Genomic DNA, 72,089 nt, shown 5'->3' with positions numbered 1-72,089 from the left:
AGAGGTATTCATCCGATGTCCAAAATTTACTATTTGCTCATTGTGTGGTTTTACTAATAGTGATTGTGTGAGCATCTCCTACTTCCCCATGCTCTTCGTAGGGATCATGTCTGGGCTCACACCAGGGCTCATGTCGCTCGGCCTCGTCGAGTTGGAGATCCTCCAATGTAGCAGCATAAGCATCTCAGGAGACCATTGATAGTATGAAGAGGTTGATGGAAAAAATAACCTGCTTCATCAACTATTAAGCTTCAATCGAGGCCAAGTGCCTCCATCTTAAGTCTGCTTGACCAATATAGGACCTGCAACCTTATGGTTGCTATAGTAGCTAGTGACAGTAGCTCTAGATTTGAAGTTATACGATTATTTTTAATTATGCTTAATGTTTAATACTTTGAGTTGAAGTTATAGGATTTGCTTTGGATTTTAAGTTAAAGAATTTGCAGGTATATGTTTTCAAGTTATATAATTCACTCATGGATGAAATATTTTTGTTCAACATATTCATACGATATTTTGCTTGTGATGTGTAATATTCCATGATATAAATTCATATGATGTGATCCTTCTGATGACGATTATATTTGTCACAAATGCTTCGCTATATCACTTGTCATGTCAGCGGCTATCGCCTCCGAATTTATGACAAAATTCTTTGTCACCACAATTTTGCCACATCATGTGCCACGTGGCTTACCACGTGAGCAAATCTATGTCAAATGTTTTCATCATAAAGGATTGCCACAACACATGCCACATCATCACCATTGGCCATGTGGCAATGCATGTCAGTACAAATTGTGACGTTTTCAGAGTGACTTATGACAAAATATAGTGTTATAGATTTTGTGACAAATTTGATGTGCGTCATAAAATCTATGACAATTTTTTGATGATCGTCATTGTAGTCTATTTAACACGCACCTTTTGTGATGATGACCTTTTCGTCACAACGGCGTCACCAAAATACAGCCTGTGGCAAATAAACACTAATTATTGACATAATCACAATGTCACAGAAGGCCTAAAAGGTTGTACTGTAGCATTAGATGCCAATGTTGAGATTTCTATGAAAGCACATATTTAGGGGGGTCATTCTATATCAGAGGATCCTGAAAGGGAAATAGGGTCAAACCTTATCCTATAAATATTTTGGTGGTTGAATTGCCCAACACAAATATTGGACTAACTAGTTTGCTCTAGATTATATGTTATACAGGTGCCAAAGGTTCAGCACAAACCAATAAAAAGATTAAAAGTTAGGGTTCAAAAGAAAGGAGCAAAAGAAACCGAAGTGAACCCTGGTCTGGCGCACCGGACTGTCCAGTGTGCCACCGGACAGTGTCCGGGGCACCAGGGTGGATCGACTTTAAACTCTTCACCTTCGGGTTTCTGAGACCGCGCTCCGCTATAATTCACCGGACTGTCTGGTGTGCCAGCGGAGCAACGACTCCCAAGCGCAACGGTCGACTCCAACAGTCGCCTGCAACGTGAACAGTGTGCGGACGGTTCGCGCAGAGTCAAAGAAGCGCTAGAAGGCGCACCGGACAGTGAACAGTGACTGTCCGGTGCGACACCTGACTGTCCGGTGGCCCAGGCTGTCAGAGCTCCAATGGTCGAAACCGTCAGAAACCTAACGGTTGGGTGACGTGGTTGGCGCACCGGACAGTGTCCGGTGGCGCACCGGACTGTCCGGTGCGCCCATCGACATCAGCCCTCCCCAACGGCTGTTTTGGTGGTTGGGGCTATAAATACCCCCAACCACCACCATTCAAGGCATCCAAGTTTCCAGCATATTGCATTCAATACAAGAGCTCTAGACTTCACTCCAAGACACAAACAAGAGATCAAATCCTCTCCAAAGTCCAAAACCACTCCAAACACTTAGTGACTTGTGAGAAAGAGGTCTTCGTGTTCATTTGAGTTCTTGTCGCTTGGATCGCTTTCTTCTTCCTCATTCTTGTTCTTCAAACACTTGTAATCAAAGCAAGAGACACCAAGTTGTGGTGGTATTTGTGAGGGGTCTAAGTGACCCGTTGATTAAGGAGAAAGCTCACTCGGTCTAAGTGATCGTTTGAGAGAGGGAAAGGGTTGAAAGAGACCCAGTCTTTGTGACCACCTTAACAGGGACTAGGTTTATTGTAACCGAACCTCGGTAAAACAAATCACTGTGTCATCCGCTCTATTTCCTTGGTTGATTTGTTTTCGCCCTCTCTTTCGGACTCGGTTTTATTCCTAACGCTAACCCTGGCTTGTAGTTGTGCTTAAAGTTTGTAAATTTCAGTTTCTGCCTATTCACCCCCCCTCTATGTGACTTTCAATTGGTATCAGAGCCCAATACTTCATTAGAGTCTAACAACTCGAAGTGATGTCGGGAGGATCCGCCAAGAGGGAGATGGAAACGGTCACAAGCCACGGGAAGGTTCCATCGAAGGAGTCCGGCGCCAAAGGAAGGGAGGAATCACCTCCCCGCGTGAAGTCGCATCGGAGTGGCGACAAGAAGAAGAAAATGAAGAAAGTGGTCTACTACGAGACCGATTCTTCGTCGCCCTCCACCTCTGGCTCCGATGCTCCATCCGTCACTTCTAAGCGCCATGAGCGCAAGAAGTTTAGTAAGATCCCCTACGCTATCCTCGTATTTCTAAACGCGCTCCTTTACTTTCTGTCCCATTAGGCAAACCACCAGTTTTTGACGGTAAAGATTATTGTATGTGGAGTGATAAAATGAGGCATCATCTAACCTCACTCCACACTAGCATTTGGGACATTGTTGAGTTTGGAGCGCAGGTACCATCCGTGGGGGATGAAGGATATGATTCGGACGAGGTCGCCCAAATCCGACACTTTGACTCCCAAGCCACCACTATACTCCTCACCTCTCTATGTCGAGAGAAGTATAACAAGGTGCAAGGGCTAAAAAGTGCCAAGGAGATTTGGGATGTGCTAAAGACCGCGCATGAAGGGGATGAGGTGACCAAGATCACCAAGCGGGAGACGATCGAGGGGGAGCTCGGTCGATTCATCCTCAACCAAGGAGAGGAGCCACAAGCCATGTACAACCGGCTCAAGACCTTGGTCAACCAAGTGCGCAACCTCGGGAGCACAAAATAGGATGACCATGAAATGGTCAAGGTTATTCTTAGATCACTCATATTTCGTAATCCTACTCAAGTTCAATTAATTCGTGGTGATCCTAGAGATAAGCTAATGTCTCCCGAGGAGGTTATAGGAAAGTTTGTGAGCTTTGAGTTGATGATCAAAGGCTCCAAACAAATTGTCGAGCAAGGCGACACCCTCCACACCCGAGGTGCAACCCATCGCATTCAAAGCGACGGAGGAGAAGAAAGAAGAGTCTACATCAAGTAGGCTCCCCATCGACTCCTCCAAGCTTGACAACGAGGAAATGGCGCTCATCATCAAGAGCTTTCGCCAAATCCTCAAGCAAAGGAATGGGAGAGACTACAAACCCCGTTCCAAGAAGGTGTGCTACAAGTGTGGTAAGCCCGGTCACTTTATAGCAAAATGTCCTATTTCTAGTGACAGTGACAGGGGTGACGACAAGAAGGGAAAGAGGAAGGAGAAGAAGAGATATTACAAGAAGAAGGGCGGTGATGCCCACATGTGTCGGGAGTGGGATTCCGATGAAAGCACCACCGACTCCTCCTCCGACGAGGACGCCACCAATATCGCCGTCAACAAGGGCCTCCTCTTCCCCAACGTCGGCCACAAGTGCCTCATGGCAAAGGACGGCAAAAAGAAGAAGGTAAAATCTAGAGTTTCCACTAAATATATAACATCTAGTGAAGATGGTAGCTCTAGTGATGATGATGATGATTTGCTTGCTCTTTTTGCCAACTTAAACATGCAACAAAAAGAAAAATTAAATGAATTGATAGGTGCCATTCAAGAGAAGGATGAACTCTTGGATAGCCAAGAGGAATTCCTTATTAAGGAAAACAAAAAACATGTTAAAGTAAAAAATGCTTATGCTCAGGAAATAGAGAAATGTGAAAAATTAACTAGTGAGCTTAGCATCTGCCATGACACTATCTCCAACCTTAGAATTGAAAATGCTAATTTAATCACTAAGGTTGAAAAGAGAAATGTTTGTGATGATTCAATTGCCAATCTTAAGAATGCTAATGCTAGTTTAATTACTAACATTGACAAATTGAATGAATCAATTTCTAGTCTTAAGATTGAGAATGATAAATTAATTGTTAAGGCTAAAGATTTAAATGTTTGCAATATTTCTATTTCCAATCTTAGAAATAAGAACGCCATTTTACATGCCAAGATTGATTAATTAAAATCTTGCAAACCCTCTACATCTAGTGTTGATCATGTTTCTATTTGTACTAGATGTAGAGATATTAATGTTGATGCTATCTGTCGGAGAGGAAATCTCTAGCCGGGTGGCGGAGTGCACCCGCCCTAAATCCTAAGATGAGGAGGGGCCTAAGCGTTTTGCTAGTTAGTTGGAAAATGAGAAGAACACAAGAACACACAAAGATTTAGAGTGGTTCGGGCCGCCGGAGCGTAACACCCTACTCCATTGTGTGATGTATTGCTTGAGAGCTTGTATGAACCCGTGAGTGTCTGAGTGAGCCTAAGATTGGATCTGTCTTGTAATGCCGCATGTCTCCCCTTTTATAGCTGAAGGGGGCATGCACAAAGGTACTAAGCCCCGATACGTGGGCCCAGCGACAAATGGAAGGATGGAACTACTGATTGCCCAGCATGTGTAATCTCCGTGCGTCATGATATCCGCAGTGCGTTCAGTATTGATATCTTGCTGCAGCACCCTCGGTAATGCGCGAGTTATGATGGGTGCGTCGCATGCCACGGCGTAGGTGTACTGTTGGCCAACGGGAATAGCCAGACACGCCGCCTGTAGGATGGCTTGGGCGTCGTCCTGCCAGTTGGGTGGACAGGGCGCATTTAATGCTGAAGGGGCACATCTCCTGTCAGCGAGGTAGTCAGACGGCACGTCCTTTCCACAATAAATGCAGGGGAGTGTGGCCAGCGGCTTTACGTCAGGCCCATCCCGTATGCTTACGTCATGCATAGTAGGCCGCTTTGACTGCTTCAGGCCTCCGCCTGACCGGGGAATAGGGATGTTGTGTGGTCAGGTCCGCACCAAGCTAGGTCTAGACACATGTCGTCCTCGGACCCCTTCCAGGGCAGGGTCTGGGTATTCCCTGCCCCAGAATCCTGGGACCCGGCGGTGATTAGTTCGGACCCCACTCGGAAGGGTCTGGGACCTATCTTGGGGGTCCGCCCGTCACGTACGGGGTCCGATGCCTTCCACGTAGTAGGTCCAAACCCACTGCGTGTATCTAGTGCGCGTCCCTTCCCTTAGCCACGTGGCGACCCCAGGGCGACTGATGTGGCGCTGCAGAGAACTGTTCTCCACGCAACCAGAGACTTCTCTGCTGGCCTAGCGCCTTTACCTTGTAACAAGGGGTACCCCTGTTTCTAGGTACCGATAGTGGCCCCCGAGCCTACCTCAAGGGAGGGTGCGAGCCTACAGGTGTGGCCAAAAACCCGTATCCTGCGTAAGCACAACATGACCGGGGATCGAGGCATCTTCTTAGCGCGCGACGTATTAACCCAGTGCGCATATGCTGTCAGTCTGCTACTGGTCACACCAACCGTCGTGCCCGTCTTCGCGGCTGACTCGTGTGTGGCCCCCACGCATGGCGGTTTGGTCGTGCCCCGCGTGCGTGGGGCGCCCTGTTGTCCCCGCCTATGTTAAAAATATCTTCCAGCAGCGGCCCCGAGGCGACGTGGGAGCGTGTGCGGCGGTTTGCTCCTCCCGCGCATAGAAACCAGCGTCCCAGCTATGTGACTTGTGGGTCCGGGCCCCTATGTCAGCGACTGAGTTGTTCAGGCACTAGGTGTGCGTCAGACGGATTTTCCAGGGTGCGCGGGGAGCCTTTTCTTGAAATAGGGTTTTTCCGCGCGCAGTGGGTTTGCTTTCGCATTTTCCCCAACTGCTCTGCCCTTCCGCCTCCGAGCCTTCCACGCCTCTCCGCGTTCGTGCTCCCCCGTTTTACGCCGCCGTGGTTGCCATGGCCATGCTGGTTCGCCCCGATCATTACCAGACCGAGGAGGCGCTCGACACGGTGCGCCGCCTGCTCGGATGGGGCACGCCTGCGCTCGCCGGGAGAATCCAGGCCGGCACTACTCCCCTCGGCGACCTTGCTGCCGGGGAGTTTGTGTTCTTCGTCTCCTATCTCTTATGCGGGTTGGCGCTGCCGATTTTGCCGTTCTTCCTGCTGCTGCTGGAGGAGTTCGGACTTCAACTCCAGCACCTCACGCCCCACTCCATCCTCCAGGTGGCCATCTTTGTCCATTTCTATGAGATGTTCGTGGGAGTGGCAGCATGCACTTCCCTCTTCCACCAGTTTTTCGTGCTGGTGAGGTCTGGGAAGGGCAAAGACCACCTTGGGGCCTACTACTTCCAGACAAGGCCAGATCCAACAGTGACCTACATCGCCTCCCTTGGCGGCGCGAGATGGGAGAACTGGCGGAACGACTGGGTGATCGCCAGTGCTGAGGTCAACGACCGCCTTACCCTTCCGAGTGACGGGCCTAGACTCGACCGGAAGCAATGGAGGGTAAAACCATGCCTCGCGTCGGAGTTCGGGCCCGTCCTGGACATGATTAAGGAACTGACGGTTGGTGGCCTGACCTCGATGCACGTACTCGGCGATTTCCTGAAGCGCTGAGTCATACCACTGCAGGGGAGGCCGCGTTTGTGTTGCTGGTTTACCGGCCCTAGTGACATTGGTAGGATCCAGCGTGGGCCTAGAACTAACCTGTCCTAGGAGCAGTTGGAAATTTTGGTGAGGGGTATCACTGGCGAGGCTTTTATCCTCGAAACCTTGATACCTCCCTAGGGCATTTCGCCGCTCTGCGACAATCCAGGGTTGAGGTCGACGGTGCTGGCCCGACTACCGACCCTTGAGGAGAGTGGTGTGGCGATCCGCCAGACCGGCGGCCGGGACCCACAACGGGGGATCCATATTCCCGGTGCACCGGTCGAAGGCCCCCAGCCTGCTGATGTGGGCCCTAGAGCTCCTCCTGCGGCCCCCAGTTCCTCGGACAAGGGCAAAGGGCCTGCAAGTAGCTCCTCCACTCCGGACGTCGCCGTGAGGTCGGAGGAAGTAAGGTGACACCGACTGCGTCGCGCTGATGGGTCTTTTGTTTCGGATCTACCCCTTGGTTCGGACTCCCCCAGAAGCGTCAGAAGACAGCTGGTGGGACTAAGGAGGCCGAACCTCGGGTCCAGGATGGGCAGAGGGGCGTGAGCTCTCCGCTGCCACCACCTTCGGATCCGACACCACCACTACTGTCGCCTGTGTCAGACCGACCGCCGTCACCGCGGGGGCAGCGGCAGCAACAGCAGCAGGAACGGCAGCAGCAGCAGCAGCAACGACAGCGGGCGCCCTGCTTCCAAGGCCAATGGAAGGTTCATGGTCCCAAGTAAGTTTAGACTCTTCCAATGTTTTTTCGAGCATAGCTTTTATGCCGACAGGTCTTGACCCGTCCTTTGCCCGTCAGGGCCTCCCCTTCTTCGGCTTCCGTGGACGCTCCTCCCTCGCCGGCCGCTATGCCCGCCGGTGGGTCTGGTTCCCAGCAGCATACATCTGCTGGGAATGTCGCCAGCGATCCATCAGCGGCTACTGCAGCCTCATCAGCATCGGCGCCAAGCCCACCATCGGTAGCGGCCGAAGAGGTTCCTGTTGCGTTTGCCTCCACCATGCGAGGCGACACTGGTGCTGAGGTCGCGTCGTCGGGCCCCTAGGATCCGCCTGTCACCGTCGAGGCAACGCCTTCGGGCTCCCCAGTTCCAGCTGGGGGTCCGGAGGTAGCAATGCCGCCAACAGCTATTGCAGATCCAACGACGGCGATATCGTCGAATACACCATCAGCGGTAGGCGTGGGGGGCACGTCCAGCTCTATCCCGCCGCCAACTTCGAAGGATCCAGAAGGTTATTCTTGGGCGACCGCTCCGGCATAGCATCGAACCTGAAGCAACGCTGACTCCTCTCCCTCAGGTGTTGTCCCGCGCTCATCAGGCCCTCTAGGAAACCAAGGTGGCTATCCGGCGGGAGCGGGAGGCGCTTGAGACCGAGCACCAGCGCCTTGGCGACTGGTGCACCCAACTGGAGAAGCGCACTATGGCGGTGTCCTGCCAATTCGCCTCAAAGCGGGCCGAGCTTGAGCAGGAGCGCGAGGACTTCAAGGAGGACATCCGGAAGGTGTCTGACCGAGAGCAGGAGGTGACCCAGAAGGAGAAAAGCTTGGTCAAGAAGATGGAACACTTAGACCAAAGGGAGGAGGCCATCACAGCGCTCCATGATAAGCTGAAAGCTTATAATATGGTGCTGGAGAAACAGCGGGACAAGCAGGCTGTGGCTGAGGCGAAGCTGCAGAAGCTGCAGCAGAAACTTGCTGACAAGGCCAGCAACATTGCTCGCGTCGAGGAAAGCCTCAAGGCGAGGGAAGCTTCCCTGGAGAAACGAGCGACTGATCTCACCTGGCAGGAGGAGGACCTCGCCTTCAGGGAGGAGATGTGGGCAAGGCAGAACAAGCTGCTGGATGAGCTTGAGCTCAAGGCAGAGGAGAAAGGGAAGCGTTTGGAGGGGAAAGTGCGGGCACTAGAGGAGCAGGTCCGCCAGTTCCAGGCAGAGCAAACTGCTCAGGCGACGTAGACGGCCTCAGGCCCCAGGCGGTGGAGGTGATGAGGAAGACACTCGATGACCTCCGGGCTGAGCAACGCGCCGGGGCCCAGCGCATCGCCGCCTGGGCTAGCGAGGCAAGTACGACATTGGTGCCGCTCGGGGTGAGTCCCATCCTGGCGTTGGTGCGGCCAGCGTCCATCTCTGACATGCTCCCGGTACTAGATTCCGCTGCTGACCGCCTCCGACGTCTGGATTAGATTCTTGGTGCCCGCTTGGAGGCCGAGGGCAGCAGATTCTCCCGGTCGGCAATAGAGTACGTCTTGACATGCTTCTGGAGCCACGACCCGGCTGTCTCCTTGGGGCCAGTCATTGCGGGTCTGGTGACCGATGCTGAAGACGCTGCCCAGGAGGGCGTGCAGGACGTTGTGGACATGGTGGTCGGGCGCTTCCAGCGGGATCCTACTGACGATGAGTAGCCAGGCCTGCATGGAGAAAACGAGGGTTCCGCTGGGGAGCGGGTTGTAATATGTCTTTGATTTTGTAAGATACTCTTTAGGTACTACTTATCAGGCGATATTACAACTTATCTGCACGCCACTTTTTCTTTGCTGAGTGCATTGTTACCAACTTCCTCTCTGGTACTTGGCCCCCTTGGGATATGGCCTCGACGTGTCGAGGATGGATGCCAGGATTCTTAAGGAGGAACCGGTGTCATGGCCCCCAAGGGGCAATCTCAACTGGGACACGACCTGCACACAGTCTTGGCTAGGAATTTTTTAGTAGCGCACCCATAGGGTCCGCTAGCTGGTATTTCTTATCCTTTGATTCACGCAACAGGACCGGCTGCAGAGCGGTGGGGCATGTAGGCTTATGGTACTTGACCATGCTAAGCGACTTCACGGCCCCAAACCACCCCATCGTCTGGTTGTCGGGTCTGGCTACTCAGTTCGGATGTCGCTATACCAGCCAGGGAGGGAGACTGCATGGGTGGGTGAGATAGTAATAATGGTTGTAAACTTAGGAATAAAACCAACATAAAAACAGTTTTGTGGGTCGAACCCCTTCCATATAACTAGATATACACGAGTGTAGACCAACAGACCGGGTTTATTGAGGGCGGACCTCACCAAGCTGGCGCATATAAATGCGCTTCTTAGTTACAGGGAAAGAGATCGGACCCCCAATTCTGTTTTTACGGGAAAAACTTACGGAGATGCTCTATATTCCAGGGGTTGGGAAGAGGTACTCTGTTGTCTGTGGCGAGGCAGACGCACCTGGGCGGCATATTTCCGTCACCTTGAAGGGTCCTTCCTAGCTGGGAGAGAGCTTGTGGAGCCCTTCTCGGTTCAGAACTCGCCTTAGAACTAGGTCCCCGACTTCAAACTTCCTACTATGCACGAACCGTTGGTGGTAGCGCCTGAGTGCCTGGTTGTACCGTGCATTTTGGACTGCTGCTCGCCACCTATGCTCGTCGATGAAGTCCACATCCTCGCGCCGTAGTTGTTCCTGCACAGACTCATCAAACGACTGGGCCCGTGGGGAGCCCATAATGATTTTTGGGAGAAGGCAGGCTTCGGCCCTTTAGACCTGGAAGAATGAGGTCTCCCCGGTAGCTCGGCTGGGTGTGGTCCGGTTCCCCCATAGCACGGAGGGCAGCTCACTGATCCAATTTGCGCCATGCTTCTTTAAGCAGTCATAGGTACGCGTCTTGAGTCCCCTGAGAATCTCTGCATTCGCTCTTTCCACCTGTCAGTTGCTCCTAGGGTGGGCCACGGATGCGAAGCAGAGCTGGGTGCTGATGCCTTCACAGTACTCCTGAAAGATCCGACTTGTAAACTGGGTCTCGTTGTCTGTAATGATACGACTTGGGACCCCGAATCTGTAGACGATCGAGTTGAGGAAGGCGACAGCAGCGCTCTGGGTGATGTTGACCACAGGGGTGGCTTCTAGCCACTTGGTGAACTTGTCAATGGCGACAAAGAGGTACCGGTACCCGCCGACAGCCCTGGGAAACGGTCCCAGGATATCCACCCCCCATACAGCGAATGGCCAGGAGGGCGGAATCATTTGCAGAGCCTGAGCTGGTGTGTGTATCTGCTTTGCGTGGTACTGGCAGGCTTCGCAGGACTTTACTAGCTCGACCGCATCCTGGAGGGCGGTTGGCCAATAAAAACCATGCCGGAAGGCCTTACCGACCAGTGTGCACGATGAAGAATGACTTCCACACTCCCCTCCATGGATCTCCGTGAGTAACTCACGGCCCTCTTCCTGGGTGATGCACCGCATGAGAATGTCATTGGCGCCACGGCGGTAGAGACCCCCTTCTACCATCATGTATCACTTAGCCAACCGCACTATGCGCTCGGCGGAGACATGGTCTTCAGGAAGGATATTTTCCTTCAGGTAGTCCCAGATCTCGGAGATCCATGCATCGGGACCGCTCTGAGCTGTCGACTGTGGCGCTAAAGGGCCAGCGGAGTCCTCCAGAGCACACACAGCCTTTGGTGGGTTCTGGGACGCCACCGGGACCGCCGGCTTTGAGGTGCCGGTCTCGCCCCCTTTGCCTAGTTCGGTCGGCTGGGCGGCGGGTCTCAGCAGCCGTCTTTCGAAGACACCCTCAGGCACGGGTGCCCGAGTTGATGCCCTCTGGGAGAGGTCATCTGCCGCTGAGTTGTTGGCTCAGGGAACATGTTGTAGTTCTAGGGCCGTGAAGTCCTTCTCCAGCTTCTTCACATGGAGGAGGTAAGCTGCGAGTTTGGGCTCGTTGCAGCTACATTCCCCGCGGACCTGCTTGATGATTAGCTGAGAGTCCCCCTTCATAAGGAGTTGGCGGACCCCTAGGGATAGGGTCGCGGATAGGCCAAAGATCAGTGCCTCATACTCCGCCATGTTGTTGGTGGCCTTGAACTCAAGACGCACCACATACTTCAGCTGGTCCCCGCCTGGGCCAATGAGGACTACTCCCGCGCCAGCACTCTGTTGGCGGGCGGATCCGTCGAAGAAAAGCGTCCAGTGGGGCTCGGTGAAGATCGGACCCCTGCGCTCCACAGGTGTTGGGTCCGAAGCAGGGTCCAGGCCCCCAGGGGCGCACGGGGGTGGAGTCCACTATACGATGAAGTCGGCTAGGACCTGACTTTTGATGGCGTGGCGGGGCTGGAAGTCCATCTGGAACTCGGCGAGCTCTACCGCCCACTTGGCGATGTTGCTAGTGGCGTTTGGGTTGTAGAGGATGGCCTTTAATGGAAAGGAGGTCACCACCACAACTTTGTGTGCTTGGAAATAGTGATGCAGCTTCCTGGATGCGACCAACACGGCGTAGAGGAGCTTGTGCGTCTCGAGGTACCTGGCCTTTGCTTCATGGAGGACCTCGCTGACGTAGTAGACCGACTTCTGGACAGTCCGGGTCTCCGTAGCTGGTCCTAAGTTTCCATGTTTCTATCCTTCTTGTGCCACCCTTTTGGTGACTAACACCATGCTTATTGCTTCTGCAGCTGCCGCAATGTACAAGTACAGCGGTCCCCCTGGCTCTGGGGCAACCAGGATCGGCAGGGAAGCTAGGTGCTGCTTCAATTCTTGGAAGGCTTGTTCCGCCTCCTCGGTCCAAGCAAATGGGCCTGATTTCCGCAGGAGCTTGAAGAAGGGCAGTGCCCTCTCAGCCAACCTCGAAATGAAGCGGCTAAGGGCTGCCAGTGACCCCGTAAGCTTCTGGATGTCTTTAAAACGGGCGGGAGGCCTCATCACCTCAATAGCCCTGATTTTCTCCTAGTTAGCTTCAATGCCCCGGTATGAAACCAGGAACCCCAGCAACTTCCCTGTGGAGACACCGAAGATGCATTTCTCCGGGTTTAGCTTGGTGCGGGTTGCCCGCAGCTTGCCAAAAACTAGGGTCAGGTCTTCCACTATAGTCGACCCCTCCCTAGTCTTGACCACGATGTCATCGACGTAGATCTCTACCTTGTCCCAGATCAGGTCCCCGAAGGTCTTACTCATTGCCCGAACAAATGTTGGCAAGGCGTTTCTTAGACCGTAGGGCATTACAACATAATAGTATAGCCCATCCACTGTCACAAAAGCGGTATGCCTCCTATCCTCCTTAGACATCCAGATCTGATGGAAACCAGAGTAGGCGTCTAAGAAGGACAAAAAGTCGCACCCCGAGGTAGAGTCCACGATCTGATCTATACGCGGCAGTGGATACGGGTCCTTGGGACATGCCTTATTTAGGCTGGTGTAGTCGATGCACATCCAAAGTTCCCATTTGCCTTTGGCACGATGATTGGGTTGGCCAGCCACACGGGGTGATGAACCTCTTCGATGAAGCCAGCACGCAACAGCTTCCGGACCTCCTCATGGATGAAGCCATGTCGTTCCACGGACTGTCTCCGTGGCTTCTGGCTCACCGGCTTAGCGTCCGGGTAGATCTTTAGATGGTGCTCAATCACCTCCCTGGGGATCCCAGGCATCTACGATGGCTCCCAAGCAAACACGTCGGCATTTGCTTGGAGGAAGGTGACGAGCGCGAGTTCCTATTTTTCCCCTAGATTTCCCACGATGCGGGTGGTCTGGGAGGGGTCTGCGCCGACCTAGATGGTCTTCACAGGCCCACCGTCTGCCCTGGATGGTTGTACTTTCGGCGCCTTGGAGGGCGCCCTGGCACTAGGGACTGAGGAGCCTCTCCCTCCGTCGTCCGACCGAGCGATCTCGGCCGCCAGGGTGTGCAGCTTCTCGATGGCTGCTAGTGCGGCGGTGCGGTCGCCCCGCTCGGTGAGGATCCCATCGGGAGACGACATCTTGAGGACCAAGTACCCATAATGGGCAATGGCCATGAACCGGTACAGGGCCGGCCTCTTGATGATAACGTTAAAAGGGAGGTTGACCTCTGCGACGTCGAACTGGACGTTTTCCGTGCGGAAGTTTTCTTCCGTCCCAAATGTAACCAGGAGTGTTATGCTCCCGAGGGGATATATGGGTTGCGGGCCCACCCTGAAGAATAGGCGAGAGGGCCCCAGCCGTGACCCCGGGACCTGCAGCTGTCTGAATGCTGCATGGCTGATGACATTGAGGCCGGCCCCTCTGTCGATCAACACGTGATGTAGCCGCATGTTGGCGACAACAGGGGCGGTGATGAGCGGCAGCACGCCGACCCCCGCCATGTTGTTGGGGCAGTCGGATGCCCCGAAGGAGATGGTGGTGCCCCTCCACCGCTGGTGTGGAGCAGTGTTGGGGACCCCTGGGACCGCCGAAAGGACCTCCCGTCGCAGGGACTTGACACTCCTGCGGGAGATGAGCTCCCAGCTTCCACCGTACATTACATACAGCTTCTTGCGACGGTCGCCATCGTCACTGGAGTCAGAATCTCCGGTGAAAATGTCCTTTAGGTCCCCCTCGGGCGACTGGTAGCCGAGATCTCGTCCCTCCACAGTCGCGGCCTCTTCGTTAGCTTCCTTCTAGCCTGGCCGGCGGTGGGGCGGCGAGACGTCCTTGGAGGACTGCTCGCGCCGCTCGCTGACGCGCCTCGCGAGTTTGATAATCTCACGGCAGTCGGTGGCACGGTGGAGGCTGTTGGGGTGCACTGGGCATGTGCCACCGCTGCTTCCCTGGGGTCGTGGGCGCTTGCTGCGCTCGCCTTGGCCCCCGGCAGCGGCAGCAACGACTGAAACAGCGAACTACGGCTTTCTGTGGCCGCGGTTCTTGTTTCTCTTTTTCTTCTTGCCTCTACCCTGGGTGACGACATCCGAGCCGCCCACCTAGGTAACCTCAGCCTGTGGTACCGAGTGCCAAGCACGACCCTCGGTGGCTCTGGCACATTTGTCAGCTAGGACAAAGAGTGTGGTGATGTTATCCACATCATGCGTGGCCAACTTCTCCAGCATCTTCTCATCACGTACCCCCTGGTGGAAAGTAGTGATGATGGAAGCATCCGAGATACGGGGGATTGTCCCACGTACCTTGGTGAAGCGGGAAATGAACACCCGGAGGGTCTCCCTAGGTTCCTGCCTTACTACATGGAGGTGCGCCTCCACACCGTGTCGCTGGTAAGCGCTAGCGAAGTTTGCCACGAACCGTGCGCAGAGCTCTTCCTAGGAGCAGATGGATCCTGGGGCTTGGTTCATGAGCCAAGTCCGGGCTAGCCTAGACAAGGCTACATGGAAGTAGGTTGCCATTACGACGGCGCCTCCACCAACTGCCATAATGGCGGTGACATAAACCTGCAGGAATTCTGACGGGTTTGTCGTACCGTCGTATTTTTCCGGCAGATGTGGCCGAAACTTGGGTGGCCACGTTGTCGCGCGGAGGTGGTCCGCTAGGGCGGCGCAGCCCACTCCAGCCAACGCGACCGCAGCGGAATCTTGCCCAAAGTTGCCGCAGCGCTCACGCGCCTTCTCTAAAGAGATACAAGCATCTTTGCCCGCACACCTGTGATTGAGTTCGTCCCGCAGGTCTTCTGGTCCCTCTGGAAGAACTTGCGCGTCTCCTTCTGCGTGTCTGCGGTTGAGCTCTGTTCGCAGATCTTTGGTAGGGGCAGCCCTTACCGAGGGTGAGCGCTCCGAGGCTGATGCCTCGTATTGGCGCCGGGATGATCGAGGTTTGGGCCTGATCGAGCCAGTGTGCGCCATGCTAAGGAGGTGATCCACATCATCGCGCCACTGCCTCATAGCCCCTAGCGAGGCCATGGGGCTTGGTGGGTGGCACAACAGCTCTCTGGCCGCAGAGAGCGCTCCGGCGGGAGCAACCCCTGATGGAGTCCGGGACTCCTGCGCTGGCGTGTGCTGCCGCGCGAGGCGCACGGCTGCGACACCAAGCGCCGGGTGGCCAGGGCTCTATGGCGTAGAGGATGCGGCCTCTTCCTCCATGGGGAAGTCTTCAGAAGTCTCGTCATGATGCTCGGCGATATGGACCATAGTGTCGAACAGGAAAACAAGCAAAAACCTAATGCCTAGCCCCCTACGTGGCGCGCCAAATGTCGGAGAGGAAATCTCCGGCCGGGTGGCAGAGTGCACCCGCCCTAAATCCTAAGGTGAGGAGGGGCCTAAGCATTTTGCTTGTTAGTTGGAAAATGGGAAGAACACAAGAACACACAAGGATTTAGAGTGGTTCGGGCCGCCGAAGCGTAACACCCTACTCCACTGTGTGATGTATTGCTTGAGAGCTTGTATGAACCCGTGAGTGTCTGAGTGAGCCTAAGATTGGATCTGTCTTGTAACGTTGCATGCCTCCCCTTTTATAGCTGAAGGGGGCATGCACAAAGGTAGTGAGCCCCGATACGTGGGCCCAGTGACAAATGGAAGGATAGAACTACTGCTTGCCCAGCCTGTGTAATCTCCATGCGTCATGATATCCGTTGTGTGTTCAGTATTGATATCTTGCTGCAGCACCCTCAGTAACGCGCGAGTTATGATGGGTGCGGCGCATGCCATGGCGTAGGTGTACTGTTGGCCAACGGGAATAGCCAGACACGCCGCCTGTAGGATGGCTTGGGCGCCATCCTGCCAGTTGGGTGGACAGGGCGCATTTAATGCTGAAGGGGCACATCTCCTATCAGCGAGGTAGTCAGACGGCGCGTCCTTTCCACAATAAATGCAGGGGCAGCGTGACCCAGCGACTTTACGTCAGGCCCATCCCGTATGCTTATGTCATGCATAGTAGGTCGCTTGACTGCTCCAGGCCTCCGCCTGACCGGGGAATAGGGACGTTGTGTGGTCAGGTCCGCACCAAGCTAGGTCTAGACACATGTCGTCCTCGGACCCCTTCAAGGGCAGGGTCCGGGTATTCCCTGCCCTAGAATCTCGAGACCCGGCGGTGATTAGTCTGTACCCCACTCGGAAGGGTCCGGGACCTATCTCGGGGGTCCGCTCGTCACGTACGGGGTCCGGTGCCTTCCACGCAGTAGGTCTAGACCCACTGCGTGTATCTGGTGCGCGTCCCTTCCCTTGGCCACGTGGCGACCCCAGGGCGGCTGATGTGGCACTGCGGAGAACTGTTCTCCATGCAACCAGAGACTTCTCTGCTGGCCCAACTCTTTTACCTTGTAACAAGGGGTACCCCTGTTTCTAGGTACCGACACTATCCATGATCACCTAGCTTTAATTAAACAACAAAATGATCACATAGCACAACTAACTAGTAAAATCAATGAGCATGAGATAGAAAATGAAAATTTTAAATTTGCTAGAAGCATGCTCTATAATAGGAGACGCTCTAGCATTAAGGATGGCGTTGGCTTCCAACAGGGAGACAATGTCAAGCTCAATGCCCCTAAGAAATTGTCTAATTTTGTCAAGGGCAAGGTTCCCATGGCTCAGGATAACGAGGGTTACATTTTATATCCTGCTGGTTATCCTAAGCACAAGATTAGGAGAATTCATGCTAAGAAGACTCACTCCGTTTCCTATCACGCTCTTATGTATAAGTGTGAGGCTTCTAGCTCTAGGCATTCTACCCATGTTAAAATGCCTAAAAGGAAATATCCTATTGCATCAAATGATCATAACATTTCATTTAAGACTTTTGATGCTGCTTATGTTTTAACTAACAAATCAGGCAAAGTAGTTGCCAAATATGTTGGGGCCAAACACAAGGGCTTAAAGACTTGTGTTTGGGTACCCAAGGTGCTTGTTTTAATGTGAAATGACCCAAAACCGTTTGGGTACCTAAGAACAAGGCCTAAACTTGTTTTGTAGGTTTATGCATCCGGGGGCTTAAGTTGGATCATTGATAGCGGATACACAAACCACATGACAGGGGAGAAAAGGATGTTCTCCTCCTACGAGAAAAACGAAGATCCCCAAAGAGCTATCACATTCGAGGATCGAAATCAAGGTTTGGCCAAAGGACTTGGTAAAATTGCTATATCTCCTGACCATTCTATTTCCAATGTTTTTCTTGTAGATTCTTTAGATTATAACTTGCTTTCAGTTTCTCAATTATGCAAAATGGGTTACAGCTGTCTTTTTACAGATATAGGTGTTACTATCTTTAGAAGAAGTGATGATTCAGTAGCATTTAAGGGAGTATTAGAGGGTCAGCTATACTTAGTTGATTTTAATAGAGCTGAACTCGATACTTGCTTAATTGCTAAGACTAATATGGGTTGGCTCTGGCATCGCCGACTAGCCCATGTTGGGATGAAGAATCTTCATAAGCTTCTAAAGGGAGAACACATTTTGGGACTAACAAATGTTCATTTTGAGAAAGACAGTGTTTGTAGCACATGTCAAGCAGGGAAGCAAGTTGGTACTCATCATCCACACAAGACGACCGACAGGCCGCTTGAGCTACTCCACATGGATCTATTTGGTCTGATCGCTTACATAAGCATCGGCGGGAGTAAGTATTGTCTTGTAATTGTGGATGACTATTCTCGTTTCACTTGGGTATTCTTTTTGCAGGAAAAATCTCAAACCCAAGAGACCTTAAAGGGATTCTTGAGATAAGCTCAAAATGAGTTCGGATTAAGGATCAAGAAAATAAGAAGCGACAACGGGACGGAGTTCAAGAACTCACAAATAGAAGGCTTTCTTGAGGACGAGGGGATCAAGCATGAGTTCTCTTCTCCCTACACACCACAACAAAATGGTGTAGTGGAGAGGAAGAATAGAACTCTACTTGACATGGCGAGGACCATGCTTGATGAGTACAAGACTCCGGACCGGTTTTGGGTGGAAGCAATCAACACTGCTTGCTACTCCATCAACCGGCTCTACCTTCACCGAATCCTCAAGAAGACATCATATGAACTCCTAACCGGTAAAAAGCCCAATGTTTCATATTTTAGAGTCTTTGGTAGCAAATGTTTTATTCTTGTTAAAAGAGGAAGAAAATCTAAATTTGCCCCTAAGGCTATAGAAGGCTTTTTACTAGGATATGATTCAAACACAAGGGCATATAGAGTCTTCAACAAATCCACTGGGTTAGTTGAGGTTTCATGTGACATTGTGTTTGATGAGACTAATGGCTCCCAAGTGGAGCAAGTTGATCTTGATGAACTAGATGATAAAGAGGCTCCATGCGTCGTGCTAAGGAACATGTCCATTGGGGATGTGTGTCCTAAGGAATCCGAAGAGCCTCCACAAGCTCAAGATCAACCATCATCTTCAAATCAAGCATCTCCACCAACTCAATATGAGGATCAGGCTCAAGACAATGAAGAAGATGATCAAGAAGATGAGCCACCTCAAGAGGAGAGCAATGATCAAGGGGGAGATGACCATGACAAAGACAAGGAAGATGATCAAGAAATTTAGGGTCAAAGACTGTCTCACCCAAGAGTCCACCAAGCGATACAACGAGATCACCCCGTGAACTCCATCCTCGGCGATATTCATAAGGGGGTAACAACTTGATCTAGAGTCGCTCATTTTTGTGAACATTACTCTTTTGTGTCTTCTATTGAGCCATACAGGGTAGAAGATGCCTTAAGAGATTCGAATTGGGTGTTGGCGATGCAAGAGGAGCTCAACAACTTCACGAGGAATGAGGTATGGCATCTTGTTCCACGTCCTAACCAAAATGTTGTAGGAACCAAGTGGGTATTCCACAACAAGCAAGATGAGCATGGTGTGGTGATAAGGAACAAAGCCCGACTTGTAGCTAAGGGATATTCACAAGTCGAAGGTTTGGATTTCGGTAAAACCTATGCACCCGTAGCTAGGCTTGAGTCAATTCGTATATTACTTGCCTATGCTACTTACCATGGCTTTAAGCTTTACCAAATGGACATGAAAAGTGTCTTCCTCAATGGACCAATCAAGGAAGAGGTCTATGTTGAGCAACCTTCCGGCTTTGAAGATAGTGAGTACCCTAACCATGTGTATAAACTCTCTAAGGCGCTTTATGGGCTCAAGCAAGCCCCAAGAGCATGGTATGAATGCCTAAGAGATTTCCTTATCACTAATGGCTTCAAAGTTGGAAAAGTCGATCCTACACTCTTTACTAAAATCAATGCAAATGATTTGTATGTATGCCAAATTTATGTTGATGACATTATATTTGGGTCTACTAACAAATCTACTTGTGAAGAGTTTAGTAGGATAATGATTCAAAAATTTGAGATGTCTATGATGGGGGAGTTGAAGTATTTTCTAGGATTTCAAGTCAAGCAACTCCAAGAAGGCACCTTCATCAGCCAAACCAAGTACATACAAGACATACTTACCAAGTTTGGAATGAAGGATGCCAAGCCCACCAAGACACCCATGGGAACCAATGGGCATCTCGACCTCGACACGGGAGGTAAATCTGTAGATCAAAAGGTATACCGGTCGATGATAGGATCTTTACTGTATTTATGTGCATCTCGACCGGATATTATGCTTTATGTATGCATGTGTGCAAGGTTTCAAGCCGATCCTAAGGAAGTTCACCTTAGGGCCGTGAAAAGAATCTTGAGATATTTAGTTCATACACCTAAGTTTGGTCTTTGGTACCCCAAGGGATCCAGCTTTGATTTAATAGGCTATTCAGATGCTGATTGGGTAGGGTGTAAAATTGATAGGAAGAGCACATCAGGGACTTGTCAGTTTCTGGGGAGATCCCTGGTGTCTTGGGCTTTAAAGAAACAAAATTCAGTAGCTCTTTCTACCACAGAAGCCGAGTATATTGCCACAGGCCATTGTTGTGCGCAATTGCTTTGGATGAGGCAAACCCTTAGGGACTATGACTACAAATTGAGCAAAGTCCCTCTCCTATGTGATAATGAGAGTGCAATCCGCATGGCGGATAATCCCGTTGAACACAGCCGCACTAAGCACATAGCCGTTCGATATCACTTTTTGAGGGATCACCAACAAAGGGGGATATCAAAATTGCTTATGTTAGCACCAAAGAACAATTAGCCGATATCTTCACCAAACCATTAGATGAGAAAACTTTTACCAAACTTAGGAATGAGCTAAACATTCTTGATTCTCGGAATTTTGATTGATATTTTGCACCCATAGCTCATTTATGTGCCTTTGATCCTATCTCTTTTATGTAAACGACTAATGTGTTTTCAAATGTATTCCTATGTTAAGTCATAGATTGAAAGGGAAATGGAGTCTTCGGCGAAGACAAGGCTTCCACCCCCCCCCCCACTCCACTCTATCGGTATTATTTACCCTTCGCCATCACTCTGCATCACTCTCCACTTTGGTATAATCTTCACTCTTATTACTCATACCATTGAGGAGAAAGTACAAGGGCTCTCAAAAGACTCTGTTTTAGGCGATTAATGCCAAAGGGGGAGAAATATTAAGCCCAAAGCAAAAGGACCGCACCACCACCAATTTTAAAGTTTAAAAAGAAGTTTTTAATTGGTATCTTATGATGAAATATTTAAAAGAGGATTTTTCAATTGGTTAGTATATTTCAAATTGGTATCTAAAATATTTCATCTTCTTTCAAATGATAAAACCCTCTTGAACACTAAGAGGAGAATTTCATCTAGGGGAGTTTTGTTTAAGTCAAAGGAAAAGCATTTGAAACAGGGGGAGAAAATTTCAAATCTTGAAAATGCTTCTCGAAATCTTATCCATATACCTTTGACTATTTGCAAAAGACTTTGAAAAAGAATTTCCAAAGAGATTTGCAAAAACAAAACAAGTGGTGCAAATGTGGTCCAAAATGTTAAAAGAAAGAAAGCAATCCATGCATATCTAATAAAAGTATAAATTGGTTTAATTCCAAGCAACCTTTGCACTTACCTTATGCAAACTAGTTCAATTCTGGATTTATATATTTGCTTTGGTTTGTCTTGGCATCAATCACCAAAAAGGGGGAGATTGAAAGGGAAATAGGGTCAAACCTTTTCCTATAAATATTTTGGTGGTTGAATTGCCCAACACAAATATTGGACTAACTAGTTTGCTCTAGATTATATGTTCTACAGGTGCCAAAGGTTCAGCACAAATCAATAAAAAGTAAAAAAGTTAGGGTTCAAAAGAAAGGAGCAAAAGAAACTTGTGTGAACCCTGGTCTGGCGCACCGGACTGTCCAGTGTGCCACCGGACAGTGTCCGGTGCACCAGGGTGGATCGACTTTAAACTCTTCACCTTCGGGTTTCTGAGGCCGCGCTCCGCTATAATTCACCGGACTGTCCGGTGTGCCAGCGGATCAACGGCTCCCAAGCGCAACAGTCGACTCCAACGGTCGCCTGCAACGTGAACAGTGCGCGGACAGTTCGCGCAGAGTCAGAGAAGCGCTAGAAGGCGCACCTGACAGTGAACAGTGACTGTCCGGTGTGACACCGAACTGTCCGGTGGCCCAGGCTGTCAGAGCTCCAATAGTCGAAACCGTCAGAACCCTAATGAATGGGTGACGTGGCTGGCACACCGGACAATGTTCGGTGGCGCACCGGACTGTCCGGTGCACCCATCGAAAGCAGCCCTCCCCAACGACTATTTTGGTGGTTGGGGCTATAAATACCCCCAACCACCACCATTCAAGGCATCCAAGTTTCCAGCATATTGCATTCAATACAAGAGCTCTAGACTTCACTCCAAGACACAAACAAGAGATCAAATCCTCTCCAAAGTCCAAAACCACTCCAAACACTTAGTGACTTGTGAGAGAGGGGTTTTCGTGTTCATTTGAGTTCTTGTCGCTTGGATCGCTTTCTTCTTCCCCATTCTTGTTCTTCAAACACTTGTAATCAAAGCAAGAGACACCAAGTTATGGTGGTCCTTGTGAGGGGTCTAAGTGACCCGTTGATTAAGGAGAAAGCTCACTCGGTCTAAGTGATTGTTTGAGAGAGGGAAAGGGTTGAAAGAGACCCGGTCTTTGTGACCACCTCAACGGGGACTAGGTTCATTGGAACCGAACCTCGGTAAAACAAATCATCGTGTCATCCGCTCTATTTCCTTGGTTGATTTGTTTTCGCCCTCTCTTTCGGACTCGGTTTTATTCCTAACGCTAACCCCGGCTTGCAGTTGTTCTTAAAGTTTGTAAATTTCAGTTTCCGCCTATTCACCTCCCATCTAGGCGACTTTCAGATCCAAAATTTGTATTTAATTCCATATTTGTAGGCTTTAATTGTGTTGACATCAATCACCAAAAAGGGGAGATTGAAAGTCCATTGTAGGTTTTGGTGTTTGGACGACAACACAATTAAAGGACTAACTATAGTGTTAAGTGTTGCACAGGTTTTTAGTGAAAAGTATGAAAGGTTCAACATATGAGGAAGATGTTATATTTCATATAACTTGAGTTTATTATGGATTATTGATATCACAAGTGAAGTTGAAGGAAGGACATTACCAAGTGAGATCCAATGTACATGACTTGCAAATAGTTTGTTGAACCAGGGATGAAGGCAAGAAGGACTTCGAGGGACTAGAACAAAGCAAAAGGTGAAGAGGACTGAGGTACCTGAAACTAAGGTGAAAAAAGGTTCCAAAATCTTCCTTAGTCTGCTTGGTTGTATGCTTTGTACCTTAATTAAGGGGTTTTTTACATGGGTGCCCTTACTTGGAACAGTCTCCTCATTGCTACCCTTAAATTTGTTTCCTTCTCAATTTTCCCCACAGTCGAACAAATTGTCGTCGTTCAAACACTGTTACGTTGTTTCCGTTACTTACACTTGGGACCCATGCGTCCTACAGTTGGGGCCCACACGTATTGTCCCTAATTCCCCATTCTACTCGCATCCTCGCCTCCGCATTGCCCCCTCCCCTCGCCACTACACTGCCCTCCACGCCGCACTGCCCCTCCCTGTTGTGCCCTCCGGCGTCGCCCTAGCACATTGTCATCTCCATCGCCCCTGACTCCCCTTCCCCAGCGCTCACCTCCTCTCCACAGCCACCGCAACAGGCACTAAAGCTGCCACCGCAACAGGCCAGCCTCGATGGGTAGGATCAAGTCGTCGCGCCGCGGCCGCTGGGAGGGAGGAAGTGAGAGCACCTAGAGGGGGTGAATAGGTGATCCTGTGAAACTTGAAACCTTAAGCCACAACACTTGGTTAATCATTAGCACAATAATTGCCAAGTGGCTAGAGAGGAGTCAAAACACAATAACCACAAGAAATCAATCACAGAGATGGCACGGTGGTTATCCCGTGGTTCGGCCAAGACCAACGCTTGCCTACTCCACGTTGTGGCGTCCCAACGGACGAGGGTTGCAATCAACCCCTCTCAAGCGGTCCAAAGACCCACTTGAATACCACGGTGTTTTGCTTGCTTTTTCTCAATCCCGTTTGCGAGGAATCTCCACAGCTTGGAGCCTCTCGCCCTTACACTTGAAATTCACAAAGAAACACGGAGCAAGGAAGGGATTAGCAACACACTCAAGACAAGAAATCACAGCAACACCACGCACACAAGTCGCAATGAGAGCTCACAACACAACTCAAAGAGTTCACTACTCAACTAGAGCTCTAATTGCTATCGCAAAGAATCAAAGGGCGCGGAATCGATGTCTTGGTGCTTAGGAATGTTGTAGGAATGCTTGGTGTGCTCCTCTATGCTCCTAGGGGTCCCTTTTATAGCCCCAAGGCAGCTAGGAGCCGTTGAGAGCAATCTGGGAAGGCTGATCTTGCCTTCTGTCGACTGGCGCACCGGACAGTCCGGTGCACACCGGACACTGTCCGGTGCCCGATTTCTTTCCTTAACTGGCACAGTCGACCGTTGGCAGCCAGAGAGCCGTTGGCGCACCGGACATGTCCGGTGCCCCCTTCTAGCCGTTGGCTCGGCCACGTGTCCCGTGTAGATCGCGCGGCCGACCGTTGGCTCACCGGACAGTCCGGTGCACACCGGACAGTCCGGTGAATTATAGTCGTACGTCGCCGGTGAATTCCCGAGAGCGGCCAGTTTGCTCGAACCAGCCTGGCGCACCGGACACTGTCCGGTGCACCACCGGACAGTCCGGTGCTCCCAGACTGAGCAGATTCTTGGCTGCTCGAGCCAAGACATTTCTAATTGGATTTTTCCTGTTTCCAGCACTTAGACACAATACATTAGTCCATAAACAATGTACTAAGTCTGAGAAACATACCTTTATCCTTGGTTTGTACTTTGTCCACCATTTTACATTTTAGCACTTGTGTTAGACACTAAATCACCAAAATACTTAGAAATGGCCCAAGGGCACATTTCCCTTTCAATCTCCCCCTTTTTGGTGATTTATGCCAACACAATATAAAGCAAGTAGAACAAATACAAACTTACTTCAAATAAGAACTCAAATCGTTTTGATTCAAATTTGACATATATGGATCACTCTTTGCCACCACTTGGTTTGTTTTTGCAAATCAAACTCAAATTTCTATCTCTAAGTCAAACACACATGTTAAGACATAAAGAGAGTCATTCCACGAGAAATTGATTCAAGATTTCAAAAACTCCCCTTTTTCCATAATCAACATTTCTCCCCACAAGAAGCCAACTTTTGACAAGAGAGACAATAAAAGAGTTTTGACAAACCAAAAGCTCTATTCTACTATTTTCAAAATCTTCAAAATCTCTCAAGTGGTAGTTGATCCATTTATCGCTTTGGCCTTTATTTTCTCCCCCTTTGGCATCAAGCACCAAAACGGGATGAATCTTGGCCCCTGAACCCCAATGCCTCAACAAAATCTTCAATAAGAATACAAAGGCAATAAGAGTACATGAGATGAACTTGGAATAAGTTACCCTCTCATCGGAGTGCAGTGGAAGTCTTTCATGGTCCAAGTCCACCTTTTCCCTTTCAAACCTCCTTTGAGACTAAAACAAGCAAACTCAAGCACATGGTTAGTCTCAAAGGGTCAAGTTGTAACACATCTCCCTCTAAAAATGTGCATCACTTTGCAACGGACTTGTGAGGTCCAGGGAGTGTTTGTACAACTTGAGCACCATAACTAAGCAACAAAATGCATAAGGAACATGATAAAAGGCATAAACACATGTATGCTATAAATCAATCCAAGTTCCGCGAATCTAAGACATTTAGCTCACTACGCAACCTGCAAAAGGTCTTCTCATCTAGAGGCTTGGTAAAGATATCGGCTAGCTGGTTCTCGGAGCTAACATGGAATACTTCGATATCCCCCTTTTGCTGGTGGTCTCTCAAAAAGTGATGCCGGATGTCAATGTGCTTTGTGCGGCTGTGTTCAACAGGATTATCCGCCATGCGGATAGCACTCTCATTATCACATAGGAGTGGGACTTTGCTCAGATTGTAGCCAAAGTCCCTGAGGGTTTGCCTCATCCAGAGTAGTTGCGCGCAACACTGTCCTGTGGCAACATACTCGGCCTCAGCGGTGGATAGGACAACGGAGGTTTGTTTCTTAGAATTCCATGACACCAGGGACCTTCCTAAGAATTGGCACGTCCCCGATGTACTCTTCCTATCAACCTTACATCCAGCATAATCAGAATCTGAATATCCAATCAAGTCAAAGGTAGACCCATTTGGATACCAGAGCCCAAAGCAAGGCGTAGCAACTAAATATCTAAGGATTCGCTTCACTGCCACTAGGTGACACTCCTTAGGATCGGATTGAAATCTAGCACACATGCATACGCTAAGCATAATATCCGGTCTACTAGCACATAAGTAAAGTAACGATCCTATCATTGACCGGTATGCTTTCTGATCAACGGACTTACCTCCTTTGTTGAGGTCGGTGTGTCCGTCGGTTCCCATCGGAGTCTTTGCGGGCTTGGCGTCCTTCATCCCAAACCGCTTTAGCAAGTCTTGCGTGTACTTCGATTGGGAGATGAAGGTGCCGTCCTTGAGTTGCTTCACTTGGAACCCAAGGAAGTAGTTCAACTCGCCCATCATCGACATCTCGAATTTCTGCGTCATCACCCTGCTAAACTCTTCACAAGACTTTTTATTAGTAGAACCAAATATTATGTCATCGACATAAATTTGGCACACAAAAAGGTCACCATCACAAGTCTTAGTGAAAAGAGTTGGATCGGCTTTCCCAACCTTGAAAGCATTAGCAATTAGAAAGTCTCTAAGGCATTCATACCATGCTCTTGGGGCTTGCTTAAGTCCATAGAGCGCCTTAGAGAGCTTACACACGTGGTCGGGATACCGTTCATCCTCGAAGCCAGGGGGTTGCTCTACGTACACCTCCTCCTTGATCGGCCTGTTGAGGAAAGCGCTCTTCACATCCATTTGGAACAACCTGAAAGAATGGTGAGCGGCATATGCTAGCAAAATACGAATGGACTCTAGCCTAGCCACAGGAGCAAAAGTCTCCTCAAAGTCCAAACCTGCGACTTGGGCATAACCTTTTGCCACAAGTCGAGCCTTGTTCCTCGTCACCACCCCGTGCTCGTCCTGCTTGTTGCGGAACACCCACTTGGTTCCCACAACGTTTTGCTTGGGACGAGGCACTAGTGTCCAAACTTCATTATGCTTGAAGTTGTTGAGCTCTTCTTGCATGGCCAACACCCAGTCCGGATCTAGCAAGGCCTCTTCTACCCTGAAAGGCTCAATAGAAGAGACAAAGGAGTAATGCTCACAAAAATTAACTAATCTTGAACGAGTAGTTACTCCCTTGCTAATATCACCCAATATCTGGTCGACGGGATGATCCCTTTGGATCGTCGCTCGAACTTGGGTTGGAGGTGCCTGAGGTGCTTCTTCCTCTTCAACTTGAACATCTTGTGCTCCCCCTTGATCATGCGCCTCCATTTGAGGTACCTGTTCATCATCTTGGGTTGGGGGTAGCACCATAGTTGAGGAAGACGGTTGATCTTGCTCCAATTGTTCCCGAGGCCATACATCTCCAATCGTCATGGTGTGTATCGCGGCCGTTGGAACGTCTTCTTCATCTACATCATCAAGATCAACAACTTGCTCTCTTGGAGAGCCATTAGTCTCATCAAATACAACGTCGCTAGAGACTTCAACCAAACCCGATGATTTGTTGAATACCCTATACGCCTTTGTATTTGAATCATAACCTAATAAAAACCCTTCTACAGCTTTGGGAGCAAATTTGGAATTCCTACCTTTCTTCACTAGAATGTAGCATTTACTCCCAAATACACGAAAGTACGATACATTGGGTTTGTTACCGGTTAGAAGCTCATACGACGTCTTCTTGAGGAGGCGATGTAGGTAGACCCTGTTGATGGCGTGGCAAGCCGTGTTTACGGCTTCCGACCAAAAGCACTCGGGGGTCTTGAACTCTCCAAGCATAGTCCTCGCCATATCAATGAGCGTCCTGTTCTTCCTCTCTACCACACCATTTTGCTGAGGTGTGTAGGGAGCGGAGAACTCATGCTTGATCCCCTCCTCCTCAAGGAACTCCTCCACTTGAAGGTTCTTGAACTCGGACCCATTGTCGCTTCTTATTTTCTTCACCTTGAGCTCAAACTCATTTTGAGCTCTCCTTAGGAAGCGCTTGAGGGTCCCTTGGGTTTCAGACTTATCCTGCAAAAAGAACACCCAAGTGAAGCGGGAAAAGTCATCAACAATAACTAGACCATACTTACTCCCTCCTATGCTCAGATAGGCGACGGGTCCGAAGAGGTCCATATGCAGCAGCTCCAGAGGTCTTGAAGTGGTCATCACATTCTTGCTGTGATGTGCTCCTCCCACTTGTTTACCTGCTTGACAAGCTGCACAAGGTCTATCTTTTTCGAATTGCACGTTAGTTAGACCTATCACGTGTTCTCCCTTTAGAAGCTTGTGAAGGTTCTTCATCCCCACATGTGCTAAGCGGCGATGCCACAGCCAGCCCATGCTAGTCTTAGCGATTAAGCATGCATCTAGACTGGCCTCCTCTTTTGCAAAATCAACTAAATAAAGTTTGTCGTCTAGTACACCCTTAAATGCTAGTGAACCATCACTTCTTCTAAAGACAGACACATCTACATTTGTAAATAGACAATTATATCCCATATTACATAATTGACTAACAGATAGTAAATTATATCCAAGAGACTCAACTAAAAACACATTAGAGATAGAGTGCTCATTGGATAATGCAATCTTGCCTAAACCTTTTACCTTGCCTTGGTTCCCATCACCGAATATGATTGAATCTTGGGAATCCTTATTCTTGACGTAGGAGGTGAACATCTTCTTCTCCCCCGTCATATGGTTTGTGCATCCGCTGTCGATAATCCAGCTTGAGCCCCCGGATGCATAAACCTGCAAGGCAAATTTAGGCTTGGGACTTAGGTACCCAACTCTTGTTGGGTCCTACAAGGTTAGTCACAATTGTCTTAGGGACCCAAATGCAAGTTTTATCACCCTTGCATTTTGCCCCTAATTTCCTAGCAACTATCTTCCTATCCTTTCTACAAATAGCAAAGGAAGCATTTAAAGCATGATAAATTGTAGAGGGACCATTCATAACTTTTCTAGGAACATGAACAATATTCTTCCTAGGCACATGATGAATATTTTCCCTAGGCATATCTCTACCATGCATATAGGAAGAACTGGAAGCATACATAGCATAGGAGTCATAGGCATGTGAATCAAAAGTATTACAACTCCTATGAGACTGTCTTCTATCATTGTACATAAAAGCATGGTTCTTTTTAGTACTACTTGCCATAGGGGCCTTCCCTTTCTCCTTGGCGGAGATGGGAGCCTTATGGCTTGTTAAGTTCTTGGCTTCCCTCTTGAAGCCAAGCCCATCCTTAATTGAGGGGTGTCTACCAATCGTGTAGGCATCCCTAGCAAATTTTAGTTTATCAAAATCACTTTTGCTAGCCTTAAGTTGGGCATTAAGACTAGCCATTTCATCATTTAACTTTGCAATAGAAGCTATGTGTTCACTACAAGCATCAATATCAAGGTCTTTACATCTATTGCAAATAACAACATTTTCTACACAAGTTGTTGATTTACTAGCTATTTCTATCTTAGCATTCAAATCATCATTAATACTCCTTAAGCTAGAAATCGTCTCATGACAAGAAGATAATTCACAAGAAAGCATTTCATTTCTTTTAACTTCTAAAGCATGAGATTTTTGTGCTTCTACAAATTTGTCATGTTCTTCATACAACAAATCTTCTTGTTTTTCTAAAAGCCTATTCTTATCATTTAAGGCATCAATTAATTCATTAATTTTATCTACCTTGGCTCTATCTAGGCTCTTAAATAAACATGAATAATCTATTTCATCCTCATCACTAGATTCGTCCTCACTTGAAGAAGCATAAGTAGAGTTTCGACTACATACCTTCTTCTCCCTTGCCATAAGGCATGTGTGACGCTTGTTGGGGAAGAGGGATGACTTGTTGAAGGCGGTGGCGGCGAGTCCTTCATTGTCGGAGTCGGAGGAGGAGCAATCCGAGTCCCACTCCTTTCCTAGGTGTGCCTCACCCTTGGCCTTCTTGTAATTTTTCTTCTTTTCCCTCTTGCTCCTGTGTTCCTGGTCACTTTCATTATCGGGACAGTTAGCAATAAAATGACCAATCTTACCGCATTTGAAGCATGAGCGCTTCCCCTTGGCTTTGGTCTTGCTTGGCTGTCCCTTGCGATCCTTAAGTGTCGTCTTGAATCTCTTGATGATGAGGGCCATCTCTTCATCATTAAGTCTGGCGGCCTCAATTTGTGCTACCTTGCTGGGTAACGCCTCCTTGCTCCTTGTTGCCTTGAGAGCAACGGGTTGAGGCTCATTGATTGGACCGTTTAGAGCGTCGTCCACGTACCTCGCTTCCTTGATCATCATTCGCCCGCTTACAAATTTTCCAAGGACTTCTTCGGGCGACATTTTGGTGTACCTGGGATTCTCACGAATGTTATTCACCAAATGAGGATCAAGAACGGTAAAGGACCTTAGCATCAATTGGACGACATCGTGGTCCGTCCATCGCGTGCTTCCGTAGCTCCTTATTTTGTTGATAAGGGTCTTGAGCCGGTTGTATGTTTGTGTCGGCTCCTTGCCCCTTATCATCGCGAATCGTCCAAGCTCGCCCTCCACCAACTCCATCTTGGTGAGCAAGGTGACGTCGTTCCCCTCATGTGAAATCTTGAGGGTGTCCCAAATCTGCTTGGCGTTATCCAAGCCACTCACTTTGTGATATTCATCCCTGCACAATGAAGCTAGAAGAACAGTAGTAGCTTGTGCATTCTTATGAATTTGCTCATTAATGAACATGGGACTATCTGAACTATCAAAGTGCATTCCACTTTCTACAATCTCCCATATACTAGGATGGAGAGAGAACAAGTGACTACGCATTTTGTGACTCCAAAATCCGTAGTCCTCTCCATCAAAATGAGGAGGTTTACCAAGTGGAATAGATAATAAATGAGCATTTGCACTTTGAGGAATACGCGAATAATCGAAAGAAAAGTTCGAGTTAACCGTCTTTCGTTTGTCGTAGTCGTTGTCGTCGTTGTCCTTGTGGGAAGAAGTGGACTCATCACTGTCGTCGTAGTAGACGATCTCCTTAATGCGCCTTGTCTTCTTCTTCTTCCCATCTTTTCGTCTATGACCCGAGCCCGAGTCGGTAGGCTTGTCATCCTTTGGCTCGTTGACGAAAGACTCCTTCTCTTTATCGTTGATCACGATACCCTTCCCCTTAGGATCCATCTCTTTGGGCGGTTAGTCCCTTTGTGAAGAGAACGACTCCGATACCAATTGAGAACACCTAGAGGGGGGTGAATAGGTGATCCTGTGAAACTTGAAACCTTAAGCCACAACACTTGGTTAATCGTTAGCACAATAATTGCCAAGTGGCTAGATAGGAGTCAAAACACAATAACCATAAGAAATCAATCACAGAGATGGCACGGTGGTTATCCCGTGGTTCAGCCAAGACCAACGCTTGCCTACTCCACGTTGTGGCGTCCCAACGGACGAGAGTTGCAATCAACCCCTCTCAAGCGGTCCAAAGACCCACTTGAATACCACGGTGTTTTGCTTGCTTTTTCTCAATCCCGTTTGCGAGGAATCTCCACAGCTTGGAGCCTCTCGCCCTTACACTTGAAATTCACAAAGAAACACGGAGCAAGGAAGGGATTAGCAACACACTCAAGACAAGAAATCACAGCAACACCACGCACACAAGTCGCAACGAGAGCTCACAACACAACTCAAAGAGTTCACTACTCAACTAGAGCTCTAATTGCTATCGCAAAGAATCAAAGGGCGCGGAATCGATGTCTTGGTGCTTAGGAATGTTGTAGGAATGCTTGGTGTGCTCCTCTATGCTCCTAGGGGTCCCTTTTATAGCCCCAAGGCAGCTAGGAGCCGTTGAGAGCAATCTGGGAAGGCTGATCTTGCCTTCTGTCGACTGGCGCACCGGACAGTCCGGTGCACACCGGACACTGTCCGGTGCCCGATTTCTTTCCTTAACTGGCGCAGTCGACCGTTGGCAGCCAGAGAGCCGTTGGCGCACCGGACATGTCCGGTGCACACCGGACAGTCCGGTGCCCCCTTCTAGCCGTTGGCTCGGCCACGTGTCCCGCGCAGATCGCGCGGCCGACCGTTGGCTCACTGGACAGTCCGGTGAATTATAGCCGTACGTCGCCGGTGAATTCCCGAGAGCGGCCAGTTTGCTCGAACCAGCCTGGCGCACCGGACACTGTCCGGTGCACCACCGGACAGTCCGGTGCTCCCAGACTGAGCAGATTCTTGGCTGCTCGAGCCAAGACATTTCTAATTGGATTTTTCCTGTTTCCAGCACTTAGACACAATACATTAGTCCATAAACAATGTACTAAGTCTGAGAAACATACCTTTATCCTTGGTTTGTACTTTGTCCACCATTTTACATTTTAGCACTTGTGTTAGACACTAAATCACCAACATACTTAGAAATGGCCCAAGGGCACATTTCCCTTTCAGGAAGCCCTAGGCTTCTCCGTGGCCCACGCTCCATCGGGAGGGAAGAAGTCGTCGTCGGTCCTTGCCCCACGCTCCGGCCGCCTCCGCTGCTCCGTGCCCCATGCCTCCCGTGGGTCCGCGCGACCATGTCTCATGTTGTCGTTGCCTCCAGAGGCTCCATGGCCCGAGCTCTGACTGCCTCCCGCTGCTCCGTGTCCCATGCTCTGGCCGCCTCCAGTTCCTCCACGCCCGCCAGCTAGGCAGCAGTACCTGCTCTTGTCTTCTAGGCAAGGAGCAGAACCCTCTACTTGTAAATGTTGGCTACTAAAATAGGTGTTGTATATATGGGTTCTTAACATCATCATTTGCTATGAAATAGGATGGATCGTGTTATTCCCAATGATGAGGTTAAACCAATAGAAGAAGTTGTTGTGCCTGATGATGGTGAGAGGCACTATCTTGAGTTTGTTAACAAGTGGAAAATGCTAGAATTTGAGGACTATGATGGAGATATTATCATAGGGGCACAATTTGAAATTACTGATGAAGAGGAGAAGGAGGAGAACATAGCTATGGGGGTGGATGAGCAAGGAGAGGGTGATGATGTACCGAGAATAGATTATGACAGAGATAATCCATCCTTAAAAGAAGGCAGCACATTCGTGTCGATGACCGAATTTAGGAATGCACTTGCTACCTCTTACATCAAAGGTGAGTATGATTATGTTGACAAGAGTGAGCCAATTAGAATGACTGTTCATTGCACATTTGAGAGGTGTTAGTGGAGGATACATGCTTCTTATATGCGGAATAGTACAATTAATTAGGTCAAATTGAATCTGTCTCCTCACACTTGTCCAAGTGAAAGAAAAGGATCACATAAGGTAGCTAAAAGTAGATGGTGTGCAGATGCAGTATTAGAATGGGTGACAGATAACCCATGCATTGGTACAACTGAATTGGTAAAGAAGATTAAAGAGAAGTACAACATTTCGGTGCCTTACATGAGAGTGTATTATGGCTAGGAAATGGCTCTTGACAAGATTTACGGTCCATGAAAGGAAAGCTTTAACTTATTATTCACTTTCAAAGCTAGAGTGGAGAAGGCGTGCCTAGGTAGTGTTGTTGAGATTGACCATCATACAGTGGATTATAAAGTGAGAGGCAAGACTTTGAACAAAGAATGTTATAGAAGGGTGTTCGTTTCATTCAAAGCATGTTGGGGTGGGTTCTTAGCTGGTTGCAGGCCTTATCTAGTAGTGGATGCAACAACTCTTTATGGGAGGTTCAGAGGCCATTTAGTAGCTGTGTGTGCCATTGATGCACATAATTGGCTCTTTCTGGTGGCTTATGGTATCCTCGAGGCAGAGTCAACAGATAGTTGGACATGGTTCCTACAGATTTTGCGTCAGGTTATAGGGTTTCCACATGGATTGACTATACACACAGACGCTTGCAAGGGTTTAGAAACTGCAGTGGATTATGTGTTCCCTGGAGTAGATCATAGGGAATGAATGAGGCATTTTGCTTCAAACTTGGGTAAATCATTCAAGGGAAAGTTGATTGATGACAACTTATGGCCAGCATCATTAACATATAACCTTAGAAAGCATAACTATCATGTGAATCAACTATACACAAACTCTAGGTTAAATATATACATGGAAAGTCATCACAAATATTTATGGGCTAGAAGGAAATTTGGTGAACGGTGCAAGGTGGACTATGTGAACAATAACTTGGCAGAGTCATTCCATGCATGGATCAGAAAAACAAAGGGGCTTCATTTGGTGGAGTTGTTAGATAAGATTCGGCAAATGCTTATGGTAAAGTTTGAGTTGCGTCAAAGAATTGCACTTGAGAGGTTCAGTGGCCACATGATAATTCCAGCTGTGATGAAGACATTGCATGAAAAGACCATAGGTTTGAAAATGTCTTTCATAAAGCGTAGACAGCTTAAGGTAGAGGTGACAGTGTTGGACAAATAAAAGAGGGAATGGAGATATCCAGTGGACTTGTCGAACAGGACATACACTTGTAGGTAGTGGCAGATCACCGGGTTGCCAGGCACTGATGCCCTGTTTTTCATTACTTCCCTTCGTGGTGTAGCTGGCGAAATTGATCAATATGTACATGAGCACTACTCTATTGCCAAGTTCAAAGCAACATATGCTGAGAATGTGCCTTCCATAGAGGCAAAGCATCAGTGGGAGGTCGTGAATCCTGGTTTCGTTCTCAACGCTTTAGTCCAGACTAGAGCACCAGGAAGACCAAGAAAAACTAGAATAAGATCAAGTGTCGAGGCAGTGGACTTGGACCAAGGAAGAGAAAATGCAAAAGGTGTGGAGGATTAGGACATATTGCAAGAAATTGCAAGAATGCAGTAGATCCATCTTCTAGAGAGAATCAGCCACTAGAGCCATAATGGCCACTAGATACAACTTTTGGAGAGGATCAACCACTAGAGCCACAAGTGCCACTAGATACAACTTTTGAAGATGATCAGTCACTAGAGCCACAAGTGCCACTGGATCTAGCTTTTGTGGAGGAACATCCACTAGAGCTACAAGTGCCCTCCTCTGCGGCCTCTATGGTGCCCTCCTCTATGGTACACTCCTTTGTTGCCTCTGTGGTACCCTCCTCCGTGGTGTCCTCCTCTGCTACCTATGTGGTGCCCTCCTCTGCTGCCTCTGTGGTGCCGTCCTCTGCTGCCTCTGTTGTGCCCTCCTCTGCTGGTCTTGCCATGGTCGAGCCCTCCAACCTTACTCTGGTGCTGCCCTCCATTGCTGCCTCTTCAAAGTTATATTCAACTAAAATTCACTTTATATTTCAAGATTCTAAAATTCAAATGATTATTTACTATTTTCATGTTTTGTGTAGGGAAAATAAAAGGAAGAGAGGAAAAGGCAGTCCAACGAAGAATACAACGACCAAGGTTATGAAGAAGACAAAAATCAAGAAAAGGCTCGTTGTGGACTTGTAGCAAACTTATTGAAACTGTATTTGATGTCCTCTGTGGTCATGCATGTAATAGCTGAATTTGCTTGTGCTCGGTTTGCTGTTGCTTGTAATAGCTGAGTCACTTGTGCTCGGTTTGCTGTTTCATGTAATAGTTGTTCACATGTGCAGTCGCTTGCTGTTGCTTGTGCTCGTTTTGCAGTCACTTGTGCAGTCAGGTCTGGTTTACTGAAAGGGTTACCTGACCTTGTATCTGTAGACTTGTGCCGGTCAGGTCAGGTTTTCTCCTTGAATCTGCAGACTTGTGATTGGTCAAATAAATTATCTTTGTCCAAATATATGAAATATACACTTGGCGCAGTGGTTTGTGGTTGTTATGTGGTATATATATACGAAGAGCTTGATTCGACCTTTTATGGTCCTTTTTTTGCATTTTGTTCAATTACTTTAGAGGATTATGCAAATAAGCTTTTCATATCACTCTGAATTTTTTACCTTAAGCAACTAAGACCAAAACATGACTCCATGACAAGTTTCAGTATTTTTTAACCAAATTTGCTATTTATTTATTTTTTCTGGTTAGGGAAGGCATTTAACCAACATAAGTTAGTAAAAGTTCAAAAAAGGACATCTATGCACGAATTAAGTTTGTAAAGGTTACATGAACAAACGGTACAAATTTCAAGAAAAAAACAAATAATAGTAAGAAATGTAGCTCAAACTATGAAGTTGTAGTTCAATGTCACGAAACTCAATGACATATGTATCCGTCTGTGAAGCACCTATATTCACACTTTTCATAACCCTCTGAATTTTTTACCTTAATCAACTAAGACCAAAACATGACTCCATGCCAAGTTTCACTATTTTTTGACCAAATTTGCTATTTATTTATTCTTTCTGGCTAGGGAAGGCATTTAACCAACATAAGTTAGTAAAAGTCCACAAAAGGGACGTCTATGCATGAATTAAGTTTGTAAAGGTTAGATAAACAAATGGTACAAATTTCAAGGAAAAACAAATAAAAGTAAGAAATGTAGCTCAAACTGTGAAGTCGTAGTTCAATGTCACGAAACTCAATGAGAAATGTGTCCGTTTGAGAAGTACCTATATTCACACTTTTTCATATCATTCTGATTTTTTTACCTTAAGCAGCTAATACCAAAACATGACTCCATGACAAGTTTCACTATTTTTTGACCAAAATTTCTATTTATTTATTTATTATGGCTAGGGAAGGCATTTAACCAACATAAGTTAGTAAAAGTCCAAAAATGGGACATCTATGCATGAATTAAGTTTGTAAAGGTTAGGTGAACAAATGGAACAAATTTCAAGGAAAAAACAAATAAAAGTAAGAAATGTAGCTCAAACTGTGAAGTTGTAGTTCAATGTCATGAAACTCGGTGAGCTATGTGTCCGTTTGTGAAGCACCTATATTCACACTTTTTCATATCACAATGAATTTTTTACCTTAATCAACAAAGACTAAAACATTACCATGACAAGTTTCACTGCTTTTTGACCAAATTTACTATTTATTTATTTTTCCTGGCTAGGGAAGGCATTTAACCAACATAATTTAGTAAAAGTCCGAGAAAGTGACATCTATGCATGAATTAAATTTGTAAAGGTTAGATTAGCAAATGGTACAAATTTCAAGGAAAAAAACAATAAAAGTAAGAAATGTAGCTCAAACTGTGAAGTTGTAGTTCAATGTCACGAAACTCAGTGAGATATGTGACCGTTTGTGAAGCACCAATATTCACACTTTTTCATAACCCTTTGGATTTTTTACCTTAAGCAACTAAGACTAAAGCATGACTCCATTACACGTTTCACTATTTTTTGACCAAATTTGCTATTTATTTATTTTTCTCGCTACGGAAGGCATTTAACCAACATCAGTTAGTAAAAGTCCAAAAAAGGACATCTATGCATGAATTAAGTTTGTATAGGTTAGATGAACAAATGGTAAAATTTTCAAGGAAAAAACAAATAAAAGTAAGAAATGTGGCTCAAATTGTGAAGTTGTAGTTCAATGTCACGAAACTGAGTGAGATATGTGTGCGTTTGTGAAGCACCTATATTCACACTTTTTCATAACCCTCTGAATTTTTTACCTTAAGCAACTAAGACCAAAACATGCCTCCATGCCAAGTTTCACTATTTTTGACCAAATTTGTTATTTATTTATTTTTTCTGGCTAGGGAAGCCATTTAACCAACATAAGTAGTAAAAGTCCAAAACGGGACATCTATGCATGAATTAAGTTTGTAAAGGTTAGATGAACAAATGGTACAAATTTCAAGGAAAACAAATAAAAGTAAGAAATGTAGCTCAAACTGTGAAGTTGTAGTTCAATGTCATGAAACTTGGTGAGATATGTGTCCGTTTGTGAAGCACCTATATTCACACTTTTCAATGTCACGAAACTCAGTGAGATATGTGTCCGTTTGTGAAGCACCTATATTCGCACTTTTTCATAACCCTCTGAATTTTTTACCTTAATCAACCAAGACCAAAACATGACTCCATGCCAAGTTTCACTATTTTTTGACCAAATTTGTTATTTATTTATTCTTTCTGGCTAGGGAAGGCATTTAACCAACATAAGTTAGTAAAAGTCCAAAAAAGGGACATCTATGCATGAATTAAGTTTGTAAAAGGTTAGATGAACAAATGGTACAAATTTCAAGGAAAAACAAATAAAAGTAAGAAATGTAGCTCAAACTGTGAAGTTGTAGTTCAGTGTCACAAAACTCAATAAGATAAGTGTGTGTTTGTGAAGCACCTATATTCACACTTTTTCATATCATTCTGATTTTTTTACCTCAAGAAACTCATGCCAAAACATGACTCCATGACAAGTTTCACTATTTTTGACCAAATTTTCTATTTATTTATTTTTTCTGGCTAGGGAAGGCATTTAACCAACATAAGTTAGTAAAAGTCCAAAAAAGGGACATCCATGCATGAATTTAGTTTGTAAAGTTTAGATGAACAAATGTTACAAATTTCAAGGAAAAACAAATAAAAGTAAGAAATGTAGCTCAAACTTGGAATTTGTAGTTCAATGTCACGAAACTCAGTGAGATATGTGTCCGTTCGTGAAGCACCTATATTCGCACTTTTTCATATCACTATGTATTTTTTACCTTAAGCAACGAAGACCAAAACATGACTCCATGACAAGTTTCTCTATTTTTTGACCAAATTTGCTATTTATTTATTTTCTGGCTAGGGAAGGCATTTAACCAACATAGGTTAGTAAAAGTCCGAAAACGGGACATCTATGAATTATGTTTGTAAAGGTTAGATAAACAGATGGTACAAATATCAAGGAAGAAAACAAATAAAAGTAAGAAATGTAGCTCAAACTGTGAAGTTGTAGTTCAATGTCACGAAGCTCAGTGAGATATGTGCCCGTTTGTGAAGCACCTATATTCACACTTTTTCATAACCCTCTAATTTTTACCTTAAGCAACTAAGACCAAAACAAGACTCCATGACAAGTTTCACTAGTTTTTGACCAACTTTGCTATTTATTTATTTTTTCTGGCTAGGGAAGGCATTTAAACAACATAAGTTAGTAAAAGTCCAAAAAAGGGACATCTATGCATGAATTAAGTTTGTAAAGGTTAGATGAACAAATGGTACAAATTTTAATGAAAAAACAAATAAAAGTAAGAAATGTAGCTCAAACGGTGAAGTTGTAGTTCAATGTTACGAAAATAAGTGAGATATGTGTGCGTTTGTGAAGCACCTATATTCACACCTTTTCATAACCCTCTCGATTTTTTACCTTAAGCAACTAAGACCAAAACATTAGTCCATGCCAAGTTTCACTATTTTTTGACCAAATTTTATATTTATTTATTTATTCTGACTAGGGTAGGCATTTAACCAACATAAGTTAGTAAAAGTCCAAAAAAGAACATCTATGCATGAATTAAGTTTGTTAAGGTTAGATGAACAAATGGTACAAAATTCAAGGAAAAAACAAATAAAAGTAAGAAATGTAGCTCAAACTGTGAAGTTGTAGTTCAATGTCACAAAACTCAGTGAGATATGTTTCCGTTTGTGAAGCATATATATTCACACTTTTTCATAACCCTCTGAATTTTTTATCTTAAGCAACTAAGACCAAAACATGACTCCATACCAAGTTTCACTATTTTTTTTGACCAAATTTGCTATTTATTTTCTGAAATTGATCTGGAAATATTGGATAGCCAAATAGCTTCACTCCGCTAGCCTCACGTTAATCGTCGCCAAATAGCTTCACTCCGCTGGGTTCGAGTCCATTCTTCTCTCATTGTTGGCTGCCTTTTTTTGGTTTTTTCCCTTCGAAACGCCAAGTCGTGGAGGCAGACAGGTAGCACAGCGAGCTTTGAAACACCAAGTCGTGGAGGCCAACTTTTTTGGATTTTAGCCCTTTTTCGTTTTTTTTTGCACAACTATGCCCTTTACAGTTTCATTTCAAAAAATGGACCCCAACCTCGGCGCCATCATCATTGGCGCCGAGATAACACACATCGACGCCAGTACCATTGGCGCCAACTTTTCCTACGTGGCAGCCGATGTGGCAAGTCCCAGGGGGTCGGCGCCATAGATCTTGGCGCCGACCCCCTTGACGGTGGGGTCCGGTGCTATCCAGGGGGGTCGGCGCCAAGATCTATGGCGCCGACCCCCTGAGACTTGCCACATCGGCTGCCACGTAGGAAAAGTTGGCGCCAATTATGTTGGCGCCACTATGTGTTACCTCGGCGCCAATGATGACGGCGCTGAGGTAAGGGTCCATTTTTTGAAATGAAACTACAAAGGGCATAATTGTGCAAAAGAAACCCCATAAGGGCTAAAATGCAAAAAAGTTGGTCGTGGAGGCATACAGGCAGTACAGCGAGCTTCAGTACACATGTTTTCGTTTCTCTGTTCATGGAAGCAGCTAGACCAAGTTACACATGTTTTCACCCTTCAGTTTTCAGTTCAGTTCATAGAAGACGTGCACCAAGACCAAAAATGAATACACATGCTCAATTTTGAACTGTGCTCCCTTTGAATGATGCACCCCCTTTGAATGATGCACCTTCAGTTTTCAGGAATACACAGGCAGTAAACCGTGCACCAAGTCACGAATCAAGACCAAGTTACACACTTCAGTTTTCTGTTCAAAACTCGCCTCATCTAGAATGGCATCACAAGGAGGTCCATCATACATATACATATTTAACACTTGCAACCATAGTTCATAACAAAGAAAAGGAAGCCAATGAAAATCATGGAAGCATACAAAACTCCAAACATCTTCTTAAGGTCGCTCAAGTTGCTATTCATCTTCTTCAGTTCTGCAGTAAATGTGTCCCAGTTCGCAGTAACATCTTCCCTAATTGTCGCTGCTCATTCGTCCCCAAAATTAGATGCCATCATTTCCCCCATGCCGTCAGTAAACCTAGTCCCTTCGACCATCTTAATGTAATCATCCATTCACATAAAAAAATTGTATTTTTTCATAACCTAAACCACCAAAATAAACATAATTGAGCAGTAATAAAGTAGTAACATAAAAAGGATAGTAACCAGCAAAACAAAGACAGACCTTTCCTAGGCGTGGCTTGCTTTCACACTTAACAAACTCCCTATAAAAGTTGTCATTCTCTGCCCTTTTCGATATGAGCCTCGTTAGTGGCTCTGGCCGTTCGCACTCGGGCAGCGGGTGAGCAACACAGATCTGTACCTGGGCCATCCATGTTCTCCATTGAAGGAGCTTCTCGCACACGACATGCTATTAAACACAAACAAATATATATAATTAAATGCAAGCAATTGTAGTTTAGGAAGCTGCATAGATGGCCTCAGCAAACATGCTGCCCCCTTTGCAATAGACCATCAGAAACAGGCCTTCACCTCTGCCTTCCCTGCCCTTTCGCTCAGTTGTTCTGGACACAGGTGTTGACCTCAAAGTGTGGTCTAGTCTCAACAAGAGGCTAGAACATTTCTGTAGCAATAGCAATACCAATTTTTTTGCAGTGATTGCCACTTAGCCAGGACCCTTCTGAAATCTGCAGTAGATCATCAAAACCCATCTTAAATCTGCAGGAGACTAATTTTCTATAGCAATAGCAATACCATCACAACCAGCTGCAACAAAAATCTACAGTACATCTCCTTAAATATTTTTTTGCTGTTTATAAAACCCGTTTAATATTTCTGAAAATATTTTTTATTAGCGGTTTTATTACGTCGATCGTCAGTAGAAATCGGTGAAAACGGTTTAAAAAACGTCAGTGAAAATAAATTTACAACTGTCACTATAGATCTTCTTTGAAGTAGCATCTGAGTTTGGGTAGTCAGTATCCGTATTTTTTTGAGGGTGGGATATCTAAGGTACGACGTTTTATCGATAATATCCGTATCTAAATATAAAACGGGTGATATCCGTTATCCGATTAAATTTCTAATATTAAAAATAGGATCATAATTGTATTTTTTTTAAATGAGGAAGCGGGCCCTACATTATATATATTTCTTGGCGTCAAAACAGAAGAAACGAAAATCTAGAGCAACAAATACGCTGAGAAAACAGAGCAAGGAAGCATGCCGGTTTACATGACAAGTCGGTCTTCTTTCTGATTTTCCATTAACATCGTGCATAAAAGAAAATCAACGGCATCGAATCTATCAAACTCCTAACTACTCATCTAGGTTACTTGACGAACCCTACGGAGCAAATTGAATCCAATCGACGCGCCATGCTAGGCCCCGCAAACAAACGACTTGGCGCGGTGGGCATCAGCTGGGCGCGATGTGGATGGACGCGTTCTTGGCGCCGGAGCAGACCGGGCAGGCGTCCGTCCGGGGCTCGCACGCCTTGCACAGGCACATGTGCCGGCACGGCAGCAGCAGCACGGACGCCTCGCCCTCGCCGCACGCCCTGCACGCCCACCTGCCGTTCCACAATGGCGAGGGCGTGGCGGCAGCGGTGCCCGTCGCCTCAACGTCCTCAACGTAGCAGCAGGAGCAGCGAGACTGCGCGTCCTCGGGCCCGGGCTCGGACGAGTCGCCCTCGCCCTCGCGGCCGGCGGCGGCGGCCGAGGAGCGGAGGAGGAGCGCGTCGAGCGTGGCGCGCATGCCCGCGGCGACGGCCTCGTTGGCCCGCGCGACGCCGCACCACGCCTGCGCCTCCGCGGCGGCCAGGCGGACCCACTCGTCGAGCTCCGCGGCGCGTCGCCGCGCGGCCTCCAGCCGGGCCTCCGCCTCCCGCGCCCGCCGCGCAAGGACGGACGCGGCCGCGCGCGCCAGCAGCGCCCGGCGCTGCCGCGCCCGCGCCGCCTCCAGCCCCGCGCGCAGCTGCTCGCACTCGGCCCGCACCAGCGCGTCCACCTCGGCGTCGGCGGGCGCCCGGCCGCTCGTCGACGCCGCCGCCGTCGGGTCTGCGGCCAGCGACCCCATCCCCGGGAGAGGCACGTCCACGTTGTAGTGCCGGTGCTCGTCCTCCCTGCGGTGGCGCTTGCGCGACGGCAGGGGCATGGCGGCCGCCCCGCCGCCGCCGACGACGACGTTGCGCGTCAGCTCGCTCTGCGCGGCGGACAGGAGCACGCCGTAGTCCTTGAGCGCCCGCATCTGGTCCTCGACCGCGTAGGGTGGGAGCAGGAGGCCGCCGAATTGCGCTTGTACGGCCATGGTGTCCACCACTGTGAGTGAGGGAGGAGGACGAAGGCTTGGTTGGGTGATGGATGGATGGACTACGGAGCGCGGGTTATATATATCGCCGGGGAGCCGGCCCAGCCACGTGGTCGGACGTCGCCGACTGGTGTAGTGGGCCATGTGGTGGCCTCATGGGTGGCTGGCGGGGCCCGCCGCTGCATGCACGCACGCACGCGTGCAGGTACGGTTACCGCTAATTAATGAGGAGCCGGTTACCAGTAACAGTCCGTACTACGAGAGAGAGAGAGAGAGACTCGGGAGGAGTTAAAATTACCCTAGATTGGCAGGCAGTCGTGCTGCCGTGCTTAAAGTGGCGCGATAATGGCGGGCGGCCCATCGGCCAAGACAAGCGGATCTCGTCCCAAAAGGTTGCCGGGGTGGACCACGCGGCACAAGCGCCGAGTGCGTACGCCACTCGCTCGCTCGTCCTAACAGCCTGTGTTGAATAAGGTAAGCTGGATTAGTTAACGATGACGACGAGGACGAGGAGATGCTCTGGCAGCAGCGGAGCACTAAACAAGCGCGCGCGAGCCCTGAGATCCGGCGATCTCCACCGGCGTCCCTTTCCGGAGCCCTGTCGTCATATGTGCGGATGAAACGGAACCGCCGGCCCAACACGATCGACAAAAAATGAAAGCAGGTGGGTGGGTGGCCATGGCTCATGTGGCAGGGCATGTGATGCAGGGCAAAGCGCCGGTGGCCCGGGCCGGCTGGGTGTGGCCCGCGTTTTTTGTTTCGTCCTCTAGTCCGTCCGCTGCATCCGTCCGACTCGACTCCACTCTCCCCCGTACGGCCGCGCACATGTCACCACGCTATCACTCCCTCGACGGAACACGACGATCCATTTGATCCGGACCGGGCTGTGCTCTCTCTCTATGTGTGTGTGTTTTTTTTCATATATATTTTTTTATTATGATGATGATGAAGGCGATCTTGACGAGGGGGCAAGGTAAAAGTGATGGTTAGGTTTTGAGGAGGCAAACCGCGCGAGGGCCCCAATCCGCGAGGCGCAAACAGCCAAAAGTCCAGGTCAGTCCACAGACCACCGAAAAGGCCGGCCGGCATGGCATGCGGCGCTAGCAGCCAAGAGGACGCCCCACGTCGGAGCACGCTAGCTGGTGTAGAAAAACGTGCCACAGTGACCACCAATGGCACAGACTGTTTGGATCCACATGACTAAGGCTGTGTTTGGTTTGCCCCTGCTAAAATTTAGCTCCTATCACATCGAATGTTTGAACCTCCGTTCGGGGTATTAAATGTAGTCGGATTATAAAACTAATTTCTCAGCCGAAGATTGAAAAGTGAGACGAATCTAGTACAGTTGGTTGGGTCTATATTTCATACTCCTATTTGAAAGTCAAACGCTTGATGTGACTCGGGCTAAACTTTAGTCCACAGAACCAAACACCCCCTAAAACAACAAAGTGACTAAAACCAGCTAAAGTCGCTACTTTTACTGCTCTCCACGGGGCTCCCCTATCGGCCGTCGTGTAACAGCGAAAACGAGTTTAGAAAAATGACGGTAGGAGTTGCATTCCATGTATCATTACACTTGTGTACAAGTGAACGGGTATATTCCAAGGGATATGTACATTAGAGAAAAACTGCCGTACTCTTTGGATTGGCCACATATGTAATATTTTGTAACACTCCCCATTAATCAATCGAACTTCATTTGATCATTTGTCAGCTGTTCTCTTCCAAGATATTATCTCCTTAAAAACCTTGTGAAAAAAAATAAGGAGTACACACTGCTTTTGAATCATGGATAAAACTCACACTGATCTCCAAAAGAAAAATATGCATGTAATCATTATTCCTAAACCCTCCCCATGGGGAAAAAATAAATGATGAAATATATAGCTTAGTTGATATTACCTCGTTAAAAACTTTGGATAAGAAAACCTCAGTGTCGGGGACCATAATTAGGGGTACCCTCAAGACTCCTAATTTTCAGCTGGTAACCCTCATCAGCATAAAGCTGCAAAGGCCTGATGGGTGCGACTAAGTCAGGGATCAGTCCATTCAAGCGACTCGATCACGCCTCGCCCGAGCCCAGCCTCGGACCAGGGCAGCCGACCCCGGAGGATTTCCGTCTCGCCCGAGGCCCCCCTCCAACGGCGAACATATTTCCGGCTCGCCCGAGGCCCTGCCTTCGCTAAGAAGCAACCCTGACCAAATCGCCGCACCAACCGACCAAATCGCAGGAGCATTTAATGCAAAGGTGGCCTGACACCTTTATCCTGACGCGCGCCCCCAGCCGGCAGAGCCGAAGTGACCGTCGTCACTTCGTCGCTCCACTGACCGGCCTGACAGAAGGACAGCGCCGCCTGCGCCACTCCGACTGCGGTGCCACTTGACAGAGTGAGACTGACAGACAGTCAGGCCCTGCCGAAGGCACCATAGGAAGCTCCGCTTCGCCCGACCCAGGGCTCGGACTCGGGCTCAGCCCCGGAAGACGGCGAACTCCGCTCCGCCCGACCCAGGGCTCGGACTCGGGCTAAGTCTCGGAAGACGGCGAACTCCGCTCCGCCCGACCCAGGGCTCGGACTCGGGCTAAGTCCCGGAAAACGACGAACTCCGCTCCGCCCGACCCAGGGCTCGGACTCGGGCTAAGTCCCGGAAGACGGCGAACTCCGCTCCGCCCGACCCAGGGCTCGGACTCGGGCTCAGCCCAGAAGACGACGAACTCCGCTTCGCCCGACCCCAGGGCTCGGACTCCGCCCTGGCCTCAGCCGACGGCCTCTGCCTCGCCCGACCCAGGGGCTCGAACTCGACCTCGGCCACGGAAGACAGACTCGACCTCGGCTTCGGAGGAGCTTCCACATCACCCAACCTAGGGCGCAGGCCAGCCACGTCAACAGGAGGCGCCATCATCACCCTACCCCGAGCTGACTCGGGCCGCAGGGAACAAGACCGGCGTCCCATCTGGCTAGCTCCGCCAGATAGGCAATGATGGCGCCCCGCGTACTCTGTGACGACGGCGGCTCTCAGCCCCCTTACGGAAGCAAGAGGACGTCAGCAAGGACTCAACCGCTCCGACAGCTGTCCTTCCGCCAGGCTCCATCGCTCCTCCGACGGCCACGACATCACACCAGCTGGGTGCCAAAATCTCTCCGGCTGCCACAACGGCATGTACTTAGGGCGCTAGCTCTCCTCCGCTAGACACGTAGCACTCTGCTACACCCCCCATTGTACACCTGGATCCTCTCCTTACGCCTATAAAAGGAAGGACCAGGGCCCTCTTAGAGAAGGTTGGCCGCGCGGGGACGAGGACGAGACAGGCGCTCGCTTGGAGCCGTTCGCTCCCTCTCCCACGTGGACGCTTGTAACCCCCTACTGCAAGCGCACCCGACCTGGGCGCGGGACGAACACGAAGGCCGCGGGATTCCCACCTCTCTCACGCCGGTCTCCGGCGCCTCGCTCTCCCCCCTTCGCGCTCGCCCTCGCGCTCGACCCATCTGGGCTGGGGCACGCGGCGACATTCACTCGTCGGCCCAGGGACCCCCCGGTCTCGAAACGCCGAAAGTAGGGGCCTGCTGCGTGTTGACGAACAGCTTCCCGTCAAGCTCCAGATGGGCAGTCTCCAGCAACCTCTCCAACCCAGGACGGTGCTCCGTTTCGGGAGTCTTGAGTTCATGTCCCTCGACGGCAGCTACGACATGATACTCCTTCCACCGTCGCGCGACAACGACAATGGCGGCCGACAGCCCGCCCCCCGGCGGCGGAATCGATGACGTCTTCCCCGCGTGGTGGAAGAACAACCTTCGAGCTCATCCCGCCCTCTTCCCCGCCAACGGAAGGGAAGGCAGGGCAACCAAGGCCAAGCAGGAGGCAGCGCCTCGTCGGCTGTCGAGCGAGTCGACAGCGCCGGCACCCCAACGGGGGGCGCACCGGGTATCGACTTCGCGCTTGAGACGAAGACGAGCGTCGTCTCCCCGCGACACGCCAGTCCCGAGCAAGCGGACGACGCCAGCGCGATCGCGAAAAGCTTGCTGGACGTCACCCTCATACCCGAGACGACGGTGCAATCAGTTCCCGACGTGACTTTATCGCCGCTCGTCGACCAAGAGGTACCGACCGATTCCTATCCTACGTCATTTGGATTCAGCCTCAACCCGCCTAGCAACCTCACTTTGGCGGGCGCTCTCGTAGAGGCGAGTCCAAACCCTCTGGGGTTTCGCATGCGGTCGCCTTGGGACCGGCTGACGGACGTCTCGACCTACGGGCCCTCTGGGTCCGAGGAAGATGACGAGCCCAGCATCTGCTGGGACTTCTCTGGACTTGGCAACCCCAGTGCCATGCGGGACTTCATGACCGCATGTGACTACTGCCTCTCCGACTGTTCCGACGGTAGTCGCAGCCTCGGCGACGAGGACTGCGGCCCAAGCCACGAATGTTTCCACGTCGATCTAGGGGGTCCCTCCGAAGGCAATCATCTTGGCATGCCTGAGGACGGTGACCTCCCTAAGCCGGTGCCCCGCGTTGACATCCCACGGGAGCTAGCTGTGGTCCCCGTTCAGGCGGGGGGCCATGACCCACAGCTCGAGCAAATCCGCGGGGTGCAGGCCAGGCTCGACGAGGGAGCAGGAGCACTTGAGCCGATCCGCCGGGACGTCGGGCAGGCATGGGCGGGCCAACCCCCGGCCGGAGAAATACGTCATCTGCCCCAGGGCTTCTGGCACCGCGTCGCCGACGACGTCAGGGTCAGGCCACCACCCGCATCTAGTGGGGTCGGCCAGAACCTGGCTGCAGCAGCGATGCTTCTCCGCGCGATGCCGGAGCCATCAACCACCGAGGGCCGGCGAATCCAGGGGGAGCTCAAGAATCTCCTAGAAGGCGCTGCGGTCCGACGGGCCGAGAGCTCTGCCTCCCGAAGGCAGGGGTACCCCTCGGAACCTCATGCCGCGACTTCCCGATTCATGCGGGAAGCCTCGGTCTACACCGGGCGCACGCGCAACACCGCGCCTGCGGCCCCGGGCCGCCTCGGCAACGAGCACCATCACCGCAACCGTTGGGCCCACCTCGACGAGAGGGTGCACCGAGGCTACCACCCCAGGCGTGGGGGACGCTACGACAGCGGGGAGGATCGGAGCCCCTCGCCCGAGCCACCCGGTCCGCAGGCCTTCAGCCGGGCCATCCGACGGGCACCGTTCCCGACCCGGTTCCGACCCCCGACTACTATCACAAAGTACTCGGGGGAGACGAGACCGGAACTGTGGCTCGCGGACTACCGTCTGGCCTGCCAACTGGGTGGAACGGACGATGACAACCTCATCATCCGCAACCTCCCCCTGTTTCTCTCCGACACCGCTCGCGCCTGGCTGGAGCACCTGCCTCCGGGGCAGATCTCTAACTGGGACGACCTAGTCCAAGCTTTCGCCGGCAATTTCCAGGGCACGTACGTGCGCCCCGGGAATTCCTGGGACCTCCGAAGCTGCCGGCAGCTGCCGGCAGCAGCCGGGAGAGTCCCTCCGGGACTACATCCGGCGATTCTCGAAGCAGCGCACCGAGCTGCCCAACATCACCGACTCGGATGTCATCGGCGCGTTCCTCGCCGGCACCACCTGCCACGACCTGGTGAGCAAGTTGGGTCGCAAGACCCCCACCAGGGCGAGCGAGCTGATGGACATCGCCACCAAGTTCGCCTCCGGCCAGGAGGCGGTCGAGGCTATCTTCCGAAAGGACAAGCAGCCCCAGGGCCGCCCATCGGAAGATGCTCCCGAGGCGTCAACTCAGCGCGGCGCCAAGAAGAAAGGCAAGAAGAAGTCGCAAGCGAAACGTGACGCCGCCGACGCGGACCTTGTCGCTGCCGCCGAGTACAAGAACCCTCGGAAACCCCCCGGAGGTGCCAACCTCTTCGACAAGATGCTCAAGGAGTCGTGCCCCTATCATCAGGGGCCCGTCAAGCACACCCTTGAGGAGTGCGTCATGCTTCGGCGCCACTTCCACAAGGCCGGGCCACCCGCGGAGGGTGGCAAGGCCCGCGACGATGACAAGAAGGAAGATCACCAAGCAGGAGAGTTCCCCGAGGTCCGCGACTGCTTCATGATCTACGGTGGGCAAGCGGCGAATGCCTCGGCTCGGCACCGCAAGCAAGAGCGCCGGGAGGTCTGCTCGGTGAAGGTGGCGGCACCAGTCTACCTAGACTGGTCCGACAAGCCCATCACCTTCGACCAAGCCGACCACCCCGACCACGTGCCGAGCCCGGGGAAATACCCGCTCGTCGTCGACCCCGTCATCGGCGACGTCAGGCTCACCAAGGTCCTTATGGACGGAGGCAGCAACCTCAACATCATCTACGCCGAGACCCTCGGGCTCCTGCGTGTCGATCTGTCCTCCGTCCGAGCAGGCGCTGCGCCCTTCCATGGGATCATTCCCGGGAAGCGCGTCCAGCCCCTCGGACAACTCGACCTCCCCGTCTGCTTCGGAACATCCTCCAACTTTCGAAGGGAGACCCTGACATTCGAGGTGGTCGGGTTCCGAGGAACCTACCACGCGGTACTGGGAAGGCCATGCTACGCGAAGTTCATGGACGTCCCCAACTACACCTACCTGAAGCTCAAGATGCCGGGCCCCAACGGGGTCATCACCGTCGGCCCCACGTACAAACACGCGTTCGAATGCGACGTGGAGTGTGTGGAGTACGCCGAGGCCCTCGCCGAGTCCGAGGCCCTCATCGCCGACTTGGAAAGCATCTCTAAGGAGGTGCCAGACGTGAAACGTCATGCTGGCAACTTCGAGCCAGTGGAGACGGTTAAGGCCGTCCCCCTCGACCCCAGCGGCAACGCCTCCAAGCAGATCCGGATCGGCTCCGGGCTCGATCCCAAATAGGAAGCAGTGCTCGTCGACTTTCTCCGTGCGAACGCCGACGTCTTCGCGTGGAGTCCCTCGGACATGCCCGGCATACCGAGGGATGTCGCCGAGCACTCGCTGGACATTCGAGCCGGAGCCCGACCCGTCAAGCAGCCTCTGCGTCGATTCGACGAAGAGAAGCGCAGAGCCATAGGCGAGGAGATCCACAAGCTAATGGCGGCAGGGTTCATCAAAGAGGTATTCCATCCCGAATGGCTTGCCAACCCTGTGCTTGTGAGAAAGAAAGGGGGGAAATGGCGGATGTGTGTAGACTACACTGGTCTCAACAAAGCATGTCCGAAGGTTCCCTACCCTATGCCTCGCATCGATCAAATCGTGGATTCCACTGCTGGGTGCGAAACCCTGACTTTCCTCGATGCCTACTCAGGGTATCATCAAATCAGGATGAAAGAGTCCGACCAGCTCGCGACTTCTTTCATCACGCCCTTCGGCATGTACTGCTATGTCACCATGCCGTTCGGCTTGAGGAATGTGGGCACGACGTACCAGCGGTGCATGAACCATGTGTTCGGCGAACACATTGGCCGCACGGTCGAGGCCTACGTCAATGACATCGTAGTCAAGACGAGGAAAGCTTTCGACCTCCTTTCCGACCTTGAAGTGACATTCCGATGCCTCAAGGCGAAAGGCGTCAAGCTCAATCCCGAGAAATGTGTCTTCGGGGTGCCCCGAGGCATGCTCTTGGGGTTCATCGTCTCCGAGCGGGGCATCGAAGCCAACCCGGAGAAGATCGCAGCCATCACCAGCATGGGGCCCATCAAGGACTTGAAAGGCGTACAGAGGGTCATGGGATGTCTCGCGGCTCTGAGCCGTTTCATCTCACGCCTCGGCGAAAGAGGTCTACCTCTGTACCGCCTCTTAAGGAAGGCCGAGTGCTTCACTTGGACCCCCGAGGCCGAGGAAGCTCTCGGGAACTTGAAGGCGCTCCTCACGAAGGCGCCTATCTTGGTGCCTCCGGCCGCCGGTGAAGCCCTCTTGGTCTACGTCGTCGCGACCACTCAGGTGGTTAGCGCCGCGATTGTGGTCGAGAGGCAAGAAGAGGGGCATGCATTGCCCGTTCAGAGGCCATTTTACTTCGTCAGCGAGGTACTGTCCGAAACCAAGGTCCGCTACCCACAAGTTCAGAAGCTGCTGTATGCAGTGATCCTGACACGGCGGAAGTTGCAACACTACTTCGAGTCTCATCTGGTAACTGTGGTGTCATCCTTCCTCCTGGGGGAGATCATCCAGTGCCGAGAGGCCTCGGGTAGGATTGCAAAGTGGGCAGTGGAAATCATGGGCGAGACAATCTCGTTCGCCCCTCGGAAGGTCATCAAGTCCCAGGTTTTGGCGGACTTCGTGGCTGAATGGGTCGACACCCAGCTACCGACGGCTCCGATCCAACCGGAGCTCTGGACCATGTTTTTCGACGGGTCACTGATGAAGATGGGAGCCGGCGTAGGCCTACTCTTCATCTCGCTCCTCGGGAAACACCTACGCTATGTGCTACGCCTCCATTTCCCGGCGTCCAACAATGTGGCTGAGTATGAGGCTCTGGTCAACGGGTTGCGGATCGCCATCGAGCTAGGGGTCCGGCGCCTCGACGCCCGCGGTGACTCGCAGCTCGTCATCAACCAAGTCATGAAGAACTCCCACTGCCGCGACCCGAAGATGGAGGCCTACTGCGATGAGGTTCGGCGCTTGGAGGACAAGTTCTACGGGCTCGAGCTCAACCACATCGCTCGGCGCTACAACGAGACTGTGGATGAACTGGCTAAAATAGCCTCGGGGCGAACAACGGTTCCCCTGGACGTCTTCTCCCGGGATCTGCATCAACCCTCCGTCAAGATCGACGACACGCCCGAGCCTGAGGCGACCTCGGCCCAGTCCGAGGTACCCTCGGCACAGCTCGAGGCACCCTCAGCTCGGCCCGAGGCGCCCTCGGTTCAGCCCGAGGTACCCTCGGCCCCCGAGGGTGAGGCACTGCGCGTCGAGGAGGAGCGAAGCGGGGCCACGCCTGATTGAAACTGGCAGACCCCGTACCTGCAATATCTCCACCAAGGAGAGCTACCCCTCGACCGAGCCGAGGCTCGGCGGGTGGCGCGGCGCGCCAAGTCGTTCGTCTTGCTGGGCGATGAGAAGGAGCTCTACCACCGCAGCCCCTCAGGCATCCTCCAGCGATGCATCTCCATCACCGAAGGTCAGGAACTCCTACGAGAGATACACTCGGGGGCTTGCGGCCATCACGCAGCACCTCGAGCCCTTGTCGGGAATGCTTTCCGACAAGGCTTCTACTGGCCGACGGCGGTGGCCGACGCCACTAGAATTGTCCGCACCTGCGAAGGGTGTCAATTCTATGCGAAGCAGACCCACCTGCCCGCTCAGGCTCTGCAGACGATACCCATCACCTGGACCTTTGCTGTGTGGGGTCTGGACCTCGTCGGCCCCTTGCAGAAGGCGCCCGGGGGCTACACGCACCTGCTGGTCGCCATCGACAAATTCTCCAAGTGGATCGAGGTCCGACCTCTGAACAGCATCAGGTCCGAGCAGGCAGTGGCGTTCTTCACCAACATCATCCATCGCTTCGGGGTCCCAAACTCCATCATCACCGACAACGGCACCCAGTTCACCGGCAGAAAGTTCTTGGACTTCTGCGAGGATCACCACATCCGGGTGGACTGGGCCACCGTGGCTCATCCCATGTCAAATGGGCAAGTAGAGCGTGCCAACGGCATGATTTTATAAGGGCTCAAGCCTCGGATCTACAACGACCTCAACAAGTTCGGCAAGCGATGGATGAAGGAACTCCCCTCGGTGGTCTGGAGCCTGAGGACAACGCCGAGCCGAGCCACGGGTTTCACGCCGTTCTTCCTAGTCTACGGGACCGAGGCCGTCTTGCCCACAGACCTGGAATACGGCTCCCCGAGGACGAGGGCCTACAGCGATCAAAGCAACCAAGCTAGCCGAGAAGACTCGCTGGACCAGCTGGAAGAGGCTCGGGACAAGGCCTTACTACACTCGGCGTGGTACCAACAGTCCCTGCGACGCTACCACGCCCGAGGGGTCCGGTCCCGAGACCTCCAGGTGGGCGACCTGGTGCTTCGGCTGCGACAAGACGCCCGAGGGAGGCACAAGCTCACGCCCCCCTGGGAGGGACCGTTCGTCATCGCCAAGGTTCTGAAGCCCGGAACGTACAAGCTGACCAACAGTCAAGGTGAGGTCTACGGCAACGCTTGGAACATCCAACAGCTACGTCGCTTCTACCCTTAAGATGTTTTCAAGTTGTTCATATACCTCGCACCCACGCAAAGTTTAGTCATCAAGGAAGGGTCGGCCTCGCCTCGGCAAAGCCCGACCCTCCCTCGGGGGCTAAAAGGGGGGGAACCCCCTCAGCGTTGAAATTTTCCTCGAAAAAAGATCTCTTCTGCTAGAATATCTTTCGTGCTTTTTGACTACTTCGAAAAGTGGATCCTGAAAACGACGGAGTACACGTAAGCAGCCAAGGCTGACCGAGCCGAGGGACTCCTATGCTCCGGGATACGGATACCTCACTCATCACCTTCTGCGATAAGTAACTCACGTTCGGATAAGTGATTCCGCGGACCGAACAAGTCTTCACGTTTGGAAGTTCTTCTGCCGAAGCGATCCTTCAAGCCTTCTCGACTGAGTCGGTGACAGAGCCTCATGGACGGGTAAAAGTGCGCGTAAGCGGCAAGGCCGACCGAGCCGAGGGACTCCTACGCCTCCGGGATACGGATACCTCACTCATCACCTTCCGCGAGAAGCAACTCTCGCTCGCACAAACATCCCTGTTCCTGACAAAAAAGTCCAGATACTCGAAACAAGAGGAAAAGAGACGCAGCTTTACAACACAGCGAGGGTGTGTGTTCTGGCCTCGGCGGCCGCAGGAGGCACACGCTACAAGACAATCTGATCCTGCAGGCTCGGGTCTTGACGCTGGAAGGGGGCAGCAGCACCCTCGGCATCGACGACACCTTCGGTGAGGTCCGACCTAGCCTCGGACGGCGACGCGGTCCAAGGATCTCCGCTCTAAAGGACGACGTCATCACCACGCCCGGGCAATCGCTGCCAGGGTCTTCTCCGGGAATCCGGCCCGAGCAGGCGGCTCGGCCGGTCGCCCCGGGGCCTCGGCCAGCCATCCACCGAGGGCGCCAACCCGACCCGAGGCGTCGGCTGGTCAACTCCGGCGTCGGTCCCGCTAACGGACGACCCGGCTAGGCTCCGGCCAACCAGGTTTCATTTTCGAGCCAACTCTGCCCCTGTTCATGCTGATATCGCTACCCCTGGCCTCGGCTCATCCAAGAGCGGCCAAGGGGTCCCTTTAACTAAGCTAGAGGAGCCTCGGACAACAAGGTCGACTGAGCCGAGGGACTCCTACGCCTCCGGGATACGGATACCTCACTCGTCACCTTGACACGGGGCGACTCACGCTTGGTGAAGCGGTTCAGACAACCAACAGGCGAGTCTTAGTGCTCGAAAATGAGGAAAAAACACGGCTCCGTGCCAAAGTTACATACATGTTCAGGCCTCGACAGCCACAATGAACAAAAACACTGGCATTCAAAGTGCCATTACAAACAGAACTCCGGTTCCCCCTCCGCAGGTACGAACAACCCCACTCGATGGGGGAGGGCCTGCGGAGCAACAGAAGACCGACGAACGGCGCGCCGTCGCCCGCTCCAGCAGCAGCGACGATGACGACTTCTGCTCCGGGGGGCCGAACAGCGGCAGCACTGACCTCAGGGCGGATGCTGCTGCCAAGAGGCCCCCGCCCATGCCCAAACTCGTGAGGCAAGGACAGGCAGAAGGCCGTAGAGTTGGAGGTCGGTCCGTGGGCGGCCCTGGCTATCTCGTCGGCGGAAGAACCTCTTCCAGCTGCCGTGGCAGACGCCGGCGCCGCGAGTGGCTCCGAAGCCACTCGCGTCCGAGAGCCAGGCACGGTGCAGCTGCCGGCGCCACGAACGACGACCGCCCTTCCCTCCGATCACTGAGTGAAAGAGCGAGCCACCGCCCACGCAGGGGCCGACCCCAACTCGGCACACTCCCCTCCCCAGCCCTGGTGATGAAAATCCTTGAGGCTGAGGGAGGGGCAAAGGCCGCAGCCCGGCTCGCTTTCCCCCACCATCAAGCTGGAGGTCACCATCTTGGGTGACCGCCGGCGGAGGGGTGCAGCCGGGCTGCATGATGAAAATCCTTGAAGCCGAATGATGGCTGAAAGGTACCAACTCCCGCGGAGTTGCGTTCCTCCAACGATGAGGCAGAAAGACGGCGGGTATCCCCCATCCGGGGGCTTGGAAGGTGGAAAGACACGATGCATAAGGGAGCGCGAAGACATGGTCGCCTTCCAAAGGGGGTCGCCCTCCTTTTAAAGGCGACTCTCCCTACTTGCGCCCCCAACTGTCGTGGGCTGAGTCTTCTCCAACACACTCCAAGGTCCTCCCCTGCAGCGCGGGGGCTGGGTCCCACACGTCATGCAAACCGGCTCAGAGCAGAAGGAGCCAAACCGCCATGCGCGGTGCGCACAACCGCCCAGCGGTTACAAGTGACCCTCCACTTTGGCCCAGACCAACGGGCGAAAGGGGCGGGCAGCCATGCAGGCGGCATGCAACCGCGCCAAGTGGGCGCGCTTCTCCGACTCCCAACACGCCCAGCATGGAGGCCCAGGCCCACGCGTCATGCAACCGGCGCGTCGAATCCTTCGTGCATGCAACTGCACCGCCACTTGCGCCACCACCGCGCCTCCTCGACTGCGGAACCAATACCGTGACTCGAGGCGACCTAGCACACGACCCAGCAGCGCCAGCCTGGCGCAGCGGTCAGTGCGGCCAAAAATGGACCGGCAGTAATGACGGTGGCAGGCGGGCAGGAGCAGCAGTCACGTCGTCAGCCAAGCTCACGTCCCATCCGGGGGCAGCGAGAGAACCCTCTCTCACGGCGTGAAGACAACGCGCCCGTGTTCCGTTCCTCGAACGGCTCGCGCATGCGCAACGGCCGCCCCACGAACCACTCGCCCCGTCGCATTAACTCCGCGGCGGGACAGGCGGCGCCTCTGGCAGGAGAAGCAGGCGACGCTTCGCCCTCGCCGTAATAACCGCGCCAAAAAAGGTACGTCGCGTCGTTCGATTTCGTATCCTTTTCCTTTTTTCCTCTTTCTCTCTCTTGCAACAGGGACCGGGAAAGGGGGATACCCCGAAAAGGATCCTTCCCTGTGAAGGAACCAGGCTCCGAGCCACCCTACTGATCAGAGGTTCGAAGGCTGGCCCCCCGGAAGGGTTCGACAGCCGCCTTAGATCGCGTGGGCCCTACACCCACTACTGGTCAGAGGTTCGAAGGCCAGCCCCTCGGAAGGGTTCCACGGCCGCCTCAGGCTACTCGGGCTCCGCGCCCATTACTGATCAGGGGTTCGAAGGCTGGCCCCCGAAGGGTTCATAGCCGCCTCAGACGCCGAGCGAGGGATGACCATGGGTACGTTCGATACATAGCCAAGGCTCGGGCTGCGCTCCCGAGGTACCCTAGGACATTTCTGAGACCAGCGGGAACGATCTTATAACGGAATCCCATCAGAGGGAGGCATCGAGCCCTCGGACCCCGTCGCCAGGGGACCGGGTCCGGCAGATCACCCGCAGGTACTTTTGGGCGTGCCTCTGGGCCCCTAGCCGACCCCTAACGAACGGGGCACGGACGTCCACTCGGATTACCCGCTTGCAGCTCACCGGAGACACCATGTTCAGCGCCCATCGAGGGCAACATGGCGCTTTCCCCCCCCCCCTCCTCCTTGCGGAAAGGCGACGCAGGGGCGTATGTAAAAAAGTCGAGTCTGTCCCTGATCGCCCTCTCGCCCTGTGCAGAGGCTCGGGGGCTGCTCTCGCAAACCCGGCTCTGGCCGAACCATTGACAGCGTCAACATACCAGCCCGAGAACTTGGGACCCGACCGTACACCCGGGCTACGGCCAGTTCGCATGAGGGAACAACCAGACCAGCCGAAGCATTACGCGAGGCATTAAGACCTCGAAGGAGTGAAACCACTCCTCCGAGGCCTCGGGGGCTACACCCGGCGGGTGCGCTCGCGCACACCCACCGGAACAAAACGCAACCGAGAAAGGTTGGTCCCCTTGCAAAAAAGTGTGACGAAAGCCTCCAAGCGAGTGCTAACACTCCCTTCGAGGCTCGGGGGCTACTGTCAGGGACCATAATTAGGGGTACCCTCAAGACTCCTAATTCTCAGCTGGTAACCCCCATCAGTATAAAGCTGCAAAGGCCTGATGGGTGCGACTAAGTCAGGGATCAGTCCATTCAAGCGACTCGATCACGCCTCGCCCGAGCCCAGCCTCGGACAAGGGCAGCCGACCCCGGAGGATTTCCGTCTCGCCCGAGGCCCCCCTCCAACGGCGAACATATTTCCGGCTCGCCCGAGGCCCTGCCTTCGCTAAGAAGCAACCCTGACCAAATCGCCGCACCAACCGACCAAATCGCAGGAGCATTTAATGCAAAGGTGGCCTGACACCTTTATCCTGACGCGCGCCCCCCAGCCGGCAGAGCCGAAGTGACCGCCGTCACTTCGCCGCTCCACTGACCGGCCTGACAAAAGGACAGCGCCGCCTGCGCCACTCCGACTGCGGTGCTACTTGACAGAGTGAGACTGACAGGCAGTCAGCCCTGCCGAAGGCACCATAGGAAGCTCCGCTCCGCCCGACCCAGGGCTCAGACTCGGGCTCAGCCCCGGAAGACGGCGAACTCCGCTCCGCCCGACCCAGGGCTCGGACTCGGGCTAAGTCCTGGAAGACGGCGAACTCCGCTCCGCCCGACCCAGGGCTCGGACTCGGGCTAAGTCCCGGAAGACGGCGAACTCCGCTCCGCCCGACCCAGGGCTCGGACTCGGGCTCAGCCCCAGAAGACGACGAACTCCGCTTCGCCCGACCCCAGGGCTCGGACTCCGCCCTGGCCTCAGCCGACGGCCTCCGCCTCGCCCGACCCAGGGGCTCGGACTCGACCTCGGCCACGGAAGACAGACTCGACCTCGGCTTCGGAGGAGCTTCCACATCACCCAACCTAGGGCGCAGGCCAGCCACGTCAACAGGAGGCGCCATCATCACCCTACCCCGAGCTGACTCGGGCCGCAGGGAACAAGACCGGCGTCCCATCTGGCTAGCTCCGCCAGATAGGCAATGATGGCGCCCCGCGTACTCTGTGACGACGGCGGCTCTCAGCCCCCTTACGGAAGCAAGAGGAAGTCAGCAAGGACTCAACCGCTCCGACAGCTGTCCTTCCGCTAGGCTCCATCGCTCCTCCGACGGCCACGACATCACACCAGCTAGGTGCCAAAATCTCTCCGGCTGCCACAACGGCATGTACTTAGGGCGCTAGCTCTCCTCCGCTAGACACGTAGCACTCTGCTACACCCCCCATTGTACACCTGGATCCTCTCCTTACGCCTATAAAAGGAAGGACCAGGGCCCTCTTAGAGAAGGTTGGCCGCGCGGGGACGAGGACGAGACAGGCGCTCGCTTGGAGCCGCTCGCTCCCTCTCCCGCGTGGACGCTTGTAACCCCCTACTGCAAGCGCACCCGACCTGGGCGCGGGACGAACACGAAGGCCGCGGGATTCCCACCTCTCTCACGCCGGTCTCCGGTCGCCTCGCTCTCCCCCCTTCGCGCTCGACCCATCTGGGCTGGGGCACGCGGCGACATTCACTCGTCGGCCCAGGGAGCCCCCGGTCTCGAAACGCCGACACTCAGCAAGGCAAAACTCATACAAAGAAAAAAAGTATAATATGATGGTTCAAAACAGGTCAAATACCACGCAGAATTATCCCCCCTATCCTTGCAAGCACTTAAGTCTTCTCATAACAATCCCCCCCAACGCATTTCTGAAACGTGGAGTATGGTAGAGATTTTGTGAATAGATCAGCAAGATTATCACAGGACTTTGTTTGCAAGATGTTTATATCTTTATTTTCCTGAAGTTCATGGGGATAAAACAATTTAGGAGCAATAAGTTTATTAATTTTGCTCCTGATATAACATGTTTCCATCTGAACAACACAAGCTTAATTATCTTTATAGATAATGGTCGGTGATTCAATTGAACCATGGTATGACATTGTTCTCCCATGGACCTCTAGCCCAAAGAACAATAATACGTCTAAAGTAATCATTTCAAAAAAACTGTGGGGAAAATAAAGGATGAGACATATAACTGAGCCCAATATTTCTCCAAGATAATATCTCATAAAATATGAGAAATCAACATATCAGCTGAGTCTCCTTAAAAAACAAATGGGAAAATAAGGAGATTAGTCATGCTCTATTGTTGATTCATTTGAACTCTAGGGAGATAAACTCATAACCTAGTTCAAATACAGCAATAGCTATGTCATAATGTACCATCCTTGAAAACCTCTACGGAAAAATAGATGATACGATATAGGCCTTGTGTTGATGTTGCCTCGTTAAAAACTTTGAATGAGAAACCCAAACAAGGGAAAACTCATGCAAAGAAAAGAGTACAACATGATGTAGAAACAAGTTCTTCCAATCAAGAGGAAACTCCACCTGATCTTTGCAAAACACTAAGTCATCTCATACCTGCTCTGAAACATATTTAAAAATGTGGAGTAAGGTAGAGACTTAGTTCGTAACTTGTTTTTCATCTAAACAACACAAAGTAATATTATCTTCATAGATAATAAGGCCAGTGATAGAAAATCATGACCCCCACATACCCTCTGTATGTAGTTTATCATTCTGTACAATTACACGAAGTGTGCTACAGAATGATTAGAGTAAGTGACCATTAATCTCGATTGATCGACATTTATCAAACAGCAGGTCCAACTTACCAGAAGTATATCATTGATCTTGTACCTAGGGATCTTCTATAGATATCCAAGATCAGTATATCCAAACATAAGCAGATCATGAGTACACTTGTGGAACATAACTCGATCTCGTGTGTTGTTAGCTAGCAAATCATTGCAAAGCAATATCCCATCGGATGTTCTTGCAAGATACAATAGCACATCTCATGATCCAAAAGAATCAAATAACAATGATTCTCTCATATTGAATTTCTTCAATATATGTTGGATATAGACAACTTTGTATCTAAGATACTCAAGAGAGTTTACTTTGAATTGAAAATCTTTTTAAATTCATATCCTCTATCTTGAACTCTATCGATAAGTAATGTATGTTTAGAAATATGTTGCACATATTTACACTAAACATACCATTCTTCGTGTATCCCTTCGAAAGGAAGGATTCACTAGGTCGATTGTACCATATTTGACCGGGATGCTCTAAGTCACAAAGACTTTCCAAGCATTGCAAATTGGTGATTAGGTATTTGGAATCCTTCAAGACTACACAAATATCATAATTCAGTGACCACATATGCATATGTTGTCACTACATCTATCAACTGCACAAATAGATGATTTACTGCCCATAGTATTGTATCGGAATTTTACTACTCACAGTAGAAGGAGAATTTATACCATTCAAATCATGCTTGGGTTTGCGTAAAAACCCAATTGCTACTAGCCATGCTTTCTCACCACCTCATTGTTTCCAAGTCCATGAAAACAAACTTGTATCCACAATAAGATACCATAAAGTGAAAATAATTCAACATTTCTTTCCAGTGAGCAAGGTTATCTCTGCAACATTGTATCACTCAACAAGAGTCAGTTTGAGTATACTCGTGCTCTGTTATGGTCATAGTCTTTTGGATCACTTGGAGCACATATACAATTGCTGAGATGTATGTGTCGACACTTGTAGCTTTCAAATAATACGATTCTCTAGGTAATCATCTCGAAACATGTAGACCTAATAGTGATAGGTATTTCAAATGCGGCCTAAAGCACGGTCTCTGAGCTACTAAACTCTATAAAAGAATTTAGCGCATCCAGTGCTTAGGAATCCATCACCCTATGCTTAACCCAAATATGTAATTTTATTTTGCATGAGATCCATTAAGTTTCAGCTTAATTATATGTTATGTTTTCCATGCAAACATAAAAGAATGAAAAACAAAAGCAAGTAGAGATATATGAATTATATATGTAAAAACAAGTATAATTCATGAACAAGTCTACAATATTCTATATGAAAACAGACAAATATGTACAATTACACGCTAAATCAGAGGTTTAATTATTTAAAATTAGACGTACTAACACTGATTAAAACAATAATTGAACAAACATGAAGTTCTTTTGTATGAAAATGCAGAAAATATAAAAAAGGCCAAATCGAAATGGGCAAAGTCAGTCGTCCCATCCATGGCCTATAGGAGGTGGGGCGAGCGGTTAGGGTTTTCCTAGCCGATCCTGTCCCTGTCCTCCCATCTCCATCAGCAGCAGGATAGGATTGTAACAGATAAGTACAAGATTAGATCTATCATGTAACCACCCACCTCCCAGCCTATATAAATACATGCCACCATAACACCTCAAGTCATTAATCATAGACTCATCTCCTCTATAGCTTCGCAGCAGCGCCGCCGCCATCGAAGCCACAACAGCCCGCTGCCTGCTAAGCTCGCAGCCATAATCCTCAATGACCAGCTCGTCGAAGTTTGACTCCCACTCAAACTCTATCGACACGTAGAATATTATTATGTAGTTTGTTCTTATGATTTGGTGTAATGTTATCATATCCATTATTTGCTTGATTGTATGTATTGCTACGAGTAGAGGTGAGGTGATGAGGAACCTGGTGCCCAACTTTTGGGTCTGTATCTCCACAGGAAGTTATCGCAAGTATAAGCCAAGTTGTGCCCTTGATCACTCTTCTTTACCTAATAATGTTCATGTTAATCACTATGACATGCTCAGGTTAATTTGATGGAACCTAATCGGTTACCATAGTTTTGATTACCCCACACCTTGCAAACAAATGAACTATTGGGTAGATTGGCTATGCTCTACCTGGTTTTGGGATTGATATTATATTTGAATTATGATCATGTTCCATTATTATTGTGGCTTAATTATTGTTCATGATAAGACTATTGTGTTAATTGGAACATGGAGATTAACTTGAGATAACAATGCTACCACAAGGGTGAAATGGGACGCCCTTGGCTGACTAATTAGGAAAGCTAGTGGAGGACTATCTTACTCGAAAGGGCAAGGGCGATAGAGGAGTTGCCGGTGCATGGAGGTTCTCGGGTCGATTATGCTGCGATTGCTTTTCGGACGAGGGATTCCTACATCGCTCTTCTCACAAAATCGTAGCAGGTTTCTGAAGCTAGTGGAACTTTGTAAAGGCCTCATAGTGGATCCCTAGCCATTCACCTCGGAAGTGTCTAAGGGCCTTGCAAACCCTGGCTAGATGGGATACATGACTTGTGGGTAAAGGGTGCAACCTCTGCAGAGTGTAAAACTAGTATATCAGTCGTGCTCACGGTCAAGAGCGACTTAGGACTCTCGCATGATTAATTTATGGGATTAAATTTAATTTGTCATTTGTATTACATTGTGGGATTTATTATTAATTATGATCTCTTATTTTATTGGGATGGTATCTACTTATACTTTGTAACTGCTAATAAAATTTTGACCAACTTTAAAAGCAATGCTCAGCTTTAACCATCTTCCTTGGTAAGCCTTACACTTCACATGAGCTAAGTGAGCTCATGCACATTATTCCCCACAACTTGTTGAGCGATGAACGTATGTGAGCTCACCCTTGTTGTACTCACACCCCAAGTCAAGGACAGGTACCGCCAAGATGAGGAGCATGAAGGATGTCGAGATGCGTTCGTGAGAGGTCTAGGCCGTCGTCTCTCGGTCAACTTTAGTTCTAGATCATTGTCTTCATATGATGTAATTATTTAACTGTTTTGTATATAACTCCATTATTATTAAAGTTGTGACATTCGTTTCTGTACCATGAGTCATCATATGTGTGAGACTTGATTCTCGCACACATGTGAGTCGCGCCTGGGTTTGGACCCCCTAAATCTGGGTGTGACAGCATCAATAAAAACTGGATGTGCTCCATACAAATTATGGTACTTCATAGAAATAACTAATGTTTAAAACCAACAAATAACCTTTCCTTTTACTGTTAGCGTGACAAATCATAACTGTTTCATCCAATTCAGCAACCTCAAACACCATGGAGTCCATTGCGCCAATGTGGTCTCAGAAACGACCTAATGCATGCAAAAGCCAAGAACACAAGGGACGAGCACCATGTAGTAGTGCCCACATGGATCTCCAAATCCTAACACATATTTTGCAGGATCCATGAGCCATCATTAGAAGAACACAAATCATGTGCAGACAATAAATAAAGTATTAACACATCCAATTTATGTTCAATCCTTAGCACAACAAAAAAACTAACACCAAAAACAATAGAGGAACAACACAATAATTTTTGTAATGACAGAAGGATGGGTGACAGGTACACAGGTCGTGTTTGGTTCAACACAAATTCTGAAAATCTGATTTTAAAAATACATTGTGGATCCAAACACATCTCATTTTTATACTTTAGATTCTGTGCACACAGAGATAAAATCTTAGAATCCAAGTTTTTCTCGGATATTCTCGGGTAATGTGAAAGCTACAGATTCCATAATACGAGTGAAACCAAACACGGCCATAGAAGTGGTAGAAGCATACCGAGTCGACACCATGGTAAGGGAAAGGCCATGTAGACAGGCGATGTCGAGCCATCTGAAAGCCTGGTTGGTTTTAGTGATTAATGACAACGTAATATTATATGTGACTAACGTGTGTTTTGTAGAGACAAATGGTAAGTTAGGTCGCATTACAGGTAGAAGTACTACAACGGTGAAAACAATCCCAGAGATAAGAACTCGAAGCGACGGCTAAAACGACGAAACAAAAGGTGAAGGACTATTGAGTCCGAGTGTCAAGGAGATGTGGACACTCGTGATTTAGTTAGGTCTTTTATTCTCTTTTAGTCGTACTATAAAGAGGGGTTGTCAATGAGTAGTTTGACCAAGAGAGTTCTAGTGTAGTGTTGGTGCATAATCACACTCACATACAGTGCTAGGTGTCACTCTAGAACTCACTCACAAGTTAGAACGAAAACCGATTTGAAAAACAGCTGAAAAACAAGAAGTAGGGTTTCTGGCCCTAGGGCACCGGACTGTCCGGTGCACCCTCTGCCAGGTGGGGCCAGGCTGGCCCGGGGAAGAGGCTTTCCCACGTAGAAACCCGAGAGCGCAGGTTTCAGAGTTGAATTTTAGTGGCGCACCGGACATCGCACCGGACTGTCCGGTGTGCACCGGACAGCGACTGTTCACTGTCTGGTGTGCCATGAGTCCAACGGCTAACTGTCATAACTAGCCGTTGGAAACGACCGTTGGCACACCGGTGGCGCACCGGACTGTCCGGTGCGCCAGTGCGCAGGAAAATGCCTGTAACGGCTAGTTGGTGGGTGAGGGCTATTTATACCCCCTCCACCCACCATATTCAATGTCTTGCACCCCACATTTATTCCAGCACATTGCTAGAGCATTGCAAGTACCAAAAGCCTAGTGAGGAGATTAGAGAATCTTAATCCGCGTTTGTTCCTCATTAGCGCTAGCGAGAGCCACCTAGGGCACACACCACTTGCATTAGGCTTCTCTTGGTCAAGCGAAAGTCTACGGCTTGTTACTCTTGGTGATCGGCATCACCTAGACGGCTTGGTGGCGTTGGGAGCTCGGTGATCACCGTGAAGATCTTGTTGGTGACCCGACTCAAGTTTGTAAGCGGTCTTGAGGGATCCACCGCGCCGGAGTGGCAAAGGATCATCTCGTAGTGAGCACTTGGTTCTTGCGAGGACCAAGGGGGAGCGATACCCTTGCGCGGGTGCTCCAACGAGGACTAGTGGAGAGTGCCGACTCTTCGATACCTCGGGAAAAATTGGAGGAGTCTTCTAAACCTTGCTTTACATTCCGCACTTAATTCAAGCACTTTACATTGTGTATTTGTTTAGCAAGTATTTGAAGTATTGTCTTAGCATTATTATATTTCTAGTTTTATTATCTTAGTGCTAGTTGTTGGGGTGAAGTTGGGCTCTTGCTTAGCTCTTGCTTAGCTTTTAATTAGTGTTGATTTTTAGAAAAGCCCAATTCACCCCCCCCCTCTTGGGCATCGTGATCCTTTCAATTGGTATCAGAGCCTTGTTGCTCGTAGATTAGCTTAACCGCTAGAGTTACGATGTCCGGTGGGGATGGACCTCCTCCCGTTTTTGATGGTGACGATTTTCCTTATTGGAAAATTTGTATGGAAGCATATTTAGAGGCTATAGACATTGGTGTCTATAAAGCCGCCACACAAGGATTCCCCGAACCTAGAGATCCCACAAATCTTGTAGGTGATGAGTTCAATTATGAGAAATGGAATGCTAAGGCCAAAAACACCCTTTTTAGAGGCCTTTGCAAAGATGTGTTCAATAGAGTAAGAAATCATAAAAATGCTCATGATTTGTGGATGGACATTTGTGCTCTACATGAAGGAACGAGAAGTGAGCGTGAGGAGAGATATCACATAGCCATGAGAAAGTTAAATTCTTTTGAAATGCTTGCTAATGAAAATGCCAATGCCATGTACTCACGTCTCAATATTCTTGTAGAGGAAGTTAATGGATTGGGGCTTACTCAAATCTCACAACCGGATGTTGTGAGGAAGATTCTCAGTGTCCTCCCAATAGACAAATATGGACACATTGTCACTATGCTACATCAAATGGATCTTTCAGTTACCACACCTACACAAATTTTGGGAAAGATCAATGCTCACGAGATGTACATGCACATCAACGACAAAGAAGAATCATCTTCCAAAAGAAAGGATTTGGCTCTCAAAGCAAATCATGAAAGAAAAGGAAAAGCAAAAATACAAGTTGAGGAAAAATCCTCAAGTGATGATGACCTTGATGCTAACATTGCCTTGATGGTAAGGAAGACCACCAAGATGTTGAAGAAGCTCAATAGAGAAGGCATCAAATTTGATTCAAGAAAGAAGAAGTTCTTTTCCAACAAAAGAAAGCCCATTTCTGAGATGGATTGCTACAACTGTGGTGAGCTCGGTCATCTTGCTCATCAATGTAACAAGCCCAAGAAAAACAAATTCAAGAGCAAGAAAGAAGATGACAGCGATGATGAAAAGAAGGAAAAGAAATTCTTCAAGAGGAAAGATGGGAAGCAAAAGAGGTTCCACAAGAAGAAGAATGGAAAGGCATATATTGTTGGTGACTGGCTCACTGACATTGAGTCATCAAGTGGATCTTCTTCAAGTGAAGAAGAGAATGATGAAAAAGTTGCCGCCATCGCCGGTGACTTCTCTTCACCACCACCATCGCCATCATCGACTTCTCACCTATGCCTCATGGCTAGGGGTGAACGGAAGGTACAAAATGATATTAATATTACTGATGATAATGATAGTGATAGTGATGAGGAATTTGCTTCACCTTCATATGATGAGCTAGCTGACTTGCTTAAAGAATATACTCAAATCATTAGAAAGTCAAAAGCTAAATGTGATAGGTTGAAAAATTGAAAATGAATCTTTAAATGTCAAATATGACATAGTTATGAAAGCTAGTGAAGAAATGAAAGAAGAAAATAAAACTATGTCATCAACTATAAATGAGCTCTCAAACTCCCTAAAAGATGCTAAGGATAAATGTGACAAGCTAAATGAAGCTAATAGGGAGTTGCAAAATAGACTAGTAAAAATCAAGGAAGACTATACTCAAATTAAATTTGATCATGACAATCTTCTTGTTGAAAATGAACTTTTATCTTGCAAAACACATGAGGCTATTAACCCTGTTGTTAAGATTGATGTAGCAACCTCATGTGATGATTTGAGTCAAGGAGAGCAAACTAGTCTACAAGCTGAATTGACTGAAAAAGTTGAAGTCCTGACTTTAGACAACCAAAAATTGAAGAAATACTTGACTGATGCAACTACTAGAGGAAAGGTTGCTGTTGAGAACAATGATTTCAACAACGAGTTGGCAGTGGATAATCAAAGGCTTAAAAATGAGGTCAAGAAACTAAAAAGTGAAAATGAACATCTTGCAACAAGTGTGCAAAAGTTCAACAAGGGTCAATATCTCCAAAATGAGCTGCTTATGAACACTGTCATGAAAAACAACAAGAGTGGTATTGGATACAATGCTTTTGTGCAAAAGAAAGCTACCACTCAATACAAGCCAAAGCACACTCACAAGCCCATCAAATGCTTTGAGTGTGGAAATGAAGGTCATTTTGCCCACAACTGCAAAGCCAAACCACCAACTCCCTTACCTAAGCACTCAAGACCATTTGCTTTCAATGCTCATTATGTTCTAAGAAAGGTTGCAAATGGAAAGGTCAAAGTAACATTCCTAGGTCCACCAAACAAGAGTAGACCTAGACAAATCTGGGTTGCAAAGTCCTTGATTGAGAGAGTCACTGGTCCTATGCAATATAGGGCCCTCAAAACTTAAGCTTGATTTGTCTCTGGATGTAGGTGAACTACAAGACCTGTGGGAGCCATTGGGTTATTGACAGTGGATGCACACAACATATGACAGGCAACCCACGGATGTTCACCTCACTTGATGAGAATGTTGATGGACAAGATAAAATCACATTTGGAGACAATTCAAAAGGAAAAGTGCAAGGACTTGGCAAGGTGGCAATCTCAAATGATTTATTAATATCAAATGTTCTCTTAGTTGCACCTTTAAGCTTCAATCTATTATCAGTGGGTCAACTCTGTGATCTTGGACTTCAATGCTTATTTACTCCAACAGAGGTTATTGTAACAAAGATGGATGATGAATCAATGGTGTTCAAGGGATTTAGATACAACAACCTCTATTTAGTGGATTTCACTTCAGAAGATGCAGACTTAAGAACTTGCCTCTTCACCAAAGCTTCACTTGGATGGCTTTGGCATAGGAGGCTTGCACATGTTGGGATGAGCACACTCAAGAAGGTATTAAAGAAAGACATGGTTAGAGGATTAAAGGATGTGGTGTTTGAAAAAGACAAGCCATGCAGTGCATGTCAAGCTGGAAAGCAAGTTGCTAATACACATCCTACTAAAGCTTTCATGTCAACATCAAGGCCATTGGAACTACTTCATATGGATTTATTTGGACCTACAAATTATGTAAGTGTCGGTGGCAACCTCTACTGTCTAGTGATTGTTGATGACTTCTCAAGATACACTTGGGTGTTCTTTCTCCATGACAAATCTGAAGTTGCATCTATATTCAAGAAGTTTGCCAAGAAAGCACAAAATGAATTTGATTGCAAGATCAAAAGATTAGAAGTGACAATGGCAAAGAATTTAACAACACCAACATTCATGAGTACTGTGATGAAATTGGGATCAAGCATGAAGTACCTGCAACATATACACCCCAACAAAATGGAGTTGTTGAAAGGAAAAACAGGACTTTGATCACTCTTGCGAGAACAATGATTGATGAGTATAACACTCCGCAGAGGTTTTGGGCCGAAGCTGTCAACACTGCTTGTTATGCATCAAACAGGCTATTTCCTCACCGGCTACTTGCGAAGACTCCCTATGAACTGCTAAATGGGAAAAAGCCAGATGTCTCCTTCTTCCGGGTGTTTGGGTGCAAATGCTACATCTACAAGAAACGCCATCACCTAGGGAAGTTTCAAAGACGTTGTGATATTGGTTTTCTTTTGGGTTATTCATTAAAGTCCAAAGCATATCGAGTATTCAACCATGCCACTGGCGTGGTAGAAGAAACATATGATGTGGAATTTGATGAGACTAATGGCTCCCAAGGAGCACTTGAAAATCTTGATGATGTAGGTGATGAGCCACTTAGGGAAGCAATGAAGAACATGCCAATTGGAGCTATCAAACCAAAAGAAGATGAAGAAGAGGTGCAAAACATTGACATGCCTTCTTCATCAAATGTACCACAAGATGATGAAAAAGATGAGAGGCATGCAAATGAAGATACATTTGTCTCTCATGAACAAGCAAGGGTACAAGCCGAAGATGTTGATGCTCCAGGATCTTCTTCCCAAGTGGTTAACAGGAGAAACTCATCACTACTTCAAGCTCATCCTCAAAACCAAATCATCGGGAGTCCTTCACAAGGGGTTATTACTCGATCACATAGACATGCTTCTTTTATTGAACATCACTCCTTTGTTTCTTGTGTTGAGCCTACTTGTATAGATGAGGCGCTACAGGATCCGGACTGGGTGAATGCCATGCATGAAGAACTTAACAACTTCACCCGTAACGAAGTTTGGACCCTGGAGAAGCCCCCACAAGATGCTAGAATCATTGGAACAAACTGGGTGTTCAGAAACAAACAAGATGATCAAGGTGTGATTGTAAGAAACAAGGCAAGACTTGTTGCAAAGGGATTCTCTCAAGTTGAAGGCTTAGATTTTGGAGAGACCTTTGCATCGGTTGCTCGACTGGAAGCCATCCGTATCCTACTTGCATATGCATCATGCTATGATATAAAACTTTATCAAATGGATGTAAAAAGTGCATTTTTAAATGGCTTCATAAATGAACTTGTATATGTTGAGCAACCACCTGGATTTGAAGACCCTAGATATCCTAACCATGCTTACAGGTTGTCCAAGGCGCTATATGGGCTAAAGCAAGCTCCAAGGGCTTGGTATGAGCGCCTTCGCGACTTCCTCATCGAAAAGGGCTTCAAGATCGGGACCGTCGACACAACTCTATTCACAAAGAAACATAACAGTGATATTTTCATTTGTCAAGTATATGTTGATGATATAATCTTTGGCTCGACAAATGACTATCATTGCAAGGAATTTGGTGAGTTGATGTCGAAGGAGTTCGAGATGTCAATGATTGGTGAGCTAACGTACTTCCTCGGCTTCAAGTCAAGCAAATGAAAGATGGTAACTTTCTCTCACAAGAGAAGTATACCAAAGACTTGTTGAAAAGGTTCAACATGGAGAAATGCAAACCAATCAAGACCCCCATGCCTACAAATGGACATCTCGACTTAGATGAGGGAGGTAACCCGGTTAATCAAACTCTCTACCGTTCTATGATTGGTAGTTTATTGTACCTTACCGCATCTAGGCCCGATATTATGTTTAGTGTCTGCATGTGTGCTAGATTTCAATCTAATCCTAAGAAAGCTCATCTTCACGTTGTTAAGAGAATTCTTAGGTATCTCAGGCACACCACAGGCGTGGGTCTGTGGTATCCCAAAGGAGCTACTTTTGATTTAATTGGCTATTCCGATTCGGATTATGCCGGTTGCAAAATTGATAGGAAAAGTACTTCTGGGGGATGCCATCTGCTTGGTAGATCACTAGTTTCATGGACATCCAAAAAGCAAAATAGTGTTGCCTTGTCAACTGCCAAAGCGGAATACATTGCCGCATGTGCTTGTTGCACACAAATTTTATATATGAAACAAACTCTTCTAGACTATGGCGTAGTACTAGAAAAGGTACCTTTGTTGTGTGATAATGAGAGTGCTGTTAAAATTGCTAATAACCATGTACAACACTCTCGCACCAAGCACATTGATATTCGTCATCACTTCCTTAGAGATCATGTTGCTAAAGGAGATATCATTTTAGAAGGAGTGAGGACGGAAGATCAATTAGCGGATATTTTCACTAAGCCACTTGATAAGACCCGCTTTTGCATGTTGAGGAATGAACTAAATATTCTTGATCTCAGAAATTTTATGTAAAATGTCAAATGGTGTTGTCAAGCTAGCATTGCATGTTTAAATTTCTTGTATTGCATCTAGGGCTTGTCTAACCTAGTTGAGATAACCGCCAACAAAGCGAGTGAAAAAGCTTAACTCGGATCAAACTTGACAAGTCTTAGTTTTAAGCTTTTAGCACTTAAATTCTTACCTTTTATGCAATTGTTGGTTCTTGAAATATGCATGAGGTACTGCACTTAGGGGGAGTATTCAAAACTCAAATCACTCATGAAAACCCCTAGTGCAAGCCAAAATGCAAATTTCACCATTTGCCTATTTTCTCTAAAAATTATCTAGCCTATGGCAAAATATTTTGAAAAATATGAGAAAATACATAAGGGTGCCAATACCTGTCCCAACAAGTGTTATTTTGTGTGTTTATAGGTTGGGATTTGGTTTGGTTGGGAACTAAATAGAAAAAATTCAAAAAATCCAAATTTTCCCTCTGTCTGGGCTCACCGGACAGTCCGGTGTGCACCGGACACTGAACTGTGCAATGTCCGGTGCACCGGCAGCCGCGTGCTAAAATTCCCTTCTCCTGTGCGCTGTCCGGTGGTTCACCGGACAGCTACTGTGCGCTGTCCGATGTGCACCGGACAGGCACTGTAGACTGTCCGGTGCGCCCATATCCGGTTTTTAAAAAACTTTTCCCTCTCGCGCCCGAGGCCTGGCCGCCACTTCTCTTTGTTCTCTGCCTCTCTCTCTTGGTCTCTGGCGATCTCCACCCCTCGCCGGCGACCTCCCCTCCTCTCCGGCGATCTGTTCTCCGGCCGTGCTCCGGCGATCCTCCGGCGATCCCTGTGCTCGTGCTTCCCTGGTGTGTATCCTCGTCTCTCTTTCCCCCCCCCCCCTTCTCTCTGAGCTCATGCCACCTGTGAAGTCCCCTTTTCCACCTTTTGCACAAATTTCAAATCCCTGTGAATTCCAGTGAAATCATGTGGTGAAATGTGTTCCTCTGTATGCCTTGAACATCCTTGCAGGTTCCTAGCTCCTTCGGGAGGGTTTTCACACCTCAAATGGCCATTTCCCCGAAAACCTAATTCACCGCACGTCACGTGTTCGGTGAAATGCCCAAACCAGCCAAAAATGCCCCGATTGAACCCAAATTTTTCAGGCACCTTCACAACACCTCCAGTAACATATTTGCCAAATTTCACGCCAATCCGATATTCCAGGCTTTAATTTCACCAAATTCCCCGTTTCGAGCGATCGTTTCTGAGCCGAGTGCCCAAATCTCATTTTCTTCGCCTAAATTCAAACCAAGCACACACTTCACTCATATTCACCCATATAAACCTATTCGTGAAGTATCGGCTCAATTCCATGTCATTTCGTGCCTCAATTCGAATTCCAAACCTCCTATGGCACTTTTTATCGTTCAAACGTCGTTTTCACGTCGTTTGACCTCTCGA

General features: G+C 49.3%; 1 protein-coding gene across 1 annotated transcript; it reads right to left on the bottom strand.

Moving 5' to 3' along the window:
* Positions 1–41,847: 41,847 nt before the first annotated feature.
* LOC103654397 (probable BOI-related E3 ubiquitin-protein ligase 3) lies at positions 41,848–43,171 on the bottom strand. The gene has a single exon (XM_008681237.3). The coding sequence runs from the start codon at positions 43,042–43,044 to the stop codon at positions 42,154–42,156; it is 891 nt and encodes a 296-aa protein (XP_008679459.2). The 5' UTR covers positions 43,045–43,171; the 3' UTR covers positions 41,848–42,153.
* Positions 43,172–72,089: the final 28,918 nt, after the last annotated feature.

This window comes from Zea mays, chromosome 4 (genome assembly GCF_902167145.1).
Source record: "Zea mays cultivar B73 chromosome 4, Zm-B73-REFERENCE-NAM-5.0, whole genome shotgun sequence".
Lineage (NCBI taxonomy): Eukaryota > Viridiplantae > Streptophyta > Magnoliopsida > Poales > Poaceae > Zea > Zea mays.
This window is presented reverse-complemented; position numbering and strand designations above follow the sequence as displayed.

Coding starts and splice junctions, on each gene's coding strand:
- LOC103654397 (XM_008681237.3), bottom strand. CDS start 43,044: ATGGCCGTACAAGCGCAATTCGGCGGCCTCCTGCTCCCACCCTACGCG.